Raw genomic sequence first — 60,948 nt, 5'->3', positions numbered from 1 at the left:
TATGTGTATTTATTTAAAACTAAATAATAAAAAAAGGTTACATATAATATAATGGTTACGTGCTTAATGGAAACCACGTAAAGAATTTCAATTCAAATGAATCAGAAGGAAAGAAAGAAAAGAAAACATAGCCAGGCGCAGTTGAAATTGAAACTTAAAGTTAAAACACAGAAAGAGCCATCAAATCAAATCCCATTCCAATTTCATTTGTGGACACATTCTATTTCTCATGCATGGCGTGCTTCAAGAAACAGTGGTTCACTCCATCAGAATTTCCAAGAACTCTTCAACACCCTCTCTCACGTCCAAGAACTCACATTTTGACTGTTCCTTTTTTCCTTCTCTCCCTCTTCCTCCTCTCAGCATCATACACCACGACTAGCAACTCTCCCAAAGCCAACGCTGCCACCTCTCGATTATTCCCATTTTCTTTGAATCATGGGTTGGCACGTCCTCCAGTTACTTTCACCAACTCCCATACGGTTTCAAAGTCACAGAGCAGAGGCACATTCTCTTCAGTTACCGCAGCAGAAAGAACTCACCGCAATTCCACAAACAGAGAGTCACAAGTTATAAGGGACCTCACTTCCTGCGACATCTTTGATGGTACTTGGGTTCATGATGATGCTGGACCCGTTTATCAACTTGGCTCGTGTCCATTTCTTGATGACGCTTTCAACTGTTTCAAGAATGGACGTGCTGATTCGGAATATCTTAAATATCGGTGGAAGCCACACGGATGTCAGATTCCAAGGTTCTAATCTAACTTCATTTGCTATTTTTGCTACGTTAAATAGTTCAAATTCTTGTTTATTTCTTTTAGTCTTGAATATTTTCCATTTTCATAAATATAGGTTTGATGGGTTGAAAATGTTGCGCATGCTAAGAGGTAAGAGGCTGGTGTTCGTAGGGGATTCCTTGAACAGGAACATGTGGCTGTCTCTGGTTTGTGCATTGAGGGCATCTCTGAAAGATAAGAGCAAAATCTATGAAGTTTCAGGAAGGCGTGAATTCAGGATTCAAGGTTTTTTCTCTTTCAAATTCAGAGTAAGTTATAAAGGATGTATTGACTTTTAGGTGTTCGTTGATAATAAAATTCTTGACATTTCATTCCCAGATTTTATCACGCATTTTTTGTATATGAACCTCTAAGCATTTTATTTTGCTATAAGAAATTTGGTGCTACATGCTTAACGTTTAATTAATATTGTGTTTTTGTTGTCATGCTAGGATTATGGATGTTCCATTGACTTCGTCAAATCCCCATTTCTTGTCCAAGAATGGAGAATGTCACGTAAGGGTGGAACTCCTCAAAGGGAAACTCTCAGGCTTGACATGATCCAAGCATCTAAGTATCAGTACCATAATGCTGATATAATCATTTTCAACACAGGCCACTGGTGGAATCACGACAAGACCAGAAATGGGTAAGAATAATTCTGCTAGTTAGTTATCCACTTCATTAGTTAGTTCCAAACTGTCATAAGGTAGAAACAATATTTTTTGCAACATTGGTAACCAAAGTCAAACACAAAGACTAATCAGTATCAATGATTCCTTCTTGCAGCAGAAATTATTTTCAAGAAGGTAATCATGTTTATGACAGATTAGAAGTTTCTGAAGCATTAAGAAAAGCGCTCAAGACATGGGCTAAATGGGTTGATTCAAAAGTTGATAGCACGCGTACAAGGGTTTTCTTTACTGGATTCTCAGCTTCTCATTACAGGTAGATTGACAATAAATTAAACTTTCATGGATAAAAAATAAAAATCTGTACATTATTTATTTCACAAATAAGTGATTGTATGGGTGTGATTTGAAGAGGGGGACAATGGAACTCAGGAGGTAAATGTGATGGGGAGAGACAACCAATTACAAATGAGAGCTATCTAGCAGCATATCCATGGACAATGAAGATTGTTGAAAGTGTAATAGCAGAAATGAAGACACCAGTGTTTTACCTCAATATTACAAAAATGACTGATTACAGAAAAGATGGGCATCCTTCAAGATACAGAGAAAGAGGTGTGAATAAAGGCCTGAGGATGGTACAGGACTGCAGCCACTGGTGCCTTCCTGGAATTCCAGACTCCTGGAATGAGCTCCTTCATGCCACTCTTATAGCACACAATCATTTTCTCACTACTACCAATTATTAGTTGGTAAGACACATGTCATGAATATCCCCTCAATTTTGTAACTTTTTTTTATGCATGTACTCCTCTATGTATTTACTGATCATAAAATGAATTAATCTTTACTATCATATAAAGTTTATCAATATAAGAATAAAAATTAAAAGTCCCTTCATGTTAGTGTAAGAAGTCATAGGAGTATATGAAATTATTTGTTAAATACATGATTTTTTATTTCTTGAAAGACTACGTTGCTTCTTGCTTGCTCTGATATTTCTGTAAGATTTAAAACATAACTCACATTACTCCTTAATAGAAAAATTATGAAGTGATTGTTTCTCAACTACAAGTGAATACCAAAAGTACATAACCAAACTTATTAATTATAGTTTTCTTTCGGTTGGAAATCGACAACTGAGCCATACCCAACACTTTCTAGCATGGACCTATGATTAGGCCTATATTATTATCCACAATAATCAATTTACAGATATTTATATCCCCAAATAAAAAATTAAACAGATTTTATATCCATTTTTATTAAAATAAAAAAACTACAATCGATTGAAATCTACAAAAATTATAAAAAATTCTAACAGTTAGATATTTGTACGGTCATTGCCAACCATGCATTGAGTAAATTTTATACATTCACCCCGCAGTACCGCCTTCGATGTTTCTTGGATGCAATTCTTGGAAGCAAATTATACTGTACATCTTGAACATATTCATATATGTTGCCACGTCATTTGATGGGAGCGGTAGCATTATTAAGATTTTATCACACATCTATACAATGTACTGTTCTTGACAGAGAATTTTAACTCTTTATTTTAGCATGTTTTTGATTTAGCTTAAACTAAATGAAGTAATCACTTTTTTTTTTCTTCCCAAAAGTATATCTGAAAATTGTAAAAAAAAAATACATTATAAAAGTAATAATAAATGGCACCAACGAACGATAGAGAAGAAATAGAGAGATGAATGTAATTGATTTATACTAAAGATGTGTAATTACATAAGATAACCAAAGAGTATTTATAGTCCAAGAATAGAGTAATCACAATTAAATCAAAACCTAATTAAATACAATGTTTCTTGTAATTAAATACTAATCAAATCAAGATCAAGTAATATCTTACGGACATCCCTCTTTTAAGAAATACTCATAGCATTCTCCCTTACATGTTTATTATGAATATATCCGTTAAAACATCACTAAGAAAAAAATCAATGATAAAAATAGAGTTAAACAGAAAAAGAAGAAGAACCACTATCCAATAAAATTTAACATGAAAATAAAACTCTTATTGAAAACATCGTTAAGAAAACTTAATAGGACAAAATCATGGACAAGAAAAAGAATACAATTGCATTAAGTATTAACTCTCCCTAACGGAAACATCATTTATGACTTTGAGTCGATGTAATTCAATGTCGTGAACTAACTTCTCCAATGTACATACGGGTAATGATTGGGTGAAAAAACTGTTACATTTTTACTTAAAGCTAACTAGTTAAACTTTAACACCGCCTTTCTTTTAGAGGTCTTGAGTAAATAAATAAAAATGGCAAAATAGATTATGTTCTATCTCTTTACATAATTACATTTATAACAGATTATATCTCTTCATACAACATAAGTAACATTTCTCTAAATATCTATTTTTCGACTTTTTTTTCCCATTGTTCTCCCACTTGAATCATTTTAGGTAGGGGTGTAAATAGGCTAGGCTAGGCTAGGCTTTAACTTAAATAGGTCAGGTCTGTGTTAAAAAATATTGATTTTGACCTAACTTGTGTAGGCCCCAAATTATAAGTCTGGACTGACCTATGTTTAAAAAATAAAAGTATTGGTTTAGGTCTATTAGCCTGATTAAGCCAATTAAACATTCAACAATTAAAAGAATAACTAAAATAATATTACTTTATTATTCAAAATTATTATTTTAATAATTTTATTTAAAATAAATAATATGATATAGGCCAACCTGTAGACTTATAGGCCCGACATGTACAAAAAAACTTATGACATATTTTCTAAATAGATTTTTTTAAAAGTCTATTCTATTTTACTATTTGTAATAGGTCAAGTCTAGCCTAATATAGGTAAGACAGTAGACCCTTGTAGGCTGGCCTAGCCTATTTACGCTCATACTTTTAGGTTTTAATATTGATTCAAAGGTCTTATTCTTCAAAAATTATACCACTCTTCGTATAAATAATAATCAACAAAAATTAATAATTTTTGACTATATATTAATTACAAATCTCTTTCATAATTTCCCCAATGAGCAACAAAACTAATATCAGACCTATGAAAATGGTATTTCATATATTTTGTATATTATTTGTTCGGTCCTGTTGAACCGGTATAAGGATATCTTATGAGTATGCGTTTAGAGATCTAAGAGATAGATAACCGATTGACTTATTGGCAATACTCCAATCACTGTGCACTATCAATGGGTATGTAGCTAAGACGTGAGTGTGTGCACTTGACAGTAATAGTAAATAGGTCAAAAGTGTGTACCTGGGGTCTTTAGCTTCTTATTTATAAGGATTACCTTCATAGACTTGAGTCTTTGAGATCTCACAGTTGATATAAAATCTACATTAATTGATGGGGATATAAATCTTATCCCTTGATCGTCTCTAGATTATATGAATGTGATATCTCTATCCAATCTTACTAGTAATAGGGTTGTAAGGATATGGATTGAGTTCATAACATTATTTATAACCACCAAAATGATATATATATATATATATATATATATATATATATATATATATATATATATATATATATATATATATATATAAGTGTTTGTTTTTTTAAATGACATAAGTTATGTCATTTTAGGAGAGAGATAGACACAGAAAAATGAAAATCATGGGAGAGAGAAAGTGAGTGATTTTTTTAATTTAAAATTTAAATAAAAAAATTCGGTGTCTGTCTCTCTCTTAAAAGGACAGAGTATGAAGTCATTTAAAATGACAAACACTTTTCCTTATATATATATATATATAATTTTTTTATAAATCAGAAAAATATATAAAACAGAAACAAAAGACAAACCAAATCAATTTAAACAACAAACTGATTGATACAAATTTTTTTTTTTTTTTTTTTTTTTTTTTTTTAAATAAAAAATCTCTTAGCTTCTATTATTATTAGAAACTTACACATCATTATCATTATCCCATACAACACATCCTTATAATCCATTAAATTCATTAATTTGAATTGAAGATACAATAGAATTCTTCAACTGCACAAACACAATTTACTTTTAAACGATTATGTACCGTACAGTTAAAATTGAAATTTTACCTAAAATCAGAAGAAGAATAAAAAATTATAAAACGTAAAATACTAGTATACAGACTATCATAAAAATTGTAAATAAAATTTTGATTAAAAAAAAGAAGCATCTAATCTCATGTCGTAGGAGATACTTCTCTCATGTCATAGACTCAATACATGGTGGGTCTCACGTGTTAAAAAATAAATAAATTAAGGACATATTTATCGATGTATCTACAACATAAAATAACTCTCCCCTATTACATGATATAATAATTTCCCTAAAACAAATTATAAAATGGCATATTTAAATCAAAATTTTAACTACCTTGGTTACCTCACTATGTCGTATATGTTGGACATGAAAGTATAAAAAGAGACGAGTACCTTCTTCGAAACGACTTGAGTAACGCACTTTGATCCTTCCTTCATACCTGCTACTCGGAACCGTGCTCGTGAATTTCAGAGAGAGACAGAAGGGTTCATTCATCGATTGTAGAATATGAACATCGACTTAGATTCGATCGCTCGCAAAGTCGAGGTTGACAATCGCATTCCCCTCCGTTATTACTATCGGATTGCCGATAACCTCATCAAGCAGGTACGTCACTCCATCAAATCTTTCCTTTAATTTTGGTTTTAGATGGTTAATGGTTGGTTCATCCTCAATTACATTAGGGCTTATCAGGATTTTCTGGAATATATTCGAAGCCCAATATAGAAGCCTTTTCGTTTATTAGTTTGTAGAAACGCACTACCAGGGCTTTTGAAACCCCAATTATCGAATTCGTATGTGAAGGAGAAATTTTAATTCTTGGCGCAACTTATGCCAAATTCATGCTATTGATGATCGGTTTAATAGGCTTGTTTCCAGCCCTAGTTATAATCTATCAACGATGTGATGCAGGACACGGCTTAATAAGATGTGTTTTATGTGATCACAACTAGTTCATCTCCTGACTCCTACCATGTTACATCACAACTGTTACAAATCAATATAAATTTTTTTACGTTAGTCGCAGAAACGGAACTTAGAATGTTTCATGATTGCTGTTGGCTTGGTGCCCTTATACACAATACAGAACCTCTCTGGGCATATCTATGTTGAATTCATTATGCTACCTTGCACTAATAGATGCCAAAAGTTTCGTGTAGAATAGCTTGAACTTTGGTGTACACGTGGTTGCTGCTTCTGGATGTTGAGTGACTGATTTTGTTCTTGTCAACAGGCAAGTATCTACCGGGAGGAGAATAATATAATTGACTTGTATATCATACTCCTTAGATTTATAAGGTAAAAGATGAAATTTTCATGGATTTTCTTTGTGGTGAACTAATACGTTTGCAGTTAAATTGAATATAACATTTTCATTTCTTTTGCTGTTATCTTTTCAAGTTTGATTTCTGAAACGATTCCATATCATCGAGATTACCAAGCTTCACTTCCTAATGAAAGAGCAACAGCCAAGAAGGTGAGAAACTGCTTTGCCACTTTTTATGGTAGATGTGTGTGTGTCTCTGTGTTTATTTTTTATCTTTCAATATGGTCATGCTGTCCTTTTCTGTCATTTTTCCATTACAGAGATCGCGAGTTGTATTGAATGAGCTTGAATCTTTGAAGCCTGAATTTAAACGCCGGTTGGAAGAATTGAATGGCTCACATGTAAAAGCTCCATTGCCTGAAGAAAATGGCTTCAATAAAGCCTTGCAGAGTTATGAGAATTCATCTTTGGAATGGCCAGCTGTCAATAAGAGTTATAATTTGAGCATGGATTTTAAACAGGTGAGGTCTTGATTATAATTTTTTAATATCAATTGTTGGTATACTGAAAATTCTTAATCTATTTACATCTGTGCATGGTGCCTGATCTAGATACAGCTTGAAGTGCTTGAAATTTTACATTTTAAAATTTTCTTTTTGTTGGCTCTTTGCTTTTTGTTTATCAATATGCCTTTGTGAAGGAGTTATGTAAATTGCATAAAACTTCAAACTTTCTGTTCTAACAGGCTTTCATGCTATTTAAACCTTTGACTGTTATTAACTCCTTTTTTCCCCGACATATCTGCAGCCTGATGGATTGGGTTCACACTCTTCATGGAAATATAATAATAATATGTTATCTTCAAATACCATGCCCATTGACAAGCAGTTTCAGAAACTGTAAGCTTTTCTACCTAATCATATTCTATTCTGTTAAACTTTCTACAATTTACATGAGGCATGGGTTTTGACCATTCTGGGAGGTCAAACTTTGCTGGTGAAATTATGAGTCACCCATGCTCATCTTTTTATTGCCCTTTTTGTCTGCAATTGAGTTTTCTTTGTGCATTTAGATGTCTAAGTGGATTTTATGTTTCTGATTTAACAGTTGTCATTAGGGGTGCAAATGGGTCAGGCGGCCTTTGGTCTATCTTAGGCCTGACTTGACCTGATCTATTTTGAAAATAGAGCAGGTTTAGACTTTTTGAAAAGTCCATTTAAAAATTATGCCATAGGCCAATCTAAAAAGCCTGGCCTAAAATTGGTCAGTACTTTGTTTAAGGCAAACTACTTCTAGATTTGATTATGTCATCCTTAAAATTTATTTTTCTTTCTTTTGATTGATTTTATTTTTCAAGAAGATGATGCTTAAGTGGTGTAATAAGTGAAAATGATCAATCAAAGGAGGAAGATAAGAAGAAGGTTCACTAAAAGATTGTGAAGGTTACCAAGAGCAAAGAAAAAATTCACAACAATAATTATTTCATGTATTGCTATGAACATTATTTAAGGATCTTTGTGATTTAGTTTACAAAAATTGTTTGAGAATTTTTATAATTTAGACTTTTGCTGGAAACAATATTTAATGAATGAAAAGTTTCATCTTTTTTATTTTAAAAGGTTTTCAACTTGGTAGGTCTAGAAGGTCTTATGTTAGACTTTTCATTTTTTTACAATACGCCAGGTCGGGCCAATAAACCAAGTCTTTAATAGGCAAATAGGCCAGTTTAGACTCTATATATTTTACATAGGCTTAGGCTATTAAGGCCAAAGTCTCGCCCATTCACACCTCTAGTTGTCATTCCTTCTTGTCTACCTTTTCCCCAATTTTGTTGCCCCCCTAGCCCCCCCCCCCAAAAAAAAAACAAAAAAGAAGAAGAAGAAGGTAAAGAATAAACATATAAGAGAACACTCATCATGTTTACTGTTTCTATACTCCACTGTATCAAATTCTTATGCTTTATTTAGATGTCCTAGTTGGTTATATACTATTTCAACTCGTAATGAGATATTCATTTAGCACACCTCTAGTGTGTACCACCCCTTTGTTTTCAGAAGCATATGTGTTTCATATTATCCTGTTACTTTGAGGAAGTTCTGTCTTGTACACTCAAGATATATTTATGAAGAAAAAATGCAAACGTGTTGAACGAGGAAATGTGAGAACTGTTCTTTGGACTGTGCAGATCTATTAGTCTACCCCTTCCAAAGAAGGAGACTTTGTCCAGACACTCATTCTTAGGACCAAATGGTCTTCGGGGCCAATGGCTTGGACCTAGTGCAGAAATAAAGGTAGATTTGAAGTGTGGCTTTCTTCTGTTGCGTAAACATGAATTGTCGGTATTTCTGATATAATATTGATATTTGATGTTTTGCAGGTTCAATATCCAAGCAGTAGTGATCTCACACATGCCAAGGATTCAAGGTTTGTCTCATCTATTCTAATTTGAGTTTGAAGTTAGTACCCTTTTTCTGTTTCATATATTCATGCTGTGCAAATTGCACAATTCTCATGTTCCCAATCTTTTACATTTTGGATTCTGTGGTCTATTTCTCCGTCCATTACAAAGAGTACTTCCTTTATTAATACTATTTTTGCTATTTTCTTGTTCTTATTGATATTTTATTTCTCATTGTAATACAATCTGATTATGAGAATATGCTGAAATCTTAGATGTTTGGTTCAGCTTTGCGTCTTTGAAATATAACTACCCACACACTTACTATTTTGTCATTCATGGTGATAGCCTGAATCAGGCTGGGCAATATGATCTTGCGGCAGTTAAAGATGGTGATCAAGGACCAGTTACATCCACAATGGACTCAGTTCTCTCCTTGGATGATGGAAGATGGTCGCTTCCTGCTGTTGAGTCCTGTTCTCCTGTTGTAACTGAATCAAGGGAGGACCCCTTAAAGTTGCTCAACACCAAGCAACCTTTGCCTCCTCCTGTTCTTGCTCAAATATATCCGGAACGTGTCCCCATCCCTCCTTCAAAAGTTGCAGATCCAAGGCCAGGACCAGCTAAATCTTCTCATGATTCTGGACCTGGTTCCACTACATATCAACACTTACATATTGTAAGCCTATTTTAATTTTATAATATTTTGCAGCATATACCTTGGATTCTCTTGTTCATTCATTGTGACTTGTTCTTATTTGTGTTTGGTTCATTTAGCTCTTATACTGTGTAAAAGTTATTATAATTGCAATCTGTGTTGCAGCCTATCAAAATGATGGAAGATTTTTTGAGATTGGCTTTGGCAAACACACGGAAGAACTTAGAGACATGTGGTGTTCTTGCTGGGTCACTGGTAAGAGCAGTAATAATTTGTGTACTTCCAACTTCTAGAAAGTCTCTTGGATGCTGATCTTACAGTTATTTGTGCTTGTAATTTGGTTGTTTCTAGAAAAACAGGGTTTTCCATATCACGACACTTATAATCCCAAAGCAGGAATCAACTTCAGACTCGGTAAGACAATGGTCATATTTAAGTTCTTGCTTTACAGTTTTCTGTTTCAAATAATTATATGGACTGTTAGAGTCTCTAAGTGAGCTCTAATCCTTTATTATTCGATGGTCAGAAAGCCTGCATGTATCTTAACTCCAATTATATCCTGTTGGACAAAATAAAGCTTTAATACTGCTTTGAGGTTGTGATGCACCGATGTGGTGATTGGTAAATCTTGCATAATTGGGAATTATTGGTATCTGAGCTCTGAACATTTTTAGTGGAAATGCTGCTTCAACCTCCATTGTTACTGTAAATCATATGATAGAATTATTCACACTTATTTTTAATTTTAAAGACAACTGGTTCTTTAATCAATTAAGTGGAGTTATACTTGGGAATTTCAATGATTGTGATAGACCCCCTCGTAGTGAGGTGTACGTGAGGAATGGTAGAAAGGAAGGCAGTGGATCAGCCCACAGGTACAATGAGGGTGGGATGGGGGATATTCAACCTAATGGCTTGCTGCATAACAGACTGTCTACATGGTAGTGGAAAATGATTGAGAAGGGGAATTTGGTTGGGGTGAGTGGGGATTTATGTGAAGAGAAGGGAGGGTAGAAGGTGGGCAGAAATTGAGCAAGGAATTGGGCCTTAGGGAAGGGGGAAGCAGACCCTTGAAGTTCTGCAATGTTTCCATCATGTCTTTTCTGTTTGTGAGTGCAAAAGTGATTTTCCAGTGGTTATGATATCTGTAATTGGGGTTTATTCCCATTTTCTATAATCAAATACCTGGATTTCTATCAGATTGTAAAATGGAATAATGCATATTATATACAAATACAGCTAACATATTATCTAGTACTTATTAGAATTTGGAGATTGAGATTCAAAAGGATTGTAATTTTCTCATTGATCATTGATGATTTTTTTCTACTGTTCGATGTTATTTTTCCATTCAGCGATAATGCATCTAATTTAATTTATTGTTCAGTGTCAAACATTGAATGAAGAAGAAATATTTGAAGTTCAAGACAGCTTATCACTTTTTCCTTTAGGTTGGATACATGTAAGTGCTCCATTATCCTTGGCAGTTACTTATTCATTTATTTAATTATATTCACGAGTAATATGTTATCTATCCTGGTTGGTGGCAGTAAAAAACTTATTATTCAGTATAGATGTTTTATTTTTTCTTTTGGACCTCCTGAATTCTGATAAAAGTACTGGTCGATGATACATGTCTCATTTATGTTACTCTCTTGTTTATAAATTATAAAGTTGTAAGGATAATTCATTAAGTATTTGCTTCTCTTTGTAATCCTGATGTAGACCAAGAATTGAACTGGTTACACCAAAATTGTCCATTACCAAATAATTTACTTCCTGAATAGTAATATCAATGTGAGTAGTGCAACACAGGTAAAAAAAATAGCCAGAATTTTGATAGAATTTGGGTAGATTTAAGTGTGGTGTTTGATGGAATAAAGTGGCAGGGGTCACTGGCCCATCTAAGAGTCAACAATCATCCCAAATCATTCCATCAAAATTTTGGACAAAAATTCTGACTGTCACATTTTTCTATCAATATTGCTTTGAGGAAAGCAGAAAAGCATTTTGAAGTTCGCATAGTGCAGCAGATGAGTTGTTGTAAGAATAAAAGGAAGAGAATCAATCCTTTTCGTTCCGTTTTACTTTTGGGGCTTTGGAGTGTATTCTGATGTTATTTGACAGGAAAAAAATAGTAAAAGTTTGTTGTTGTTATTTGGTCCTCACAAAGGTTCCTCTTTTTCTGTTTCTTTTAGTTGCCACCCCTTCTGAGGTCTTTTACCTTTACCTTAAAGATGACCATTTCTGCCTTGCTATGTGTGAATTAATTACTACCAAAGATCCCATAAGCCATAAGACACTGATCTTTTGATCCTTGGATGCATCCAATAGTTTTTACCCCATTAATAGGTGCAACTGAAGATAGCAAGCCTTTGATTTCAAGCATGCTTTATTAGCATTCTTTTTGTGTGACTCTTACTTTATAGTTTATACCTTTCTTTTACCCATACTTTTATCGTACATGCTTTAAATGTCAGTATTTATCTTATTTCTCTTTTGATTTCAGACACACCCGTCACAGACTTGTTTCATGTCATCCGTGGATCTGCACACGCATTACTCATACCAGGTAATAGATGGCACAATAATTTGAGTTTCCTGACTTTTCACATTGTAGATGAAAACGCTGAAGCAGTTTGTATAATCCTCTATTTATAACCATGGGTGACCAGAAATATTTGTACTAACGCTAGATGATACATTCTCAGTTGTGGTTGTGTAATTGCAGATTGTTAAGATAAAGAGAATTTGATAGTGTCATAGTTTTTAACATAATATGAGAAATTAAAATATAATATATGAAGTGATCAAGGCCTAATAATTTGGAGTATAAGATTTTAGTAAATACAATTGGAGTTTAATCTTTATTTTTTCCATTCAATAAAAGTACTTGTAACATTAATTGTACCTAGCTGATAGGGTGTGTATCTTTTTGGTTTCATTTTAGATCATGTTACCAGAGGCAATTGCAATTGTCATGGCACCTACAGATACAACAAGGTAACTCTTTTTTTTTTGGCATTCATGAATCGTGATCATCACAGATTAAACAAGGGAACATCTACATTAACCCCGATTACAGTCCAAGCTTTATGATTCATTTAAATTAAATTTTGTCTAATAATATGCTTGGCTCCTTAAACCCAATCACATGATCTGAGATTGGATTAGGGAATGGTTTGCTACTTTGCTTGTTGGATTCATAAACCTGAGAGTGGAGTGGAGGGAGGAGAGAAATATCAAAGAAAATTAGTATGATGAAGGATTTGTTTTTTCTTGAATAATTTACTCAAGATTCTGTTCCATCTTCCACATGTTGTTGGATGGCATGAGTTTTTAATTCATACTGTCATGAATAATGTGCATATTATCTCTAATTAACCTCCATGGTAGAGGAGCGGTAGGGTTATTTTGATGAATCCAAGGAACGTATAATTTTACAAGTTGTGAAATCATATCTCAATAGGGTTGCCTTTTGCTCCCAGCCCCTGTAGCTAAACCCTCTGCCTTTAATTCTACGTTTATTTGCTTATTTAAGACAAGAAACCTTTTCTTAGCAATTAATTGACCGTGAATGTGAGGACTGTGAGGTATCTATCACGTAACAAATGGCACGTCAATAAATAGTAGAACCTTAATAAATATTTTGCAATTGTTTTCAGAAAAGTACTTTTCGTTAAAAAAATACTTTGCATGTGGAAGCTATAACTGCAACCTACTTAATGAGATGTATATTATAAGTTGTGCCTTCGAAACTATTTTAAGTCTGTATATCTCTAAGGCTTGGCCTTTAATATGGAAATGAAGTTAATTGATGTAGAATGGAGAAGCATGTTAAAAGATTATTGTGTCTAGGAAGATAAATCCTAATTAAATAATAAAGTCTTAGATAAATCTTAATTTTAATTAAATATAAAATTTCTAAAAATAATGAAAGATCTCTTAAATATGAGAAAACTCTAACAATAATACAATAATCTATCAATATTCTCCTCGTTTCTACGCTACTAATGCTATATGGATATGATAGAAATTATTATTATTTTGATTTATTTTACTTTCTGTCACTAATTAGAGCTCCATACATTTATTGTGACACTGCAGTCCACATGGCATATTTCATCTGTCTGATCCAGGCGGCGTGTCCATAATTCGTAACTGTCAGCAACGTGGATTTCATCCCCATGAGGAGCCCTCGGATGGAAGTCCAATATATGAGCACTGCTCTCATGTCTATATGAATGCTAACTTGAAGTGTGATGTTGTTGACCTTCGAGACAGATGATTGGTTTGGAGAGTGGGCTCTTCAAGTATATCTTTTCACAGATTCTTTTGTACTACGGACTCTGAGAGGGAATAGCAAGCGCCATTCCCATGATTTTGTTTTATACCATTGAAACTGTGAGAAGATAGTTGTGTATAAATGTAGTTTTACATCACACGCATGTGAAGAAATGAGAAATTTAACAAGATGAATTTGGTGTGATTTATAACATTCCCATCTGTGTTACACAGGAAATTCATAGTATATATGTGATAGATATGTCAATGATGGTAATTGGCAGGACTGAATTGTCTCTTTGGGTTTGACTCCTACGGGTTTTTTTAGGTTGAGTTGGGCTGAGAATAGATTTTTCCGTGTTATTCTAACATGATCTTTGTGTTGTGAAAGCTTTTATTCTTTCATGTACCAATGGAAACTTAATTATTAAAATTTTGCCTGTTTATTTAAGAATGAACATGACATGTCACAATGATCTTGAAAATTGATTCTTGATTGAGTTGGTTTTTGTTATTTTTGGAATGCTGTCATCGAAAAATTTGATATATTATATTTTTATTAAAATACAATTAAAAATTATTGTGCATAAATCAATTAAAATCTGACATGTTTTAAATGAATTAAAACATAATATACATACAAAAAAAAAGATAATATAATAAGTCTAAAGTTAACAGATATAATTATCAAATGAAAAATAAGATAGAGACTTGTATTTATCAAATGAAAAATATTATAATTATCATTGTGCAAATATAGTAGTTACTTCTTCATAAGCAGGTGAAGAATTGTAACCAAATGACTGATGTGATATATAACATTTGGATCTGTCTTAAACAGAAAACTCATAGTATAAATATGATATGCCAATCATGGTAATTGGCTGGCTGAACTGCCTTGACAAAAAGGCTTGGGTTTGATTCTAACTAGTGTTTTTGGGTTGGGTTGGGTTATATTAGACTTCTTCCTCTCTATGAGAATTGCTTTCTACTTGACTTTTTCAGGAGCTGGGTTGGGTTGAAATGTTGAATCTGTAGATTTGACAAACATTAAATTTTTTATTAAAATAAATATTAAAATTTATTACACATAACAAGTTTTAATTAAAATCTAACATGTTGTAAATGAATTAAAAAGTAATATAATAAGTCTTAAGTTAATAAATATAAATATAAATATAAATATAAATGAACAAAAGACTAAAGTAGTATAATAAAACTTAAATGAATATAAGTTTCGACTAAATAAATTGCAAAAGTTATAAACAATAAGTTTATAAATTAATTGAAGTAAGTGTAATGAATTGTTATTATTTTTTAAATTAATATGTGAATTGGGTTAAGTTGTACTGGTTAAAATAAATCTCAAAAGAATCTCAACCGACAACTTGTCCTATTCTGTATGAGTTGAGTATTTTAAAGTCGAACCAACCCATAAGTCCAAACTAACTTATCAAGTTATGAGTTAGGCTTGGATCAAAACTCGCGTGTTCACCAGTTGACCATACCCCACAAACGGAAATATTTACGGTACCATTCACTTCGTGCAATTAATCAATAAAAATCGAGGAATCACTGTAATGCTTATGTGGAGAGGATATAATTTTTTTTTTTTATCCAAATGTCACTTGTTGAATAGCAGATACATTTATTAAGGTTGTACACAGAAAATAATCTCCCCACAAACATCCTTATTAGTGATCAATGGTAGAGATATTGACTGAATGTGGTGCAGTGTCCTAGTTGTGAAACAACTTGCTCGACTTTTACTTTTTATCCAACTTTAAAAGAAAAAAAAAACGTAACTATGGCAAACAACCATGGACTTTCATGCCTCTACTGCTATACCAGGGCTTTAAGCAAAGGCTCTGGTCCAAACGGAGCAGCTTTAAATGAGGGACTTGTAAGGCAACTGCATCTTTGCTAGCTATATACTAGCTCAATAAATCCCCAATTAGGGTTTCATGCAGTCACATATCCTAACACCGGTCGCTCATGGAATGCAGCTAAAAAAAAAAAATTAAATTATAATTCCAATGGTGCAAATAGAATCTCCCGTCAAATATAGCATAAATGGGCCTCTCTAATTAATTGGTGGAATGTCCCTTACCCGTTTCTTCAGCTACTTGATTTCCCACAGACAATTTAAGAAAAAATTTATATGAAGCCGTTTTTGTTGTTGATAAAATTACTGTTTGGTGTTAATAATATTAGTATCATATTTTATTTTAGTGTTCACGGAATGTCTAACCTTTTTCTTTTCCTTAAATTACTAATATTTACTAAATAATAATTGCAGCAAAGAGTCTGATTACTAGTTGTGAAGAGTGATTATATTTTGTTAATATTTTTTATTCAACAAAATTTCTAATTAAGTGATCCATTTTTCTGTAACTATTTTATTTTAAAGATTGGTTATTTGAAAGATGATTTGAAAAAATACTGCATAAAATGTCCAAATTACATTATGTCCTATTAAAAGACAATTTTTTAATTAATTAGAGATATATTACGCGTTGTTTAATCTGAGATTACATTCCTTTTTCTCTGAAGTTTTTGAAAATTAATTAGAAATGGGAGAATTGTACATGCGAAACTATGGGGAGACTTAGCAAGCTAAAACATCATCATGAATACACATTGAGTCATCTCATTGCATTTTAGATTTTTATTATTTGAACGACCATACATTCAGTCTACAAGCAAGATATATGTAAGCACACCACGAAACTATAAATCTATGTCTGTCTTTTTATAGTGAAGAGGATCAAATATTTGCAATTAACCATAAAAAGTACACAAATAACAGCTAATTTGGTTATAAAAAGATTGTTCGGCGAGGGAGGTTTTAAAGAAATCGTAGGTTCAATGTGTCAGAGACATAGAGACAACTTTTAATTTCAGTTTATCAAAAATCAACATACTAAAACTTACTGTAGTCAATTGGTCAAATTTGTAATAAGGGACATATAGATATCTTCAATAATTTTCAAAACCACCTGGAGATCCTACTCTTACCCGAGCACAGACAGACCTACAGTTTTTCCCTTTCTTTTCTTTTTTCTTTTTATCGTTAGAAGTTTAGGTGAGTGAGACAACATCGTTAATGTGGTTGTTTTCTGCACTATTTTAATTTTTTTTTCCGAATGATTCATCGATTATTCTACTCTTCTAATTCGAGCTGGGTCAAATTTGTATAAAAAGTGATTCTCTTGATATCAATATCTTTATTCACATGGACCAACTCGGGATCTCAAATTAATGAAAACAAATTCATTAGCACTTAAATCAATAGTTATTGATTTTTTTTTAGTAATGAAAAAAGAGCTGATAAGCAATCATTTTAACTCAACAACTTAGGTTTGTAAGTGATGGAGTACATTTTATGTGCTATTGGAGTAGCTACTGTCTTACCAAAAAAGGGGAAAAAAAGATATGGCAAGAAATAACAATATTGTAAATATGTTACATTTTTCCATATTTGATAAAGGATGCAGTAAGTGCTCTGTATTTTCGTAACACTGAAAATATTTTCTAAGTGATGAACCTTCAATGGATGCAAGAGAACTATGGACTTAAAGTGTAGATATTGCACGTATGCATTTTTTTATTCTATATTATGTTGATTTAATTCCACTAGGAAAAAAAAGGTAATGAGAATCGAATTTGTAATCACCTTAGCTCTGATATCATGTAAAAAATTATTTTATTTCAATAACTTAAACTTATAAATAATAATTTTTTAATAATTTTATATTATATATCTCTAACAAACGCGTCTCTATTATTATAGGGAATAACCAACATTTACATAAACACTCTTATTACATTTTGTTCCACCTACTCGATCGAAAGAATCTTGAATCTTCTTATGTAGTTCTTTTTTTTTATTCATTTTCGTAAAATAGATCCCGCTGCGCTTGGTTGGATGTCTTATTGTTAGCCACTAAAACAACCAAGTCAAACACAATTAAAGCCGCACAAACCAAACTGACCCGAAGGGATCAAATTGAAACACGGGGAGACACTAACCTTACCTCAAATGGCTCCACAATGGCAAGTTAATTTCTCGTCGTGTCTAGCTCCACTTGTGTTGTGTGGCTGTGTCACCGATATTTCGCTCAGTACTCTCACCTTTGGGTTGTCCTATGAAAACCTTTGGTACAGCAATTACTATGACAGAGTGGTTAATGGCCACTTGCACACTTCTTGTTTTGCTCATTTAATTCTTTTATCGAATTGTCACGTTATACGCTATATCAACGCTTTCTCAGTTTCTTGTTTTATTCACAATATAGCTATTGATTCTATTGACTTAAAAAGGTAAGGACAGCTATGTTATCTAATTAAATGAATTCACCAAGACTGAATTGTCATTGATGTTGACAAATTCACTAATTAACAAACGTGTTGACTTACCACTGAGTTCAATCAAAATTACATTTTATTATGATTTGGGAGAAAAAGATCAGGCTTACATTTGAGGAATTGTTTTACTAAGTTAATTATTATTTCATTTCAATTCAAGGACTATTTTTTTTAGAAAAAACTATTTTTTTTTAAAAAAAATTCTCTTAATAAAAATATAATTATAAATTGTTTTATATTTAAAATAAAATATATACTGAAAATGAAATTAAATAATCATTTTGAGTAATTATTTATTTTTATTTAACGTATTGTATTTTAAAAGTTCTTTATTTATAAATTTTCCCGAAAAAACAAAAAGGTCAGAAAATTACAAGATTATCGAACCCAAATGCCTTAATTTTCACATATTTTAAACATGATTAATTCACAATCTTTCACTTTGAAGATAAAGGAAATGCAGATTTTATTGGCAATATTATTGTCGGGGACTGCAGGCAGAGGTTGGACCAAAACTATCATCATCATTATTATTAGCGAAGGAACACAATTTTGTAGTACATCTGGAATACAGTTGTTGAAACTAAATTATGTCTTGCCATATATAACCCAACATGCAATGATTGATGTAATTGGAAAGAACAAGCTTGGTAAGAAAGAGCTTTGTCAACTAGTCAGCGTTCGAATCTTGACAGAAAATATTATTGGTGAGTTACATGTAAGTATCTCTATAAATGTTTGCTGAATCCAAAGGCTTGCTGTGACCTTGCGATGTCTTCCCTAGGGGTGTTCATTGGGTCACCTAGCTAGAAAATTTCATATGAACTAATTAATTTAATTGGTTTTGATTAATTAAATCCGTGTGGAATTGGACCCAAATTAATTGTCATTTTGGTTTGATTATTGATTTTCGGATTTGCGATTTTCAATATGAAACATGAACCTTAACTCAATTATACAATCAATTTTTTATATAATAATTAAAAATATGAATAATTAGTTAAATTTTTTATGACAGAATACATGTAATTTATCAATTATTTTTTCGCTAATAATCGATTATGAAGTGATTTATAAATTTCGATAGCTGAAGACAATACTGAGAAGTGGGAACAAGAGAAGACGCCATAATTTGAAACCTTTCCGTCCACAATTTTTCTAAACTATCCCCCTCTTTTTCTTCGTTTCTTCAATTTTATTTTTATTTTTCATTGATTTTTCTTGGCTAGGAATTGAATTTGTTCCTATCTCTATCAAGCATATAACAACACTCCCTTTACCAGCATTCCGGGTTGTAGAGACAAATTATAATTAATATCAACTGAGAATCGGAGCGTAAGTGAACGAGCAATTGTTAATTCTAGCAATATATAGTAGACTCTTCCTTACCTATATAGCTAGCTAGATCGGAGTGTGAGTGTTACACTACTTCCCTTCATCATCCTGTGAAATATGAATATGCTCTGAATCCATGCAGATGTGTATAAGTAATAGCTAAATTGTCTCTCCCATCGTGAGTTAACTCAAACATACAGAGACAGTTATATTTTATCACTTTCGAAAAGAAAAGTCATCACATCCAATCTCATTAACTTCTTATTTACCATCCAATCCCTTTTGATCCAAATTCAATTCAATTTAAAATGATTTAAATTTATCAAACTTTTTAGTTATTTTTTTATGGTGTTAGTGAATTTATTCATTTCATATTCAGGCTAAAAAAAAAAAAAATTCTGCACAATGTTGTTACAAAGGGTATTTCTAGGTCATGAATTAACTCGTAATTTACTTTTGTTGTGATTTTTTCTTTTACCTAATTAAGGACATCTTATTCTCTTAATTTTACCTCTTTTTGTCCACTTTTTATTACGACTTATTTTTCAATATATACATAATAAAATTTATACAATAAAGAAAAACATGAGACAAAAGAATAAATTTTAAACTAGTCAAAAACTAACAAACTCATAAACAATATTAAAAAATAATAAGAATAAACTTAGAGAATAAGATCATAGGAAAAACAAATTATAAAGATTGGTGTAGAGTGTAGACAACAACAGGCTAATAGGGTAATCAAGAACTAAAAAGACTATTTGAAAAAAAAACTACAAATTTAAAGAATAAAGAAATATAATATAATATAATCGTGAATTATAATTTGCATTGCAAAGATACTTCCACATAAACAAGTATAAGAGATAAAATTATTTTTGCAAAGATTGCTATTAATTGATAATAATAATAATAATAATAATAATAATTAAGATATACAGAATATATATACTATTTTTTACATATTGGTAAAATTTTAAGTTTTCTTCTCTTAAAAAAATAATAAAATAAATATATAAAGATGAATAGTATAATAGTTAATTTCATAAATAAAATTATATATATATGCATACACATAAGTTTTATTCAATTTGAATCGAATCAGTTTTCAAAATCAGAACCAAAAAATTCAGTAAAAAGTAAAAACTTTCTATTTAATTTTTCAATGAATTAATCGGATCAGTTCTAATTTTTGTAACAACCACTTGTTTTTACTTCACTGACTGATCCGCATCGCATGATAACAAATATATTTAAACAAGTAATACCAACACGCATGCATTTAATAAAAAGAAGCTGCTGCATGTAAGGATAGGTAAAAATGAAAGTTATAATGATAGTAGGTTAAATGTAAGTCCCACGAATAAGAGGGCATTTATTGCTCTGACACAAAGGGCCTAAGAAACAAAGTAATGTATATCGTATCCAATAATCGTAACGAATATACTTTATAAGTTGATCTTGTGGTTGTGGTGGGAAAGTTGCAGTGCCGGCCCTAGTAAGTAGTAACCCTGATTAAAAAAGGTAACATGAGAACACACAGGGGGGCGTGAATACTATAGAAATATAATTGATAAGGAAATCATTGGAAAGTGAATTTGATAGAAAATTGTAAAAAAAATTGTTTGGTTGAGTAAAATATTAATGAGAAGAAGTAAGTTATACTCTGCATATATTTCTTTTTGCCATTTACCCAGCTTTCTTTCAAATATCATGTTAGAAGTGGGTAAGTTAAACAGTGCTTTTCATCCATTTTTACGCACAATTATGAAAAGATGGGGAACCAAGTTAGCTAGAAAAATTTTGTAATTTTTTTTACCGAAACATGGATAACACAAAAACCCAATCCCATATGTCTAGGTATCCTCACAAAAAGCTCCAACCAAACACCAGCAAAATCCAACCCTTTTTTTTCTCTGACAATTCAACCTGTGTACAGTACTTCGATCCAGTAAACTAAAGCTGTTGGTTTCAAACATCCACATCGTTTCTGTTCCCCAATCTCCTTATATATATATAACATATTAACATATATAGAACATGCTACAGTGAGGATATATATTGCAACCACATGGACGGCCTTTTCATTCATGAATAGTACTACAACTACTTCCTCTCAAGGTCATCACTACTAGTCTCCATCTGTCTTGGATTCTTTGCGTGTGTCGTGAGTAGCACACTACTCTCTCACTCTCTCTGCTGCTACTGTACGTGTCCCAAAAATCATTAAGAAGAGAAAAAATATCAATGGGGAGAGCTCCTTGCTGTGAGAAAGTGGGGTTGAAGAGAGGAAGATGGACCGCTGAAGAGGATAAGATCTTGACTGAATACATTCAAGAAAACGGTGAGGGATCATGGAGGTCCTTGCCCAAGAATGCAGGTACGTACCTACCTACCTAGAGCTACGTACATATTTGTTTTAATTACATGCATCATGTACATGGTGTATATCTATATAATGATTTTCATTATTGTGTTTGTGCTAATTTGGTTGTGACTTGTGAACTATGTGTATATATTTATGCATATATATGAAGGTTTGTTGAGATGTGGAAAGAGTTGCAGACTGAGATGGATCAACTATTTGAGATCAGACGTGAAGAGAGGGAACATCACTCCTCAAGAGGAAGAGATGATTGTCAAGTTGCATGCTGTTCTCGGTAATAGGTACGGCTCTCACATCCCAAAACAAATGCCTTTTTATTATTTATATATAGTATATCTTTTCCTGTTACCTTTAGAACACAATCTTGGAAGCTCTAATTACAGCAACGATTCATGGGGATATGTTTCACCTCAAAAGACAAAACATTACAAATAAAGAACTCTCTTTTTCCAACGTTAAATTTTCCCTACAATCTTTCTTTCTCAGTTCTCACCAACCATTAGAAAATGTCGACAATGCAAATTTAGGAGTGTTTGTCCATCATGAAGAGAAATAAGAGTCGTGAAAGAAAATGGCATAATTTGCATTTATTCTTGAACGCAATTCCAAAATGGGGAATATAAAAATGGGTTATTTAATTTCTCGTTTCATTCATTCCTTCGTAAAGACAATCAGATTCTGTAAATTCAACCAAAAAAACTTCAGCTGTTGGATAAGGTTACATTAATCCTTAACCATAACTTAAAAACCAATGGAATTAATATTATATAATTTTTTTTTGGTGTTCTTAGTTTTTTAGTGAATTTTGAGAATTGTTGCATGTTTGGTTGTAGGTGGTCTGTAATAGCAGGGCATTTACCAGGAAGGACAGATAATGAGATAAAGAACTACTGGAACTCTCATTTGAGGAGAAAAATTTACTGCTTCATGAAGTCTTTAAATGAGTCCCTACCCCCCATTGACATGGCTGCTATAAACGTAGCTGCTACTTCCAAGAGAAAAGCTGCAGGTCGAGGTAAAACAAGTCAACCAGCCATACAAGAGGACAAGATCAAAATGGCTTTCAGCCAAAACTCCTTAGAAGAGAACTCAAGGGATCATCAGGTGTTTCAAAGAAAAGAAACTTCACAAAGTTCTAATGCTGGAGAGATAAAAGGTTATGCTTTTAACTCTTATTGTGAGATGGGGGACAACACAAATGGTACAATTCCCACATGCCCTAGTATGAAAGGAGAAGTTGAGGCCTTGGGACCATATCAATGGTTAGATGATGAAATTATGAAACTAAGTTACATGTTTGAAAGTGGGGTACTTGTAAACCCATGTGAGATTGTAACTAGTGAAAATAACTGTGGACTAGTGGGAGAGGAGAGTAAGAGCAGTGTTTGGAGCTCATCAAATGGAGAAAGTGGAGAGTGGAACACTAGCTGTTCATCAATGAATTCTGTGTATAATAACTATCAGTGGCCTGATATGCATTTGGAAGGTAGTGTTCAATCCTATAATCAGTGGCAACTTCGTGAACAAGACCAGATGATGACTTCCTTGTGGGGTACTAGCAGTTGTGAAGTAACTGGCTTTCATCAGTGATCAATTGCGTAGAAATAATCGGGGGAAATTATTCTAATCATAATGTAATTTTCTGGTGGAGAATTAATAAAAGTCTATCAGTTTCTAATGTGTTTAGAAGATGAAATTCCGGTATGGTAAAATTCATTTAGTTATGTTCCCAAAATGTAGTAAAAAAATGTTTATTAAGAAGAGTGTATTAAATAAATGTACCAACCAAAAAAAAAAGTGTATTATCCAAGCTTTATGCATAATTGGTTTTTGACTCATTATCCAACCTTTTTAACAAAATGACTATCACAAGTTTAAATTGACCTTTCTATGATGTGTTGCCAATTTTATATATTTTTCCTTTCTTTTATGAGAAAAAGTATTGCCCAAAATATAATTATTTTTTTTTTTATTAATACAATAATTGGGAGGCGAGTAATTAATCTGCTACTTCGCCATTCTAAAAGTCTCAACAAAATTAATATACTTCCATTTGTTTCACACCACGCGTATGAAAGAGGTCCACCGCATTCATGTCTAGATCTCATTTCCAGTTACGTTAGGGTGCGGTTCTCTCATTAAAACAATAAAAATTAAAATTATATTTTTTTATTAAATTTTCTATAATATTATTAAAAAAGTTTTTTCGAATTTTTTTCTTGTCAAAGAAAACTTATTGAAGAATTATAAATTCTTTAAATATATATTTTTAAGAATAAAGTAATTTTTGGGTCTCTAACAAAAAATACAGTCCTTACTTTGATCTTTTACAAAAAAATTAGTCGCCTGGTCGATTCTTATGAAATTTAAAGTGGACTCATTTTAGTACTTTTGAAGAACTAATGTTGATTTTTTTCAAATTTGCAAAGAAACACGATTTCAACTAAATAAGTTCATTTTGAATTTCTTAAAGATCTCGAGATTAATTTTTTTTAATAATAAATTACAATCAAGACTGTATTTTTTTAGAGACCGAAAAGAAATTTTACTCTATTTTTAATTAGAAATACTTTTTTCCCCGGAAGTAGCGCACATACAACAAACATTTGTACTATTAATTAGAGCGTCCTTATGCGTGAATCCAAAGCAACCTTAGCCTGGTGCCCTACACCCCCCATAATCATGTAAAAGTTGTAATTATTATGTATTAAGGCTAGGACGGTTGATGGGAAGGAAACCAAGACATTTGTCTCTTGTTGTTTTTCAAGTTATTCATGGATGCCATGTGGAGGCAGGCTCATACACGGATACACACACAAAAGCTCACAAACATTTGACAATCCCACTTTCATTGGTAAATGCTGAACAATCATTGAGGTGTTATAATTGAAAGATTTCAGCAACGAGATCATCAACCAAAGAATTAAATATGGAGTCATCAACCTCAGCACCGACTTCAAAAGTATGAACCTCAAAATCTAGCCATCGTCCATATTGGCTGCTCATGTCACTGTCTACAAGCTCATCAACCATGGAATCCCCCATAGCACTCCAACTTATAATTTCCTTGTACACTTCTCTAGTCAACCATTCATTTCTTCTCACCATTGCAAACCCTTTGGCCCACATTTTGTATCCCCCACCAACATAACGCTTGCATCTCAAGTCCAAACATTCACTCACACAATCAAATATAACTTTCCTTCTTATCCTGGAATCACCACCATCACTCTCAATTCCTGCCTTTCGACTTTCCAACTGTTTGAACAGATGGGGGTTTACAATATCACGAGCTCGACCAATGGCAAAGTCCATGTACATCAATTCCACGTTACATAATATATCATTTACATAATCTAAGTCTAACTCCCATGTACTTGATCTTCCAAACTTCTTTAGCATGGTCCCAGTTGATGCTGAACAAGCTGAATCAGACAACTCTCTGTCAGCTTCTGCAGGATGGTGCTTCCTTGAGTAATTCAAGCCAAGATGAACACTTTCTGAGCTTGAGCATATGAGCACATCTTGCTTCCTGAAAGTGGATATTGTAAAGATTAGCACTCCTAAATCATGAGAAAAACTAAATTCGAAAGAGGTAATCATCGTCAATATTTAAGCATAAACGTAGTGTGTTCCACTTACCTTCTGCTTTTACCTTCTGCACTAGCAGCATTTGTGCTGAATGAAGATTCACAGCTTTCAGTTGAAAAAGAAGGCTCAAGAACAGAGATCGGACTTGGCTGTCTGGAATTGAGTAACTCTGCTTCCATAGGATTGCTCTTACACTCCTCCATCTCATCAACCTGTAAATATGTTTAGTTTTTCACCATTCAATGGGATAAGTATAGGGGAATATATGCCACCAATTAACATTAGGGTGATTCTACAATGCAATTGGTATAGTTTCAACCATATTCCATTTTAACTACCCAAGTTCAGTTTCACATTAACTGAGTAAAAATTAGCCATTTCTGACTGGAGTTAACCACTTATAATAAGTGATTAAGAAGGACACAGTGGCAGAGATTGGTTGATCAAACTTGAAATTCGTTCAAGTCAAAGATGTAACTAATGTCGATAGTATCTTAGAACCAGTCTTGAAACTACAGAAAATACTGATACGAGTACAATAGAACAACTACGACCACTCTAGACAGCAAAACCAGAGAGTTACTAGTTACTACCCTTATAAGTATAACCTTTTTTCTTGGGAAATGTGGAATTAATCAATCTCTTCTATTTTTCCTTCTTTGGGCCAAATTTCATCACAAAGTAAGCAAGCCTAACTTTTTCATTGTTCGGAAATTTAACTACCGGGGTCCAGATATTGTTCATGCATGCTTCAATGGAGATAATAATCATAGGTAACAAGAATTAAAAATTGTTACATACCCAAATTCTCTGTTTGGATGATAATTCTGGAGAATCAGTGAAGGAAATGCGCGATTCATGGCTACTGAATAACTTATCTGTCAATAACAAGTCTTGGTCTTCCTTCTTTTGCAACCGTGGAATGAGGTTAACTGAATTAAGGTTGGATGCAAGATCTTTTGATTTTGGTGCAGAAATAAAAGGTGGCCTTGCTTTGAATGAATCATCACGCGAGGTCTCAACTCCATATTTTAATTCCCTCAACTTCTGTTCCAAAAGAATACCTAAGGCATCACCACCAATCACATTGTATCCTATTGGAGACCTTGTACTGTCAATGTCAAGCAACACTCCTTTATTATAGTGATCCAAGGAAAGGCCAGCTTGTTCAGATGTCTCAAAACCAGAATTGCTTCTTGTCAATGGCGTGGTAAATGTGAAAGAAACTACATCCATGTCTTTCTTTTTTACTTCTTCAGCCCAACTATGGCTTTTATTACTATCTGGATTAGACTGAACAGGGTTCTGAGTTTTGTCAGTGAACAATTTATCAACAACTCTATCATTCCAGTCCCTGTCTGTGGACCTCTTCTTTCTAGGGAAATTGTTTGTACGGCTATATAAAACTTCCTTTTCACTATCTGTCACCTGTATGGATGAGTTTTTGGATCTAACTTTAGATTTTGCAATGGATTTACTGCTAGAGCTTCTATGACGTCCACAAGTGGAATCCCCGGCCAGAACTTTTCTACTCTGTGAATTGGAAACCAATGGCTTTGATGATAGATTGTCTTTATCAAATGAACAATTCTGTTTCAGATTATTCTGCCTGAGAACCCCAGAAGCATCTTGACCAGAGGATTTCTTATGAAAACTTTTTTGAACATTTGCCTTCACAGGCTGGTGGGTTTTAATGTCAAAATGTTCATTCTGGTCCACCAAAATTTTGCCACCACTCAAACTCAAGCCTTCTCTTCTTTGAACATTCACTTTTGCTTGGATTGCAAGCGAAACAGACTTCGCATTATACTTCAAAGAAGAATCTTCTTCTAGTTCAGTAGGAGATCTGAGAGGTGTATCCACAGATCCATTCCAACTTTTGTTAAAAGATTGTCCCTTTAGATACATGGCAGCAGTAGACTCAGCTGACCTTTGAGAAGGTTCAGAGAGCGTGCTAGTTCTATGAGAAATTTCTCTTTTTTCTTTTAGATTTCTAACTCTGGAGGCCCGTGAAGATGACCCAAGAGGTTCTTTTTGCGAAGCCTTCACTTTTTCTTTAAGACCTGTAACCCTCAATGATACTGTTGATGACGCTACCAGAGGTGTTTTAGCCTTTGTAGTAGCTTGGGGGCCAGGTTCAATGATTCTCGCAGCAGCCTCCATTATATAAGCAGCATTATTTGTTGGAACAAAAGCTGGACTCTTAATAGGGGACAAAAGTTTATGGTGTGTCGCAGGAATTGATTTAGCTGATTTGGGAGGCATTACTTCTGTTTGAAACTTTCCAATTGGCCTGTTAAGGGTCTTATGAGGCTTTGGCTCCAAGAAATTCCTAGAAGAACCCTCAACTGTTTCGAGCAACTTTCCAGAATATAGGATCTGATGATTGAGATTTGTCCTCCAGTACTGTGTGTGTTGAAAAGATCGGCTGTCAAAGTATGGGGTAGAACAAGGATCAGGAAAACTGGAAGAGGGCAAGGAATCTAATCCCATAAGCCTGGCAACTACACTAGGGGCACTTGTTTCACATACTACATCGTCTATAACACATGAAGCATATCTATGATCACTACTTTCTCTAATACTTTCCCCTACTCCAATTTCATCTTCGTCCACCTGAAAGAATTAAACAAGGAATCATAACAAAATATATAAAAAATAATAATAATAATTGGGAGCACAATGGATAGTAATAGTGATACCCCCACCAGATAAGGCTGCTTCATTGCCAAGTTGCCATCTACTTTTCTTCTCTGTTTTAAAGACTCTGCAAATGATGAAGAGAAAAGATACCAAAAGCAAAAAACAAAATGGAGACACCAATGAATTCTTATACAAGTAATGCAATTCACGAGACATAAACACTTCTTCACATTCTATATAAACTGTAAATGTACCTGACAAATCTGACTTGGTTGCAAATAATTTCTTACGGGATTTTGAGTTCCAGTCAAACAAATGGAAAAAACCACCAACATATCCATCTTCACCTTTTACCCCCACTTTTTCAACTCCCATTTTCAAAGCAGATTGCAATAAACCTTCAAGATAGAGATGGATTAATAAAGCATTGGGGTCTTGGTTTCTCTGAGCAACAGAACCAGCATCCACCACTAGAATATAGAGATTTTGACTGTGAAAAAGCAAAAAATTTAGAAAAAATTTGGGTTAGAGATCCACCTCAATTGGAGATGAGTAGCCTCAACCATATGTGTTTATAGCTTGAAGGCAACACATCTCATTTTGCTTGAATTCACGTTATAAACTTAAAAATGATCTCATGATGATGTCGGACTTGCATATAGGCATCCCAAAGAAGGAATTGGTTGGAAAAGAATAGCAACGGTTCATGGGGCTGTTTCATCACCAAGACAAAACATTATAACTAAAGAACTCTCTCTTACCAAAATCAAAATCTCCGAGGTCAAGGGTCGGCGGAATTAATGCAATGCAGTTAAGTGAAGTGAGTGACTAAAAAAAAAAAGAATTATTAGAAATTTGAGCTAAAATAAGTGCAAATATAGTAATCTTAATGAAAAGGAAAGATGGTGTAACTTTGGTGAAAAAACAAAGTTTTTGTTGCTCTTAAATATGTAAGAAAAACACACATCTTATGCAGACTATTATTTGATTCCAATGATCCGTAATGGAGAAAGGGAAATAGAGACATGTACAAGATATACTTCTATTATATACAAGCATTACTTCTCGTTCCCAAAGCACAAAATGGAGGCCATTCAACAACCAAGAAGTGAAACGCAATCTAAATATCACAAATTCACAACTGATATATGATCTGGAAGTGCATTCAACTTGACCGAGCATCAACAGAACAGTAGCCAAATCCAAACGCAAAAAATCTCAAAAGCCAGAAGCAAAAGGCAAGAACCCATTAACGAAAACAAAGAAAAGAACGAAACTTTACAGTGGCATTCGAGCAAGAGCTTACGTTGAAGCAGCGAGTTGGATCAATAAAGCATAGGGGTCTTGGTTTCTCAGAGCATCCACCACCAGAACATAGAGATCTTAAATGTGAAAGAGAAAAACTATGAAGCTATTGGTATTCAAATAGAGAGAAAATGGATAATTGCATCAATTTCCGGGTGAACTGAAGAAGAAGAAGAAGAAGAAGAAGAAGGGAGTGATAGCTCTGAAAGAGAGAAGTGCAGTTCAAACGTCCTAGCTTTAAATGGATACAGAATTTAATTTATTTTGTAAAAAGTAATTTAAAATTGTTAAGAAAAAAAAAAAACAAATTAAATGTTCTGGGCTTTTGCCATAAATGCATTGTGCAATTGGGGAAACTTTACAACGTCTCTTGTGAGGGATGATATTTCAAATTCCAAACAAGGAAGTGTGGCCCAAGGAATTTGATAACGTTGGAACAGTGTATTTTCTGGACTGACGTGGGTGCCCGTTGTTGTCTGCCACGTGTACCACGTCCTTATTTTTATTTGTCTTTTAAAGTAGGCTATTTTTTAAATAATATAATATGATTGGAGACTTGGAGTGAGAAAAATAAAAATAAATTGAGGGACATTCTGAGATTAAAAAAAATATATCATATTTAAAAAGTGAAAATAATAATTTTTATAAAATAAAAATCTATTTTAATTTTAACATATAAAAATTATTTTTGATAATTAGTTTATTTTTAATATAAGGGATATAATTTTGCAACCAACAAACATATGTATCAAGGGGGAGGGATTGTTTAAATTTAATTAGTAATTTTGAGTTCCAAGCTCTATTAAAAATTATTTTTAAAATAGAAATGACAAGTATAAGAAAAGTCAATGTAATTATTCTTTATTTTTAATAAGATACACGTTACATAATCATATATGTATGAGTAAACATTATACGCCTTCCATTTTTATAGAGTAAACACTAATTTTGTATTCGAAAGAATTTTGGAATATTAATTTAGTCTTTTAAATATTAGTAAAATCAAATTAATACTCAAATAGTATTTTGTATCATCCAATGACATCAAATTTTCAAACACAACAATACTATGTGTGATTTTGAGTAAGGTAAACTAGATAAGCGACTCAACAAATAAAGTTGTCTTACTTAATGATTGGCAGACAGAAAAAATAACAACTTATTGGTTGAAAGTTTACTACAGAGGTTGAAGAGGCACGTTCAAAGAAGTCATAGGCAATCACCACGTGGATCAATTTATAGGTTTAATTATTAGTTTCAGAATTCAATATCTAAGTACGTTATTATATTAAAAACTTAATAGGGACAACATTTCAATTTCTAGTTGAAATTTCAAAATGATTCAATATTTTTTAAGATTTATGTGTGCTTGACGGTAAAGTTGTTTTTTCATAATTGAAATATTATGGATTCGAATACAGGAAATAGTCTTCTTGCAATTATGTAAGCGTAAGACTACATACAAGGATAGCCTCCACCCCACACTCACTAGTCGGATTTAACTGGCAGTGATTTTTTTATATGTGCTTGGTGGGGTATAGTAATTTCTAATTTTTGTTTTTCCTTTTTTTTATCCATGTACATTCTCACTCCTAATTCGCGGGATTTTAATTTGTTTACCCATTACTCTTTGTTCGTGATTACATATAATTTATTTTTCTCTTTTTTGTGTAAGCTTGCATTATTAGGTTTGGATACGAGAGAGCTAAGTATGAATTACTCAATTTTGAGTAGATTCTAAATATGGGGATATGGCCTGTTTTTGGAGATACCCGCTTACCCACCTGAGATTCTTGGACATCCACGAAGAATGCAAATGTCTTATGAATTGAAATATCTCATTTCTGTAAAAAGTGCTTACAAAGGAACGTAGCTACTCCTTATATACAAACACGAGAAGAAAGCTTTACGCGGAAATAACTAACTAACTGGAAAAATCGCAAGTTCCCAAGGTCTTTGATTCGAAACTGTTGATCAAGAGAAGATTTAACACGTGTAATCTCAGCCATGTCATTACCAGTAAGTACGATATCATCTACATAGACTAATAGGGCTGTAAAAAATGTGCCTTGATGAATGGTAAATAGAGAATGATCAGCTGTCGATTGAATGTAGCCCAAAGAACAGAGTGCAGAAGTAAGTTTAGAATGCCACTGACGGCTGGCCTGTTTAAGGCCGTAAAGAGACTTCGTTAATCGACAAACCTGATTGGGATGTTTACTGGTCACACCAGGAGGTAGTTGCATATATACCTCTTCATGTAAATCGCCATGTAAAAAGGCGTTATTGACGTCCAATTGTTCAAGGAACCAGTTCTTTGCAGCAGCAATGGATAATAGGACACGTACAGTTGTGAGTTTTGCAACTGGTGAGAATGTGTTGAAGTAATCAATTCCTTCAATCTGATTATAGCCCTTTGCAACTAGCCTTGCCTTGTGGCGTTCGAGTGATCCATCTGCATTGAATTTGGTTTTATAAACCCATTTACATCCAATGGGTGTTTTACCTGAAGGTAGTTCAACAAGTTGCCAAGTATGATTCAGCTCAAGTGCCTCAAGTTCTGTCTTCATGGCCTTTTGCCAGCAAGGATGTTTCACGGCTTGGTTATATGTTGTAGGTTCTGTCTGGGTGGAGATATTGAGACAAAACTTCTGGAAATTGGGTGTACAATGAGCATAGGAGAGGACCTGGTTTAAAGGGTATCGAATAGAAGGTTTGGTTGTGATGAGGTGACAATGGTAATTTTGAAGATAAGAGGGAGGGTTGTGTGGTCTAGTGGATCTGCGGGTTATGGGTAGTGGGTTATGAGGAGAAGGTATGGGCACGTCAGTGATGGAAGGAGGAGATGGAAGCTGTGAGGTGTCATTACAAGGTGGGGTTGTGTCCATATGTGGGTTAGGAGCTGAGACAGGTGGTATGGGGCATGGATTAAAGGATGTGGTGTCATCAGGATAAGAAGGGAAGTTGTGTGTGTTGTCAACAGGTGAAGATGGCTGTGTGGAAGTATTGGGAGGAAAGGGAAATATAAACTCATAAAATACAGTATTTCTTGAGATGAAAATTTGTCTAGAGGATAGATCATATAGGATGTGGCCTTTGGTGCCAATTGGGTTGCCAAGATAAGCACATTTTCTGGCGCGGGGAGAAAGTTTATTTCTGGTGGAAGGCAAGGTGGAAGCATATGAAAGGCAGCCAAAGGTACGAATGTCCATGAGTGTGGGAATTTTCTGATACAGTATTTCATATGGGCACTTATGTAGCAGTAGTGGAGTTGGTAGTCTATTTATCAGAAAAATGGAGTGTAAAATGGCATAGGACCAGAATGATGTTGGAAGATTGGCTTGAAAGGCTAAGGCTCTAGTGACATTTAAGATGTGTTGATGTTTTCGCTCCACTAAGCCGTTTTGTTGTGGGGTTTCTACACAACTTGTCTGATGAGATATCCCTTTTTGTGCAAAAAATTCAGTCATCATAAACTCTTTGCCATTGTCAGTGCGAATGGATTTTGGTAAGGTGCCAAACTGATTTTCTATAAAGAAAATAAACTGCTGTAGGTATTTCCTAGTTTCACTTTTGTTAGTCATAAGTCTCACCCATGTATATCGAGAAAAATCATCTACAATGGTGAGAAAGTACTTATGCCCGTGAATTGAAGGAGTAGAAAAAGGGCCCCAGATGTCTGCGTGTAACAGTTCAAAACTAGTAGCTGTCTTTGAAGTACTCAAAGGAAAAGGAAGCCTTTTATGTCTTGCAAAGTGACATATGTCACATGGCTTTACATGTATCTTTGAAATAAAAGGAAAACGTGAAGAAATCTGTTGCAAGGAGGTTTCTGAAATGTGGCCTAAACGTAGGTGCCACAGTAAAGAATCAGAAACTTTATTACAATTCAAAGTGAAAACACTTCTGCACTGTGAATCTTGAAGCAAAGGAGCTGTCAATGTGTATAATCCATTCTTCTGTTTAGCTGTACCAATCGTCCTCAAAGAATGGTTCTGCTTAATCAAACAATGTGAGGCCTGAAATATTAGAAAGCAATCTATATCTGCCATTAGCTTGGTGACAGAAATCAAGTTTACTTTGAAATCTGGTATATATAAGACATTCTTCAAGGTAATACCAGATGAAACATGAACAATACCGGAATATGATGTAATCACACGAGCACCATTTGGTAGATTAACAAGAATTGGTGGAATCTTGTTAATTTGAGAAAAAAGTGAAGAAATATGAGAAATGTGATCGGTTGCTCCTGAATCTAGGAGCCATTGAGCAGAATTCATACCTGTCAAGGACTGAGACATTGTATCTGTCATAGTGGTTTGTGCCATATTGGTTGAATGTGTAGGCTTCGAAGTTTGCAAGAAAGCCATGAAATCATTATACTGATCTTTTGAAACTGATATTGCTCCATGAGCTGAATCTCCATCAACTGGAATTGCTTCTGAGTTATTTTCTTCAACAGATTGAAGTACACTGTTGGCATTGTGATTTTGCTGGTAGGGCTGGGATCGATAACCTTGAGGAAATCCATACTTAAAATAGCATGAATCGACAGTGTGATTTGTTTTCTTGCAGTGAGTGCAATATTTTGTGCCTGGTCCTTGTCCTCTGCCAGGATTCGTGCGTCCTCTGCCTCTGTTTGAAAAGTTGCGATCACGAATCATTCCTCCTGAAGAGCTAGCATAAATCTTGGCTTCGCTAGCATGATCACCATGAGCTAGATGAGCTGGAGATCTAAATTGGCGTTCTTGCTGCACAACTAAAGAAAATGATCGGTTAATATCTGGGAGAGGGTTCATCAACATAATTTGGGAACGGACATGAGAGAACTCATCGTTAAGGCCTTTCAAGAAACGGATAACATAATCAGCATCTCTGTATGCTCGCATCTGAGCCAGTGTGCCACATGTGCAAGGAGGAAGTGGCTTGAGGTTGTTCAACTCATCCCACAAAGTCTTCAGATTTGTGAAATACTCAGTGATAGGTCGATCACCTTGGTACATTTTAGAAATTTCTTCCTGTAAATCTGATATTCTAAACATGTCAGATTGTGAAAATCGATCGTGCAAATCATTCCAAACCTCATTAGCTTTGTCGATCCAGAGGATGGACTGAACGATCGTTTCTGAAATTGAATGGTGAAGCCAAGCTAACACCATGGTGTTGCATCTGTCCCAAGATGGATACAGTGGGTCATCTTCTGGTGGTGTAAGAATGGTGCCATTGACAAATGGTAATTTGTTCTTCGATCTCAGAGCCACTGTCATAGCACGTGACCAAGTGTGGTAATTTCTTCCATTGAACAGTGGAGAAACAAGAATCAAAGAAGGAGATTCATTTGGATGGAGGAAGAAAGGGTCAGAAAGTTGATTTTGAACAGGGTTTGCCATGATTGCAAGAAAGGGGAAAAGAATTGATCAGGGTTTGTAATCTGATACCATCTTATGAATTGAAATATCTCATTTCTGTAAAAAGTGCTTACAAAGGAACGTAGCTACTCCTTATATACAAACACGAGAAGAAAGCTTTACGCGGAAATAACTAACTAACTAATTAAATAACTAATCTGTAACTAACTAATCAAGTAAAACAGATTAACTACAATTAGTTGGATGAACTGTGTCCACGTGGCCATGAGCTGAATCCACTTCTGATTTGGATGTCAACAAAATGTGCTCGGTAATGGAAGTGCTGTGAGACACTTTTGAAAGTAAGCTAAGTGGGTGTCCTTTTCTTTATTAAAGTCATGCTGAATTGAATCATATTTAAGCCCTTTTGAAGGATTACTTCATGTTATTTGTATTACCTCTGTTTTGGCATTCGGAACAAAACTCACTTCTACTGAATGCAATTTTATATGTAATTTTGAGGTTTGAGAATTCTGGTTAACAAGTGCTTTTAATTGCCTCATGCGCATATCAATGCTACCATATATTTGCCCCATTTTCCATTTGATTCTTCACTTTATCAACTTCAGATCTATAGTTTGAGAGATATAATATAAGGATACAGATATCATTAGGCATTTAAGTAAGCCAATGTCTTATATTTGAATTTTGAAGGGTTATCACTTACTTTTCAGTTAAAGACAATGTTTTCATATGTTTGGTCATTCTAGACTTGGTTCTGTCTCTTCTGGTCATCACTTAATATGACACAGTTTGTGGAAAAGAGATAAAATGAATGAGAAAAGGGGGCTTTATGCATTTCTGACTGGTGTTTACATGATAGATTTTTGCAATTACGATTGTATCAAATTTCTAAGCTGCTTTATTTGACAATTTCCAAGGGTCTTAAATGAATCTAGACACATTTAATTTACTGAATATACGATTGTCTACTGGACTAGTTGATATCATAGATGTGTATTTGATATCTCTGGACTCAATGAAACCTGAATTGAAGTAAGAGTGGGGTTCAAAAAAACCCTTTGTAAAGTTCACGCAACACTTGATCAGTTCTTTTACCATTTCATAAGCTTTATATTTTACAAAACTTCTTGCAAGTGAATCTTGAGCAACAGTATGAGTATGACTGATATAACTATATCTAAAACTTACATATATGCATTTCATGTTATCAAAACCTGGGATTTTGATTGGCTTGTCTCATTACAATGGAATTATTATACAATTTTGGGCTGTGCTTACCTATAATTTATTCTGCAGAATCTTCTGCCAGAGAGACTAGGCTTAGCCTGCTTGGCAACAATTTGGCACTGTTATTTGGTTTTTTCTTTCTGCCATTTTGGCGTAGATGCGATTTCAAGAGAGCTCTCCTTGCTAGTTCTTTCTCCAAAGAGATTCCTTGGCTGCTGCTTCTGCTGCAGGTGTCATGTTCCCCAGGACTGGCCTTCTGGGAAGCCATAGTAGTTTTGAAGATGCAGAACCAAGATGTTCAAGAAGAAGAAGCTTTGATAGTAAGATGTATATCGAAAAGTGGTGATTAGAGCATGGGTAGGCGTCAGATTTTAAAGTGGTTTTCAGTAATATTTTCCACTCATCATGCATAAGCCAGAGGCTAGAAAGGGAATCACTTCTGAAAGTTCATTCCCAACGGAATAAGTTTATGCTGCCTTACATATTAAGAAACTGAGTTCAGTAGTGGCCCGTAGCGTTGGCACTTTGTACAAATGAAAATTAATTGGGATTAATTATTCTCAAGATAAAATTGTCTTCTTTCTCTGTACATAAAAGTGTATGTGTGGCAGTGTGAAAAAGAGAGAAAAAATAAAAAACAGTGGCTATACATACTTTATGTCAAATAAGCTAATCCTTTTTTTGAAAGACCCGCGTAGAAATATGCTATTGACTTAAGTAAAGCTAACGCAGCAGTAGTATTTATATCATACGTGGAAACCAATAAAGATTTTTTTTTTCGATTCATCCCTGGGTTGACTATAAAATTAGGGTTCGCTTTTTCTATAGTTATTACATAGAAGTTATTTACCGTAAATTTAATATGACATCTTTTTGAGACACAAATCATAGTATTTTTATAATTTTAATCTATTTCAGGTTATTGTAGTTTTTATAATTATAATTATTTAATTTTTTAATATTAAAACGACGTCTTTTTTAGAGTAAATACAGATAACTTATCTGCAATAACTGCAAAAATATTATTCTGATAAAATTATCTCCTCTGTTTACAAAAAAAAAAATTAATCATTAATTCTTAAAAATTAATCATTAATTCTTAAAAATTAATTATTAAATTGACATAAAACAATGATTAAGATTTGTTGTTAAACTTGGCACGTGTGTCAAAGATCCGGTCTCTTTTTTATATTGGTTTTGACTTATAATATTTTTAGCACTTGTTAGTATTAGAAGCAATCAACATGCCATCTTAATATCAATTTTAAACACTGACAAACACTTGTTAAACTATTTTAAGATAAAATTATGAATACAAACAAAATTAGTAATGTAGATTGTAGAGCATTTTAGATTGAACAATCTGGATAAAAGATCAATTATTCTTCTGGCAAGACAAACCGACATCCAACATATTATTCTTGGAGTATTACTCCGACCGACTTTATCCTTTCATTTTTCAATTCACTCATTTAGTGTCTATCAGTATCAGTATTAGCACTTAGCAGTACTTTTCATCCACTATCTGCAATCAGCTTTCGAGACGCACTTTCACGGTAAAAGCTGAATAGATTAATTTCGTTATCAGATTGATATGCTCAGTGGCCCAATCTCAATTTCTGATCAGAATTAATCTGTCAATCACAAAATAAAGAATGAAGGTAAAGAATTATTTAATTAATATACCAATCACACTTAATGTACCACTCACCAACTATAATTAATTTTGATCACAATTAATGTATAATCATCAATCACAATTAATGTACTAATTACCAATCACAATTAATTTTTATTTGTGCATTAATTGTGATTGGTGATTGTTACATTAATTATTTGTGATACAATTGTTATAAATTCGAACGATATTTGTGAGAGCCTTCCGAAGTGATTGGTAGTTAGTACAATCAAAAGATAATTTCATTGGTACATTAATTATGATTGGTACATTAATTAAATAGCTCTTTTTCTTCGTTTTTTTTTTTTTTGGTCATTGATACATTAATTCTGATTGGGCAACGAAACTGTGCCACGTAGCGCACCAAATTCGCTACCCCTAATAGTGAACTTAGTCTAGTCAGCTTTTCTGCCACGTGTCACGAAATTATTGGCTACCAAGTTCACTACCAGTCGTAGTGAACTTGGACATGTGGCAGTCAGCTTTTCCTGCGAAAAAGTCTGCCACATGTCACGAAATCATTAGCTATCAAGTTTGCTGTCAGTCGTAGCGAACTTCAATGCGCGGCAGTCTGGTAAAAAAGATTATTCGCGTTTCTGATTGATAAAAAATTGCCAAAACATGCCAGTTTGGTCACTTTTTCCATATATTCTATTTGGATAAATTTTTGTTGTCTTATTTTTTTTCTTGTATTCGTATTTTTTGCAGTTGCTGTAGATAAGTTATCTGCAGTAAGCCCAATACGACGTCGTATTGAGGAAGAAATCATGGTGTTTTTGTAATTTTAATTTATTTTAGGGTTATTATAGTCTTTATAATTATAATTTTTTAATCATTCAATCCCAAAACGACGTCATTTTAAGAGTAAACACAGAGAATTTATCGACATTAATTGCATAAATAGTTTTTTTTTTTAACAAGTTAAATTAGAATTTTATTTTTTATTTTTTATTTTTTAAATAAACATGGCCATATATCAATAATTATATTCATCATAACTAATGGACTGAAGTTGACACATTAAACATAGAGTTAGGATATTCTTGTCTTTTTCACAATTTTGCCCCTTATTAATTAATTAATAACTATTTTGCCCCTGATTCGAAACTATTTATCAATCTGCCACTCTTTAGTCGACTACCTTGAATTTTTAATCGACTAAATGGCCAAAACAGACCAAAAATGGCTGCTGGGAGATTTAGTCGACTAAATCTCCCTATTTAGTCGACTAAATCTTCATATTTGACAAAAAAAAAAAATCAGTATGATTTTAATCGATTAAGTAGGGAGATTTAGTCGATTAAATCTCCCAACAACCGTTTAGTCGATTAAAAATACAAGGTAGTCGACTAAAGATGGGCAGATTGATAAATAGTTTCGAATCAGGGGCAAAATGGTTATTAATTAATTAATAAGGGCAAAAGGGTGAAAAAGCCGAATATTCTTACTACCAAATTTTTTTACTACCACTCTAATCTCCATTGATTAGAGGAAAAGTTGAATAAAGAGAGAGAAAAAAAAAATAACTTTTGAATCCAATAACGATTAAAGTAGTAATGGAGTGATAGTAAAAAAAATAGTACTAAAAATATCCTAGCTCTTAAACATATACTTAATTATTTAAGATTAAAACCCGATTCGGCTATGCTAGGCCGTCAACACCCGTAGTTGGCAGGTCCATAGTAACATTATATAAAGGACGAAACTGAGGCTCAAAGCCTATACGTTCAATATTTGAGAGATATGGGATGCTTTTGCTTCCGAGGTAGAAAGAAAAGAGATGAAAATAATAACAAGAAGAGAGTTGAAAACAATTACAAGAAGAGAGAAGGATTCCAAGGTAGAGTCAGAGGTTGTGATAGTGCCAAAGACGGTGGAATGATTATTATGCCAACTGCAGATGGAGGGGGAGGTGGTAGAACCATAATGGACATGGAGGTGGATGCGGCGGTTGCGATGGGGGCTGCGGTTGCAGTGGCGGCGGCAGTTGCGGAGGGGGCGGCTGAGATTTGGTTGCCACATATACATTCGGAGTTTAAGGTCAATTATACAGTGGTTGATTTTTATTTTTATTTTTGTGAATAAATGTACTTGGTTTTTACATTGAGCATATCAAGGGTGTTTGACCTTTTTTTATTTGATATGTTTTATTTAAAAATAGTAAAAAAGTGTATTTATTTTTAATATTATTTTATTAGCTGGTTCGACCTGTTGATTTGTAATTGAAATTTCATCCGCTACAGTTTCGGTATAGGTATTAGAGCGGTCATGTATTTGATGTGATATGAAATTAGGTGTGGCAATACGGGTCAACCCGACACGACACGACACGTTTTTGACTCGTACACTATTTGACACGACCCGTTTTGTAAACGAGTCACAAAACACGAACTCTGACACGATCCGTTACGAGTCACGAGTTGACACGACACGACCCATAAAATTTAAAATTTAAAAAGAAGTGGGATTTTTTGAAAAATAAATAAATTAAAAACAATAAAAAAATAAAAAATAAAATAAAAAAAGATTAGCTTCTGTTTCTTGAGATTTTTAGTTCCTTGTATTCTTTTCTATACTAAACAATGACTATATATATCAATATATAAATGAATAAAAATAATAATATAATAAATATTTAATTGAAAATTAAAAAAATGATACTGTGCGGGTTGACACGTGACCCGACACGAAAAAAACGGGTCACATTTACACAACCCTGACACGACTCGCCCTGACCCGTGGGTTGACACGACACGTGTTTTGACGGGTCGGGTCACAGGTCAACCCGCGGGTCAATACCTTTATTGCCACCCCTATATGAAACTGGTCAACTTTCAACCGATATTAAATCGTCCCAGTTTTTAAAATACTGATTTTGTGGAATTTTTGACAAAAATAATTAAAAAATACCACTAATGAGATTTGAATTTAAACCATGTAAATTATAACTTATAGCACTTTCTACTAATTTAACTGTAATTATTAGTTAAAATGCTTTTAATTTTATATTTTATTGTATATATTTAATTTAAGCGATTAAATCAATAACCCAATGATTGAATTGGTGATCTACTAATCTAATATCCTAACCGAGTCGACAAGGATTCGAGTTTGATAACATTGACCACAGTGGCGGAGCCAGAAAAAAAATTTAGGTAGTGCCAAGAAATTTGACATATCAAATTATTTATCGTAATTACACAAATTTATCCTGAAAAAAATTCATTATGAATTCTAGCATATTTATCTAAATTATTTACTAAATATTGTCACATAATATTGAAATTTTTATTATTATATATAAAAGCAAACATATAAAAATGTACTAATCTTTCCGATAAACATTTCAAATATAAGAATTTATAACAGTAATAGATCCTTGCTGTAATCAATCATGCATCAAATGGATTCGAATTTCTTTGATGAAAGTGGAGACAAAATGAAATTGCTACGCTCTTCCTTAATCGGCTAAACCATATGGCTAATAATCATTTGTTAAAAAATTGCGCTCCAGAACTAACAAATTTTTGCTATGCATGAGGGAGGTTGATTGTGTTTGTTGCTGGGCGGTGACTGGTGTTGGTTTTGAGAAGAAGAACAAGACTTAGGGCAATATGGAGGGAGGATATTTTGGGATGCTGATTGAAAAAGAGAAAAAAGAAAGAAAAAAAGGGAGGAGAGAGAATTGTATAAAAGAATATGTGGGTATAAAAATAAAAGGGTAAAAGATTTCTCCAGTCACCGAAGATAAAGTTATCTCTAGTGAGGTCAAAACGACATCGTTTTGGGCGAAAATCAAAATATTTGTAATTATAATATATTATTGCAGGATTATATTAGTCTTTTTTTTTTTGTAAATAAAATATTAGTCTTTATCATTATAATTTTTTAATCTTATAACCCAAAACAACGTCGTTTTGAGCTCACTAGAGATAACTTTATCTCCAGTGACTGGAGAAATACTTTTCCCAAAATAAAAATATGTTTAAAAAAGTAAAATGACAAATGAGTGGTTAAAAAAATGAGGGAAAAGATAAAAATTAAAAATTGAAGATAAAAATATTACAATTTTGTTATATTTATTTAGATAGTGTCAAATTATAATTTTAGGCATGGCCAAATTATAATTAATCATATAATTATATATATATTTATATATAATAAGTACAAATTTTTTGAAACAAAGGTAGTGCCAAGGCACTACCAAGTGATAAGGTGGCTACGCCATTAAGCCTTAACAAAGTAGATTAAGCTCAGAGAGTAATAATAAACCGTCCATCTTATATTGCTTTGCAACAAATCTAAAGCAGAGGTTTCTAATGTTTTAACAAATTTGATGCAATTTTCCCTTCCCTTGCTTTCTCCTCTGCTTTTCAGAAAGATTTGTTCATCAAACATCTTTTTTTTTTTTTTAGCATGCAGAGTTATGTTCTTCACTACCCTGTCTATAAGGATAATTAAAAGGACGGCTTAGCGCACAAGACTCTCGCTATTAAGGGGGTCCGAAGAGAGATATACATAAATGTTACCTCATATGTCCAAGAGTTTAACGGCTATTTCCGTGACCAGATTCTATGATCATCATATATTATCACTTGACAACAACCTTATTTTTATGCCAAGGCTGCAACCATTTTTCTGGAGGAAATTCTTTGTTTTTTTTTTTATCAGACAATGGTTTAATGGGGTTTCTACTTTGTAATACTTTTAAGCGCAATGCATGTAAGACTTTTCTCTCACTTTCGTCTCTTTGTTTAACATTTGCAAAAACTGAATTGAAAGAAAAGCGTATATATACTATGGGAGAGTGAAAGAGGCATAGGGTTGACGTGTAACGTGTTTGCTTCATGACTCATGAGCACTAGCTTTATCCTCATCACATACTAACTTTTTAGGACTAATTAACAATTTCCCTTGTGTGAATGCTTGGTTATAAATCCCACAACAAGGGAATCCTTGGCCATGAAGTAACCTTTGCTCCAAGCAATTCTGCAACTCTTCCTTCTTCTTCCCAATTATTCTCTGCAGAACATAAAATCTCCATTTCCACTTCTGTTTCTCCAATATGAAGTGTGTGTATATCTTCGGAACTCAAAAGATACCACGGAGAATGGCGGTCACACATGCTGATCTTGAACCAAACCGACGAAAAAGATATTTGAGCAGCAAAACCGGTACCTTCTTTATGGTTCTTGCCATTCTATTAGGCCTCTTCTGCTTCATTCTGTGTCTCATAGCAGAAGCCACGCGTTCTAAGGTACACTACAAGTTTAATATGTTTGCAAGTTACAAATTTACCAATTACTCTAAAAAAAATTGAAAAAGAAATTATTTTTTCATGAAGTTTAAAATAATCTGGTGGGGATGATGTGACAGGTGACATCATGGTCGAACATAACAGAGAATAAAGAGGGAAGCAAATCTGAATGTGCATACAGTGGTAGTGGGAAGATGCCATTGCTATGTGCTGCTTGTGCTGTTATTGGACTAGCAATTGTCATGGTCGTGGTGCATGCTTGTATGTTGATCGTAGTTAGTAAATTAACACCTGATTTACTTATCCTGGATCCTGATTCTGCCTCTGTCAAATCCTTAACATGGCAAGCTGGGTTTTTCTTTGTTACAACTTGGTAAGAAAAAGACAGTTCGTTGTGTTATTCTTCACCTATTGCAGAAAATATAGTTCTTTATTTAATGCTTTCCAATAAATTTCTTTTTTTTCAAATAAAAATTAAAAACATGTCCCTTAAAGAGTTAACATATCCTATGTGTTGTAGGGTTTGTTTTGCAGTTGGGGAGATTTTATTGTTGGCGGGAGTGACTGTAGAATCAGGGCATTTGAAGAATTGGTCAAAGCCTAGACCAAGTTGCCTTATCATCAAAGAAGGGTTATTCTCTGCAGCAGGGGTGTTTGTTTTAACCACAGTTTTCTTAGGTTTTGGTTTATACCTAACAGCATTAGGTGCGTTAAGAATGTCACGTGAGCTAGAAAATGTTGCACGGGAGGTTCATCAGATACCAAGAGCACCTCAAATGCTTGCCAGGGAGAACCCTACAACCAGAGAGTCTCTAGTATCCGTATTTCCGACTCCTTTCAATAAAAGCTACAACTTTGTGTAATTGTAAACTTAAAGGCGCAGGAAAGTATACTTAGATTCTAAGAAAAGGATGCAAGTAAAGCGAAAAGACACCCTAAAAAAAAATAAACTATGTATGCGAGAATTGATTTTGTGTAAGGTCGATTGATTAATAACAATTTTCCAGTTTTTTTTTTTTTAGTTTTCTGAAAAATCGATTTTTGAGGATTGATTAGATTCGAAAGAAACCCGACTCGTCGGTCTGATTCTGATAGTTATGCTTTTAAGTGAGGGGGGTTTTATAAGAGTTATGTTGCCGAAAAAGTGACTGTATAATGTTAATAGAGATTCGTTGTGCGTGTCTTAGTTTTTTTTTGTTACTTTAAAAAGTGCGAGTCCCATAAAATGTTATATATAGAAAAAAAATTCTTGTCATGTTAAAGGACAAACTAAAACCACTTTAAGTGGTTATTTTTAGGAATTAACATATATAGATGGTGATTGAATTATTTTTATTTTTACTTATTATATTTTACTATGAATTATAAAATATCACCTTCTTTTTTACTTCTTTTTAACAAAATCTTGAACGCAAAAATAAAAAATAATTAAATTAAAAAAAGTAAACATCTAGAGGGTTTTTTCTGTGTCCGTAGGATGTTATGTCGCAGGATATCTAGTAAAAGTAAAATAAAATTATAATTATGAGTAATATATAATTTTTTTATATACCTTATAACTATATGAACTATGGTAGTATATAGTTATAATATTAAAAAAAATTCATACCCCTTATAATTATGTACTGCTCCTAATACATAGTTATTTTGAGAGTTGAAAGTTCTAAATTCTAACCATACGAAAGCGTATTAGTTGTCTAGTTTCATCTTACTAATTAATGATATATACTGAAGTTATTATTACTGGGATATTTTTATACTGTTAACCTGTTATAAAAAAAATCATATCATGAACAAAAAGAATATTAAAAAAAATAATAATTAATTCTTTAATTGAAAAAAAAATTGTTTTCGTTGAATAATAGACAAAGTGTTAGACGTTATGTGATGAGGGAGCGAATTTTAAGAGTAAAAAATATTTAATTTACCAAAGGGTTGGTTTGACTGGTATATGTTTGATTTCGTTCGAACAATATTTTGGATTCAAATCCTAATAATACAAAACAAATTATTTGGGAGAGCTAGCACCAAATATGAACATTTCTGAACTGAATTGCCTCTAAAAATATACGTGATTTATCCACACACAAAAAAAATTTGATTTCCAAACAAATCAACTCAAGGAGAAAGTTCTATTTCACAAAATAAATTAGTCTCATTTAAAAAGGATGGAAATATTTTTTAAATAAAAAGTGATTAATATCCGCAAAAATATTTAAATATAAATCATGTATGATGTATGTATTAAGTTAATTAAATTTATAATTAATTGTTATATTTTTTATAATTAACAATGTAATTAGTGTAATATACTGAAATAAATACATAAAAGACTACTCATTCATCGTGATTGAGAATCCATGTTGGATAGGAACCATAAACCACACCGAGCTTCAAGGTTAGATCCAAGAGCAAAAGCCGGCCCATAAAACGAAAAACGTTAGGCGTTGAGTGAATGTGTTTGGCCATCGAATCGAAATTGCAGTAGCTACGGGTTTTGTGGTCAATTTATCGATCTTCGAAATCTTCTCGTGTTCTTGATCTCACACAGACGAAACGATGTCGCTCGGGCCAAATGACAGGACCGTAGCCGACGAGGGCTTGCAGAAGAAGCGTCGCGAAGGCCTCAATGCTCGGCAACAGTTCCCCACTCCTCTTTAGACTTCCACCGTCGACAAGAAGGTACTGCAACCTCCTCTTCGTATTCCATGCTCTTCGCGGTTTCGGAAGCTGCTTTCAATCGGTAACTTGTTATTTACTGGGGTTCTAATCGCTCTTTTCTGAATCGATTAGCTTCCATATGTTAATTTATATCTGCTATACAACGCAGCCCTCCAATTGTCGAAGTTATTCAATCTGGTGTTTCCTAGTTTCTTAGCTTCGAAGTTTTTTGCTTTGTTAGATAAATATATTAAGATTTTGGGTTGGATTTGTTGCGTTTACATCATTGCCTTTCTGATTAATAAATAATTAAATATTAATGATATTTCTTAGGAAAGATAAGTTGAAAAAATGTGTATTATTTACTCTTCACGTCAAATGAGTTCTTATGTGAACGGACGTAATAGAAAATATAAAATCATTAGTACATCCTTCACCTAATAACCTAAGCTTTTAGATTTAATTGATTGCTTTATATACTATGCATCTTATGTTTTTGCTTGTGTGGCGCAGAGTTGTTGAAATCTGTTGTGTTCATTAGTTTTAACATAGCATCTGGATCTTCTGAGAACCTAAAGTGGTGATTTTGTTGTGTTCGTTAATTATAACACAGCATCTGGATCTTCTGAGAACACTAAAGTGGTGATTGATTATGGGCCACTTCCTATAATTGTCAAGCTACTTAGTTCACTCAGTGATGATGTCGGGGAACAGGTTTGTTATACTTGAATGTGCTAATACAAGCATCTTCCTTTTTAATTTTACAGAACATTAATCCACTGAAATTCTAGGCGGTGTGGGAATGTTGCTGGTGACTCACCTAGGTGCCGTGATCTAGTGCTCCGCTAGGGTGCCCTCATCCCACTATTGGCCCAGTTGAATGATCATGCAAGACTTTCAATGCAGAGAAATGCCACATGGACATTATCAAACTTTTTAAGGGGCAAGCCACTGCCTCAATTTGAGCACGTAATACCTTTACTCTCTTTATTGGTTAATTTAAATCAAACTTTTGGGATATCCTCTTTTTGCATATTCTTACTGCTAATATTATGGTGGATAGGTGAGGCCAGCTCTTGAGCGTTTAGTGTGTTTTTTTTTTTTTTTTTTCAATGATGGAGAAGTTTTGACAGATGTATGCTGGCATTATCATATCTTTCTACGAATTCAACGGTTAGGCTTGGACCAATTCTTCAGATGAGATGATCTGACTCTAACCTCACTTATGTTAATAGCAGAATCTCCCCAACTGCAAAGCAAATCCTACAACACTGAGCACGTGTTAATTGTTTAAGATCAGATGATGTTTAATGCTAATGACATTTTTTTCAATTTTAATTTGAAAGAACTTTCATAAATTTATTTGAAGACCCCAAATTTTGTCAATCTTGCACACTAGTCTTCTTGTAAGTAGGAGATGCGTTGGAAAGAAAGTGGGTCTCCCGCCAAATGGATCTCTTGAGAGGATCAGCATGTGTGGGAAAATAATGTCTTGGGTTCCTTAAACTTAACTTATATAGCACATGATTCAGTAGGAGTTTTTGTGACTCGTTATAGGTGTAACTCTGTGACTGAGAGTATTTGCAATGGGGTTCCTATGATCAGCAGGCCTTTCTTTGGAGTTCAAGGGACAACTGCAAGTATGATGGACGATGTTTGGGAGATTGGGTTGATAATAGAAGGATAGAGGGGGAAGAAGATTGAGGAACAACTTCACTTGCTTAAAAGCTTGAATCTGATTCCTGCAGGAAGAGGGGAAGAAGATTAGAAGCAATGCCCTTAATGTGAAGGAGACCGTGCAAGATGCAGTGAGGCCTGAAAGGCAACCGGTCTAGGAAGGTAAATTGCTTTCCTGCACCCCCAAAGCGTTTTGGGGTCACGGGGTTACATAAAATTTGAATTTAAACATCTTATCATCAATTCTTTTGTGCGTGGTATCAGAAAAACTTGTGCCCAGTCTCTTTAAATTAAATAAAAGAATGACCTCCGTCTAGTCTCTTTTCGGTTGTTATTGGACATTTGTTCTTCCATAATAATCCAAAATTGGGGAATTCTTCATATGACAAAATTAATTACAAGAGTAAAACAAACTGCATGGTTCTTACTCTAATCTCAAGGACCGGTTGGGTTTTCAGCTTAAATTCTTGTTTTCACAAGTGTCTATAATTTCATATTTTTTAGCATTTTCAGATTCCGTGACATATCAATATATGCTGAAGATATATGAACCATAAAATATACCTGACAGATTGGTTATGTAGTTATTTTTAGTAAGACATTCTTGATATGAGAGTGTGAGATAAGTTGTATAAATCAGTGCGAGTTACTAATATTTGCATTGAGAAATTTTTGGAGAATGGCATTACAAGCTAAAGCTGTTAAAAGATAATAAATTATACTCTTCTCACCAATTGATGTAGACATGTTGGCCAAAATAACTAGCGAATGTGGTTTCTCCTACAAGTGGTATCAAAGTCAACTATCTAAAGAGTGTTGTCATAATAAGAGTACATGTCTGTGCTAAAAGTCTTCTTGATATAAGGTCAAATTCGTGTTCTATTGAAAATGACAGCATAGGCACAAATATTTGATTGGAGCGTTTTAATTGGTTGTGGTTTGGAGATTCTAAAGATGCGATTTGTTAATTACGTGACATATCTCGCTATGCATGAGCATGCCTTCTTGAAAATAAAGGTCCAGCGGTCTTTCATTAATAAATAAATTAGCTTGACAATTTGATTGCGATTTTGAAGATTTGAAAGATGCAATTTAACAAAGATGGAGATGATTTAAAGATTTTGAAGAATGTATAGCGATGATGAAATGTGGACGTCAAAATTATTGGATTTAACCCGGATTCTTGTTTAGATGAGTATCTAGTTTTCCGGTTACTAAAATTTCAGAAAATTTGATATTATACATGAAATGTATGATAGGTGGGAAAAACATGGTCGTTAAAATCTCGATTTATCACTACGATTTTACGTTTTTATTATTTTTTTTCATCAAAACGCTTTTACGATTTTTTTACATTACGATTTTACGTTTTACGATTTTTTAACCCTCTTTCGATTTTACTTAAAATCTTGATTTTAATAACCTTGGAAAAAAGTGTGTATCATTTTAAATGATGAAAAATTGTGTCATTTTAAGTGAGAGAAAGAGATAAATAAAAGAGGAGAGAGAGTGGACAAAAAAATATAAAGGTGTGTGTCTCACCTCTTTGTGAGAGTGAAAGGATATAAGTTGTGTCATTTAAAAGGACAAACACTTTTTCTATGATAGATAGATGAAAATGTACATGTCATCGGAATCTTTTTTATTCCCCATCATGTCCTCATCCCACGTAGAAATTAATCCAATGTAATTCTTTCTTTAGATATTTTAATCAGTTCATCACTTCGCGATTAGTTCGATTAAGGGCGAGTATCGGAATTAAGGTTTTAAACCCCTCTTAAAGATAGTACTGGAGAAAATCGAACACGTGTTCTCATCCTCACCTATTCAATTCCTTAACGCCAATTGAGCTATCATCATTTGATTAATTCAATATACTCCGTTCCTTGTTAACACTACTTTGACTATGACATATTAATCTCATTTGTTAAGAGTTATTCCAAGCTCTCGCTCAGCACCCTCTCCTAGGAAAAAAAATTGTCAAGGCGTATTTGTGTACTACAAATTAAGGAATAAAAAGATCGTATTTGTTATTTATTTTAAATATTTAAAAAGGTATTTAATTCGTTTTTAATTTTGAAGATATTGACTTGTTTAGTGAGCTTGAGATGCGAAATTAGAGTAAAGAAATTTGGGATACACCACTCCAAAAGTTAGCTCATGCTAACTCAGAGTTCCAAAAGCTAGCTCATGCGAACTCAGAGTTTCAAAAGCTAGCTCAAAGAATGGGAGTGTCCAAAGCCTTATAAAGGCCATATTAGTTGCCCATACAATTAATGTGGAACTATATATCAACACGCCCCCTCACACGAGAGCTCATTGAGCTTGAAGCGTGGATTATGCACAGACCCAATTTTTGGTTTACTTTTTGTACTTTTTATTTTAATTCTACTTTAAAGTGGGGGCGGTGAGAGGATCCAAGTAAATAACCTTTGGATACATCATTCCAAAAACTAACTTTTGAGAGTGTTCAAAGCCTTATAAAGGACATATTAATTGTCCATACAATTAATACAATTAATATATCTCAACAGTCAATCGTCCATGATATGGTTAGAGTTCATTGTCAAATTGAGAAAATCATTTGAATTCCCCGTAGACAGGAGGCCCGTGACTCAGATATAAATTGAAAAAGAAAAGGAATACAAAGTTATATATCCGTAAATAGGTGATATCGTTACCTTGTTGATAATTCATGGCGCATCAGCCGGCAGCCGCAGTGAAAATTGTTACGATTAGAATGAAAAAAAATGAAAAGGATGAATAGTTGAATTTGGGATGGTCCCTAAAGAGAAAGGTGTTGCGAGCTTTGGCTTTTACTCCATGTTTTGTCTGACAAGTTTTTGTTTATTTGCTATCTCTCTACTGATGTCCCTATCATTATTCGTCACGAGTTGAACTTGTGCTGTGATGCGCTCTTACTTACTCTTTTACATAATTGTCTTCTTGATACTAAGTAGAACCTAATAATTATATAATAAAAATGTATTCTTCTTTCTTCTTTTGGCATTTCTTATGTGCTTTGCTTTTTTCTATGCCAAATTTTGACAGACTTATTTTCCTTGGGTCAATACAAGGATGTGATTAACAGATTACAGGGTGTGTTGCGAAGGCAAGACAAACATCAACTACACCCTTCCGTGACTTGGGCCATTTAGATTATGGTTTATTTTTAAAAAAATTTAAAATTACGTTCAGATGAACTATATAAAAAATACTTTTAAATAAAAAAATTATTTGAATGTTAAAATTAGTAACCATTTTTTTATATATATAATTATTGGATATGTGATGGTAATGGTGTGTGATAAAATTAAATTTTTAAAAAAATATTTAACTTTTACTTTTTTCAAAAGAAAGGAATGACTTCTAAAAAATGTATTATTTAAAAAAAAATTAAATTCTATTTTTTCTAAAAATTACTATCCAAATACATTAAATTTTCTAAAAGGACTTGAAAAAAAAAATCTCTAAAAAAAAGTCCATCCAAATACACGCATACTTAGTGCACGTTATTTATGTAGCTTTTTTTATATTTAGTTGCTCCGACTTGGGAAATAATTTTTAATGTCCGGGAGGACTCAAAACTCGTGTTCCCTCTAACAAGACAAATTTTTTGTTTCTTTGACAAAAAAGTCCATCCAAAAACATACATACTTACTGCACGTTATTTATGTAGCTTTCCTTATATTTAGTTGCCCCGACTTGGGAAATAATTTTTAATGTCCGGCTCGTGCTTCCTCTCACAAGACAATTTTTTTCTTTCTCTAAGAAAGAAGTTCATCCAAATACACACGTACTTACTGCACGTTATTTATGTAACTTTCCTTATATTTAGTTGCCCTGACTTGGAAAATAATTTTTAATGTTCGGGAGCACTCAAAACTCGTGTTCCCTCTCATAAGATAATTTTTTTGTTTCTCTGAGAAAAAAGTCCATCCAAACACATACGTACTCACTGCACGTTATTTATGTAGCTTTCCTTATATTTAGTTGCCCCAACTTGAGAAATAATTTTTAATGTCCGAGAGTACTCAAAACTCGTGCTCCCTCTCACATGACAATTTTTTCCTTCTGTAAGAAAAAAGTCCATCCAAATACACATTATACTCACTGCACGTTATTTATGTAGAGTCACTCTGACTTGGAAAATAATTTTTAATGTTTATTTATATAGCTTTCCTTATATTTAGTTGCTCTGACTTGGGAGATAATTTTTAATGTTTGAGAGTATTCAAAACTCGTGCTCCTTCTCACAAGACAAAATTTTCCTTTTTCTTCTTATCACAAGACAAATTTTTCCTTTTTCTTCTTATCCATATTATTTTTTTCTCCTATTCTTTTTATGCATGTTATTTTTCGCTTTTCTTTTTTACTCTATTTATTTTCTCAAAAGGACCTCCCAATTGTTAGTGGCCTCGGAACATAAAAAATGTTCTCCTTGACTTGAGAATATTTGTTTTAATAAATGCAAATATGAGAGCATGCAAAATTCTTGAGAAATGGATAACTTATTGGTCAACTGGGGACAACAACCCACCCTTCGTTGCTTTCCCATCCTTAAAACAACAACAATAATAATTATAATAAATAGTTTATTTGATTTATTAATAGCAATCTAGGAATAAAACAAATGGAATATGCAACAAAAAACAGAACTTGTAAGGGAGAAGAGCACGGTGGTCAAGTAGTGATGGAGCAGGAATTTACATGGTTTTGGGACAAGCTACAAACTACCATATTTATTGTCTTAATTGCTAAAAGTTTTTTTTCTTTATACAACCTGTGAGGCTAAGCTTTTCACCCATCATCACCATCATCATCATCATTATTGTATTTGTAGGATGTATTACGATTGGAAATGATATGATCTAAATATTAATTAGTAGTAGGTGTAACAAGGCAATTGGGTTGAATAATGTTGTGTTGATTATTAAGCTTGCTTTACATATTCATAGGTTCAATCAGGCACCACCACTACAGTTTCAAACTGATTTTTTATTAATGATTAATAAATGGTTAGAGGCAATGGCGCGTATTTTGTTGATTTCAGGAGATTTTGGCGGGGTAAGGAATAGAGGGGGGAAGGGCATGATGGTAATTTAACGAGCGATGAGTTAGGGTTTGGACGTCCCATTTATAAAGGTCTGGTGTTTTAGATTAGATCTGCTGCGGCTGGTGCGCGTGTGTTTGTGTGTGTGTCGTTTCGATTCCTCTTTCTCTCATTTCTCTCTCTCTCTCTCTCTCTCTCTGCACTCACTCGCCTCCGTCACTCACTCTCTGCATCTGCATGCCCGTTTTCTCTTTCCTCTGATCTTCAATCAACGGAATTGTTGATCTCAGATCTTGGAGAGTAGCTTCAGAATGGTGGATCCAAGTGGAAAAGTGAGTGTTCAAGTGATTTTTTTTTTCTTGGTGATTTCTTCTTCATAGGGATAGCTGATCGAGCTAATTTTGTGGTGTGATTGCAGGGATCAGAAGCAGAGGATGCCAACCCTAACGGTGGTGCTTCATCAGGGAACAGCCCAAGCAATGAGCAGAAGAAAACCTGCGCCGATTGCGGCACCACCAAGACCCCTCTATGGAGGGGTGGACCCGCAGGACCTAAGGTGATTCCATTTCCTTGATCTAACATCAGATCACACCAGTGTGCATGAGAATCAAGCCTTGATCTGATTCTTATTTTCTTTTATTTTTGATTTTTGCAGTCGCTTTGCAACGCTTGTGGGATCAGAAGCAGGAAGAAGAAAAGAGCGATTTTGGGGATAAGCAAAGGAAGCAACGAGGATAGCAAAAAGGGGAAAAGGAGCAGCGGTAGCAGCAAGGTTGGTGGTGGTGGTGATGGTTTGAGCTTGAAGCAGAGTCAGAGACTATTTGCTTTTGGGAGGGAGGTTTTGATGCAGCGATCGCATTGGAAGAAATTGGGAGAGGAAGAACAAGCTGCGGTTTTGTTGATGTCACTCTCTTATGGATCGGTTTATGCCTAAGAAAAAAAAAAAGAAAACCCTTCCATTTTTATTTTTAGAAGAACAATTATTAAGAATTTTAGATTTTGTTTTAGGATGCGCCCCTTAGTGTATCGCCCCCCTCCTAACCTTTTCTAAGTGTATATTTTAAAATTCTGCTACTGATTGTTGCTCTGCTCAGCTCTGGGAATGGGGATTATGAGCGTCTGTGTTGTGTTGTCAACAGTTGTAAGAAAATGATTCAAGTCCAATTTTGGTAATATAGTTCTCTATTTGTCATTGTTGTTCCACCCTTGTATCATTTACTTTCCCATGTGCCCTATACTCTCTCGATATCTTTTTACAACAATCTATAAATCACACATTGTGTCGGCGGCGTGAGGAGGAAATTTATTACATGAATTGGACCCTCCAATTTCCAATTTTCAAATTCAGTATCTATTTTTGTTCGCCTTCGAATATTCATTCTTAAGGAATTGGATCAAAAAACTAATGAAGCACCGAGTGAGGTGTGATCTACATTTAGACATTTATATGAAATTTAAGCGAGTGATGATGGCTTTGTTAGCAAAATAGAAAGCGGGACATTCTTTCCTGTTCAAATTTAATGAATGCATCGTCAAATCGAATTATTTTTTTGTTGCGTAATGTGGATTAATATTTGGTCAATCGTTTATTTATTTGAAAAAAGTGGAATGGGTGGCAAAGCAATTGGGGCAAAAAGGAAATAAATTTAAAGGAGGAGGGAACGTGAAATTCATAGTTCCCGCTAGTTTGACTCTAGAAAACATGTACACACAAAGGCCATTTACACTTGGGTCTGCCTGGTCAGATTTGATGGCCATTCTCTAAACCCCAAATATCTTATTTGGGGTTATTACAGTACACACGTGTTTTCCTTGCTTAAAAAAAATTAATTATTCTAAAATCAGCTCACAAATACCATTTCTAGTCGTAAATCATTTTTGTCACATCAATTCTTTTATAACAAAATAATACCAAGTCTTTTATTACAAAAGTAAATTCTTAACAAACCTATTGTCTTCGTTCCAATATTTGAAAAAAGTAGAATGGGATCCTATTTTTGTACCAAGTCAAAACATGTTTTGCATTCATTTTTACACAATCTGAACCAAACATTACCATGATTTCATCTTCCTAAATGTGATTTTGCCTTGTGTTTGTCTTGTTTGGTTGTCTTGAATGGCCTTGTGACTAGGGGTGCTAAACGAGTCAGGGGCCTCTAAAATTGATTGTTGGACCCAGGCTTAGACTTGTATAAAAGCTCCTTTAATAAAAAGGCCTCAGGCTCCAATTCAAAAGCTCGGCTTTAGAGCCTCTCAGGCTTGCCTAATATATTATTTATTTATTTATTTTTATACTACTTGTGATAGCTCTCTCTCTCTTCTCAATTCATTTCATCCCATTTTATTAATTAAACAGATTTTTTAAATGATTTTGTTTTATATTATGCTATTTGGATATACATTAAATTTATGAATATTTATGGAATTACTAGTGCTGTTGATTGTATATTTTGTTTGGATAAATTTTTGTTGTATTAATTTTTTTAAACAAGCTAACAAGCTAAACAAGGCTTTTATTTTTTGTAAATGAGCCAGGCCATAGGCTGATATTATATTCGTAACAGGTAACAAGCTAAGGTGAGTCTCACACATTTGAACACAGGCTCGGCCCGTTAAGACCAAAGTTCGGCTCGTTAACACCCCTACTTGTGACCATAGAATCCTAATTTTTGGTAGAAGATGTATATTTCATAAGGCTTATTTTTTTCTTTTGACAAGTTAAACCAAACACACCCAAAACAGCACTCATTTTGTGGCTCTTTGACCCATTGGGGTCTTCTGAGATTTTAATTTATCAATTTGATATTTGATTTAGGGTATTTACTAATAGAGGTCACTTAATGACACGAGGAAGACTCAACGTCATTGAATGTCGTGACCCTCTCTCCACGTCACTCACACATTTTTTTTTTTCAATTAAGTGATGCCCTATCTCCTGGGGCACTCATAGGATTGTGCCAAGTGGCACAATCTCGTTACCATAAAATTTTGGAAGGCCATAACTTTTAACTAGGATATCCAAATCAGATGATTTTTTTGATTTCACATAACTTTTCGAGATCTACGCAATGACACATCATTTGACATATTTTATCTTCCACGAACATAGTTCAAATTTGCAACAATAGTTCCACTTTTTTACAAATTCGAACTATGTTTGTGAGAGATAAAATATGTCAAAAGAGGTGTCATTGCTTAGATCTCAAAAAGTTATGTGAAATAAAAAAATCATCTGGTTTAGATACCCGAATCAAAAGTTATGGTTTTCCAAAATTTTACGGTAACTGGACTAACGAGATTGTGCCACTTGGCACAATCCTATGAGTGCCACAGGGGAGGGGGTGTTACTAAATTGAAAAAAAAAGAAGAATGTGAGTGATGCGGAGGGAGGGTCACGACACTCAGTGCCGTTGGGTCCTCCTCGCGTCACTTAATGACCCCCATTGGTAAATAACATAAATCAAATACCAGATTAAAAAATTAAAGGTATAAAAACCCGAAATGGGTCAAAGAGCCCTCATTTTAATCATTACATATTCTCTTCAAACAACATAAATTACTACACTTTAAAATAAAATTGAGGTTGAAAAATATAATCTTAACCCATATAAGTGGAATTAGGTACAAGTGGATATATTGACCCTTTTGCCACTGTCTTGAGTCTTAATTATCATTATGTCACGATCCAATGAAATTTTCTCAAAATGACACGTCACATTCTCGCTAGGCCAACAAGTGAGACTGTCACATCTGCAAAAAGTTGTCCACGTGGCTAATCTCGTTGGGCTATCCAGCGAGAATAAGTGTACCTTTTCCACGTGTCAGCACCCTGGAGTATCTCGCTACACGAATAAATCTTTGTTACTACTGTTATACCTAGATTCAGTGCATCTCATCAATGAGAGCATTGCACATTAGAGGAGAATTTTAACTAACATGTAATATTTTCATTGGTGAGATGTACTGAATCTTTGGTACAGCAGTAGTACCAAAGATTTATTTCTCGCTACACTGTTGGGCGAAATTTGTGACCTGCAAGACATTGCCACGTGTCCAATCCAGTCTCGCTTGTTGGCATAACAAGAATGTGACGTGACATTTTGAAAAAAATTTATTGAATTATAGCATAGTGATAATTAATACTCAAAAAAGTGGCACAAGGTCAATGTCCCGTACAGGTGTTCTATTCTTTCTCACTTTTTGAGGTAGAAAAACTGAGTAGTCCCTTTCTTTATTATATGAATACGCAATATAAAATCCTAAAACGATGCTTTTATGTTGTGATTTAAAAATAAGAAAATACTACTCTTATTTTATATGAGATAGTTATCTCATATTCAAGCTTTTCAAAAAATTTACCCTCTCGTTTTTTTCTTCTTTAATGATAGATCCCACTTGACTTCTCTCCTATAAAATAAGAATAGTATTTCCCATAAAAATATATATACCACTGTTTTGAGTTTTGTTCATAGGGGGCGTAACACAACCAGCTTCATGGTCATGTAGTTGGTGGTCAAGGATAGTTGAAGGGAGCTCTTTCATGTATTCTGATAGATAAATGCGGTGGTATTAGATGATTGAGCAGAGTATGCAAATGAGAAAAGATGCGTGAAATCAAATATACGTTGCGGCCTGTTACTCATGCCCTGTACAAGTTTTATTCAGGTTGAAATCAAATATATATTTGCATGATTTGCTATGTATTAGTCATTACTGTTTCTTTGTAATGTGAACTACTGAAGATGTCATTTTCAACATTCAACATCCCTGAGTTTGGACAACAAAATGATTAAAGATAGGAAAGAACCGCCAATATTAGTTGAGCTTTTCGTTTATGCTTTTTGTTCATCAATTAATGAAAATGCATTTGAGTCCTGATTCGGTATCAGTTCCTTTGACTAAATTTTGCGGCTAAATCAATACAATCTGATTTCATGTCTTTTTGTTTGTGCTTTGTTATTCTACTTTTCATCTGCCTTAAAAACTGCCACAATGATTTCAACATTATGCATGTGTGGACTGAGAAAGACAGCAACCATCCCGAAGTAAGTGCAAATCTTTGTTGACTAAATGACATGAAATGCTACGCCAATACAGTAAAGAGTAAAAATCAATTAAGGTATTAGAAAATACTGATGCCAAATCAACTCAGAATTTTCTTGATAACCAAGAACTTTACCATGTATAATGCTTAGTCAACTAAATACTCACTTTTTTTTTTTTTTTTGGTACACTAGGAAATGAATACTAAATACTCACTTTTGATGTTGTTACCTGTTAGGATTGAAATTTGAGCCTTTTTACCCATGCAATTTGCTTTCCTAGGTTGATTCCAATTGTTAGTTTTGAATGACAATAAGTTCGACCATGATTAATTGTATAGATATTATTTTTAAGTTGAATATGAAAAAAAAAAAAGGAAATGAGACACCCTAATCGTTCGTGAATCAAATCAAATAGCAGCATAAAGTAGTGTCCTTTTTCATATTGGATGAAAAGGCAATTCATTATAGTAACATTACTTTTCTTGGTATCCTTTTGACATAAATTATGTAATAACCGTGAGTGAACCCAGACCAGATAAACTAAAGTAATAATATTCATATGATAAAATGGCAAAAAAAAAAAAAAAAGATACACAGCGATATATATATATATATATACCCCAACTGTAGTCTGTAGACAAAGTAAAGCATTTATAATGTCATGGCTGGGATAAAGTCAGGCAATCAATAAAGACATCCTTTTTTTGAGGGTACAGTCAGCAATAATTGATTTTGGTATTGGTCTTCCTGCTGTCTGGGAGGCACTAATTTAACTACAGCTCAGACTCTAATCAGAAACGTTGGTCTCAAGGAGCAGTCTTCGTATTTACAGAAATTCAATTACTAAAGTTGGAAAAAATTAATTTATTTTGTCGTACTTATTCAATTAATTTTTTTATAATTAATGTCATCTGATTTCTATTTATTTTTACTTTTAGTAAAGAATACCTGTCTCCGTAACAGTTAGAAGGCGTTTAGTTGCGGAGAAATTTTATGAATGATAGGAAAATGATATACATAGAGAAATAGTTAGAAAATGAGTTTGTTAAAAAATGTTAAAATATAGATGGGAAAGATATTACTGGGCAAATTAAGTAATATTTATAAAGTCTATGTTTGGACGTAAGTAAAATATAGATGGGAAAGATGCATGAAATTACGAAAATAACCCTGTATTCAAAATACATGATTAGGTTGTACAAAGGAAGCATTGACATTTTCCCAATTGCAATTGGCTAGAAGATTGAATTGAAGTAAAAAACGATGAGATGTTTACTGTTGATATACAACACACCTGCAGCAACCTTTGTCAGGATCATGAACAAGATGTAGTGATGGGAGGAACTGAACCATGGGTGAAAGTGAAAATTCACTTCAAGCTCTGTGAGGAAATAACTAGGTAAGCTGCAATACCACTCTCGAACTGGGATTATTTGGCCTGCTTTTTGGTCACAGATAGCCGTCCAAATTGATCACCTGGGATAATGATTTAGGTAGCCATCTTCCAAAACGGTTCAACCAAACATGGTTGTCTTAGAATCCTACTTGTAATTTGCCCATCTATCTTGCCAAATTCCCACAACCAAACGCCCCCTAAAGATATGATAACTTATCCACACACACAAAATAAAGATATGACAACTGAGTTCCAATTTTTTATACATATATATTATGGGGAAGGTTATATTTACAAACTTTTTGTTTACAAATTCTTACAAACTACACTAAGTATGACCAGTTATACTTCAATCAAGAATATATGCCCGGTCATACTTAGTGTAATTTGTAAAAAAAAATTGTAAATGGATCCTTCCCTGTATATTATTGAAGGTGGAATACTGTAAATATACAATACAAATTGTAATTAAGATAAAGAACAATTATGTTCTATGTAATTAAAGTGATATATATTAACAATATAACTATAACCTTAATAATGAAATTATAACCTTGGTAATAATATATCTTAATAATATAACTATAAACACAAGTGGTTATAATTATGAATAAGTGTGTAATATGTAAATAAATACATAATTTAAAAAATATTATAATACAAGTGTTATTTTTATTTTTTTTAGTAGGCAATACAAGTGTTATTTAAAAGCACCTAAAGTTAGATTACCCCCAAAAAAAAGCACCTAAAGTTAGTTCACCAAAAAAACAAAAGACAGAAAGTTAGGGTGTGTTTGATTGTGTTTTAATTTTTTTGTTCTTAACAAAGTTTTATAAAATAATTTTTAAGAATTGATTTTCAGAATAAAAAAAGGAACAAATATGTTTGATAAATTTGTTTTGGAAACAATTTTAAAAGATAAAAGAATAAAAAAATCTGTTTGGTAAATTTGTTCCAAAAACATGTTTTTAGAACAAAAAAAATAAAAAACGTCTTTGATCAATACCCCTTCAATACAAAAGCATTTGATCATACACCGCTACCTCTCCTTCAATACAAAACCATTAATAATAATAATAATAATAATCAAAATCACTGATACCCAAATCAAAAAAGCACAGAAATTATTTACCAAAAAAAAAAAGCACAGAAATTTAGGATGAAAACCTGCAAAACAACATCGTAATCAAGCCAGAATATAAACTAATTGTCAGATTTGATAAAAAAAACACCAAAAGGTGCAACTTAAAGAAAATCCAAGTTTAATCGCAAACGCACGATGATTCCTTTACACTGCTCAACGATCGTCGATGGGGGTGCTGCTTGCTAGGTGAGAAAGAAGAAGGGGTTTTGAAATTTTTTTAAAGATGCAATGATGCCTTTGAGTTTTGTTTTTGATAATTACAGAAGTGCCATTAATTAAAATAAGTTGTTCTCCGTGTTTTGAATGTTTTCGGAACAAAAAATCGGAAACGAAAATAAATATAAGTGTGAGTTGTTTTGCATTTTCAGTTCTAAAAACAGATAAAAGGAAACTGTTTTCAAAATTAATTTTACAAAACTCTTCCCATCAAACAAGTTTTTTTGTTTTTAAAAACAAAAAACTGTTTTATAAAAGCAGGCCCTTAATTTTCTCGTTTGCAAACTCAAAAGTTTTTGGGCTTTGGCACAATACAACCTTCTAGTGGTAAGCCCAAATTTAAGATATTATCGCCAATTCTCGCTTCTGTAGATAGTATAACAAGGCTTCTTTTACTGATTAGTTTTCAAAATATCTCTTTTTTTATTTTTTTTAAAATATTTTTATTTAACTTTTATCATCATAAAAGTTTATCACTTTTTAATTATCGTTGATTTCCGTGTTAATAATTTATTGTGATTTATTAAGTTGCACTTATTAATTT

The 60,948-nt window shown here is 33.3% G+C and overlaps 5 protein-coding genes and 1 long non-coding RNA gene across 8 annotated transcripts; all 6 read left to right on the top strand.

Annotated features, from left to right (window-relative positions):
* Window positions 1–233: 233 nt before the first annotated feature.
* LOC133294489 (protein trichome birefringence-like 4) lies at window positions 234–2,159 on the top strand. Its single transcript, XM_061493168.1, has 5 exons — window positions 234–754; window positions 855–1,047; window positions 1,231–1,427; window positions 1,568–1,726; window positions 1,823–2,159. Exons 1-5 carry the CDS (start codon window positions 234–236, stop codon window positions 2,157–2,159), a joined length of 1,407 nt encoding a protein of 468 aa, XP_061349152.1.
* A 3,702-nt stretch (window positions 2,160–5,861) lies between these two features.
* Window positions 5,862–14,429, top strand: LOC133294460 (AMSH-like ubiquitin thioesterase 3). Its single transcript, XM_061493130.1, has 14 exons — window positions 5,862–6,046; window positions 6,675–6,739; window positions 6,842–6,917; window positions 7,028–7,228; window positions 7,515–7,606; window positions 8,893–8,998; window positions 9,085–9,131; window positions 9,454–9,784; window positions 9,929–10,018; window positions 10,115–10,177; window positions 11,151–11,225; window positions 12,273–12,335; window positions 12,714–12,766; window positions 13,871–14,429. Exons 1-14 carry the CDS (start codon window positions 5,948–5,950, stop codon window positions 14,049–14,051), a joined length of 1,542 nt encoding a protein of 513 aa, XP_061349114.1. The 5' UTR covers window positions 5,862–5,947; the 3' UTR covers window positions 14,052–14,429.
* Window positions 14,430–21,997: 7,568 nt separating this feature from the next.
* Window positions 21,998–23,942, top strand: LOC133294533 (transcription repressor MYB6-like). The gene is made up of 3 exons (XM_061493217.1): window positions 21,998–22,130; window positions 22,288–22,417; window positions 22,970–23,942. Exons 1-3 carry the CDS (start codon window positions 21,998–22,000, stop codon window positions 23,724–23,726), a joined length of 1,020 nt encoding a protein of 339 aa, XP_061349201.1. The 3' UTR covers window positions 23,727–23,942.
* A 19,111-nt stretch (window positions 23,943–43,053) lies between these two features.
* On the top strand, window positions 43,054–44,075 carry LOC133294443 (uncharacterized). The gene is made up of 3 exons (XM_061493094.1): window positions 43,054–43,212; window positions 43,332–43,585; window positions 43,733–44,075. Exons 1-3 carry the CDS (start codon window positions 43,066–43,068, stop codon window positions 44,073–44,075), a joined length of 744 nt encoding a protein of 247 aa, XP_061349078.1. The 5' UTR covers window positions 43,054–43,065.
* Window positions 44,076–45,594: 1,519 nt separating this feature from the next.
* On the top strand, window positions 45,595–47,907 carry LOC133294555 (uncharacterized). Of its 3 annotated transcripts, XR_009749224.1 has the most exons (4): window positions 45,595–45,955; window positions 46,487–46,587; window positions 46,665–46,842; window positions 47,479–47,907. It is a non-coding gene; the product is annotated as an uncharacterized LOC133294555 (long non-coding RNA). The 3 variants fall into 3 exon arrangements; XR_009749223.1 differs by having other exon boundaries at window positions 45,595–45,894; window positions 46,665–47,907; XR_009749222.1 differs by having other exon boundaries at window positions 46,665–47,907.
* A 4,825-nt stretch (window positions 47,908–52,732) lies between these two features.
* On the top strand, window positions 52,733–53,856 carry LOC133294538 (GATA transcription factor 16-like). The gene is made up of 3 exons (XM_061493225.1): window positions 52,733–52,935; window positions 53,022–53,159; window positions 53,259–53,856. Exons 1-3 carry the CDS (start codon window positions 52,915–52,917, stop codon window positions 53,535–53,537), a joined length of 438 nt encoding a protein of 145 aa, XP_061349209.1. The 5' UTR covers window positions 52,733–52,914; the 3' UTR covers window positions 53,538–53,856.
* The last annotated feature ends 7,092 nt before the right edge of the window (window positions 53,857–60,948 follow it).

This window comes from Gastrolobium bilobum, unplaced genomic scaffold, assembly GCF_033153095.1.
Source record: "Gastrolobium bilobum isolate Gb01-03AN ecotype WA unplaced genomic scaffold, APGP_CSIRO_Gbil_v1 utg5188, whole genome shotgun sequence".
Taxonomy (NCBI): Eukaryota; Viridiplantae; Streptophyta; class Magnoliopsida; order Fabales; family Fabaceae; genus Gastrolobium; species Gastrolobium bilobum.
The sequence above is the reverse complement of the archived record's forward strand: the minus strand, read 5'-3'. Positions and strand labels throughout refer to the sequence as shown.

Bases quoted from the DNA above. Each gene is read 5' to 3' on its own strand.
- LOC133294443 (XM_061493094.1), top strand. From the start codon at position 43,066: ATGGCGGTCACACATGCTGATCTTGAACCAAACCGACGAAAAAGATAT. The intron at 43,213-43,331 runs GTACACTACAAG...ATGATGTGACAG, and splicing joins CAGAAGCCACGCGTTCTAAG to GTGACATCATGGTCGAACAT. The intron at 43,586-43,732 runs GTAAGAAAAAGA...TATGTGTTGTAG, and splicing joins TTTTTCTTTGTTACAACTTG to GGTTTGTTTTGCAGTTGGGG.
- LOC133294460 (XM_061493130.1), top strand. From the start codon at position 5,948: ATGAACATCGACTTAGATTCGATCGCTCGCAAAGTCGAGGTTGACAAT. The intron at 6,047-6,674 runs GTACGTCACTCC...TCTTGTCAACAG, and splicing joins CCGATAACCTCATCAAGCAG to GCAAGTATCTACCGGGAGGA. The intron at 7,607-8,892 runs GTAAGCTTTTCT...TGGACTGTGCAG, and splicing joins GACAAGCAGTTTCAGAAACT to ATCTATTAGTCTACCCCTTC.
- LOC133294489 (XM_061493168.1), top strand. From the start codon at position 234: ATGGCGTGCTTCAAGAAACAGTGGTTCACTCCATCAGAATTTCCAAGA. The intron at 755-854 runs GTTCTAATCTAA...TCATAAATATAG, and splicing joins CACGGATGTCAGATTCCAAG to GTTTGATGGGTTGAAAATGT. The intron at 1,727-1,822 runs GTAGATTGACAA...TGTGATTTGAAG, and splicing joins TTCTCAGCTTCTCATTACAG to AGGGGGACAATGGAACTCAG.
- LOC133294533 (XM_061493217.1), top strand. From the start codon at position 21,998: ATGGGGAGAGCTCCTTGCTGTGAGAAAGTGGGGTTGAAGAGAGGAAGA. The intron at 22,131-22,287 runs GTACGTACCTAC...ATATATATGAAG, and splicing joins GTCCTTGCCCAAGAATGCAG to GTTTGTTGAGATGTGGAAAG. The intron at 22,418-22,969 runs GTACGGCTCTCA...GTTTGGTTGTAG, and splicing joins CATGCTGTTCTCGGTAATAG to GTGGTCTGTAATAGCAGGGC.
- LOC133294538 (XM_061493225.1), top strand. From the start codon at position 52,915: ATGGTGGATCCAAGTGGAAAA. The intron at 52,936-53,021 runs GTGAGTGTTCAA...GTGTGATTGCAG, and splicing joins TGGTGGATCCAAGTGGAAAA to GGATCAGAAGCAGAGGATGC. The intron at 53,160-53,258 runs GTGATTCCATTT...TGATTTTTGCAG, and splicing joins GTGGACCCGCAGGACCTAAG to TCGCTTTGCAACGCTTGTGG.